We start from the raw sequence: 69,368 nt of genomic DNA on the forward strand, positions 1-69,368 counted from the left end.
AAATTAAATAAAGAATATTTTTAGGTCACCAAGGCATTGCAGTGGTTGGCACTGTCACCTCACAATAGGGAGGCTTTGAGTTTGAATCCTTTTTGACCATGGGTTCTTTCAGTGTGGAGTTTTGTTGTCCCTGTATCTGTGTTGGTTTTCTCAAGGTATACCAGCTTCCTCCCACAGTCCAAGACTCTAAATTTGGCTGGTCCTGCTCTGGCTGATTGCCAGGTGCGAATGTGAGTGACTGTCACCCCCCAAGGGTACGTGGTAGATTTTGGATGGATATTGCACTTTTTTTGTTGTATGGAGTATTTTTATATGTATCAAGGCTACTGTTACTTAAGTAAATGATCTGAATTCTTCCTCTACATGATCCAGTTAGACAGATAATCGTTTTATTAGACAGTTAATGTATGCACATTTTACAATGACACAATGCAGTATATTGTAGCATGATTTATTGTGCACAAAAATATATTCAATATGCATAGCTGCTGCAGTCTAAGAGATGAAATTGTCTGGAAATCTAAATAGTTTCTAGTCATCCTAAATAAAAAACAGATGAATGATGGGTTAATGGATAAATGATTGAATGTGTTTTCACATGTTTGTTTATTAGTAAAACACTCCCTCTCTTTATCCTAACGGATCTGTTTCTCTGTCTCTGTTGCTAAACCATCTAAACAAAGGAGACAGTCATTCCGATCGTTGGATGAACTGTAACAACAAACATTTAAATCAGTCTTTTCAGTAATTTTTACTTCCCCCAAGTGGATCTCTCCCATAAAAACTAGGATGCTCAGATAGACAATTTCCTTATGATTGAAAAACGTTTTCCTTATTACACGGTGCAGGGCAATCTATCTTTACACAGACAGATCTTCACACAATGAAAAATATGAAGAAAAAAGTATTAATGTAGATTAACATTACAGAAAAATACTAGCTGTTGTACTTACATTTTAAGGGTTATATTGATGAGCTTGGTATCATTGGAAAGGAAACACTTTCTAGTTTCTTGTGACTTTAAACTTCAAATTTGGCCTACGATTTTTGGTAATACTTCTGGAAACAGTTTTCTACAGTGGGAAAGCATTAAAACAAACCATTGTTTTTACAGATCTGAGGACCAGGTGCAGTTGGCAAAAGGGCTGACATTACTTAACCTTAAAATGAATCATCATTGCACCACAAATCATCTATAGCTTTCTAAGACAAGTAAGTGTACCACACCCTCAAACTGTGCTTCAGCAGGGGAGATTAGATGTTTGACTGAAAGCACCTTTTCTTGGTTACACTATAGTGAAAATTTCTTTAAGCATTATCATTATCAAGGCTCTGCATCTGTTCTGATATATGGAAGCATTAATGATATATGTCAAAAGATAAGACAGGTGTTCTGCAAAGGTAAATTTCTATTTTAACCATGTTCGTTGTTGGTTTTTTGGCATGTCGTGCACTTCTTGACAGAAGCAAAGGCATACAGGAGTGGGTTCAGGCAGCTATTCACAAATATCAGTGCTGCAGCAATGTTCGAGCTGTCCCTGCAAATCTTCAGCATGTGATTGTTCTTGAGAAGAATAGCTGAAACACAAATCACATTTATAGTGTGATATGGGATCCAGAGAACAAAAAAGGTCACAATGAGACTGGTGACCAGTTTGGTTGTCAGTGGGTTGTTGAAGAAAGCTACCTGGTTCACCTTTCTGTAGAGGGAGATGTATGCAAAAGCAACGACAAAACAAGAAACACATCCAATTAGGAACTCTGTCAGCAGCACAGCCACCTGCTGGGTGTCCGAAGAGTACTTCTTATGGCACTGTGTCCTGTTCTGTTCTGTGGTCAGCTGTTCATGCACTAATGCAGGAATGGACAGGCTCATTGCAATCAACCAGAGCAGGACCAGCACCCTCCACTTCCCTATATGATCCAAATACCTCTGCAGGTACACCACCAGCAGATACCGTTGGATGCTCAGCATCGTCACAGTCAGCAGGCTGCTGTAAAGACTGAAGTACACAAGATACGCTAGGAGCTTACAGGTCAGCACGCCAAAGATCCAGTTGTATAGGAAAGAGTAAATCCACAAGGGCAAGGTGATCAGGCAGAGCAGGTCTGACACAGTCAGATTCAGCATCAGACTCTGGCTCAGACTGGACAAGTGCTGCCAGTGTGATCTGAGGATGATCACGGCAATGTTTCCAGGTACTCCCAGGAGGACGCAGAAGCACAGCACCACTGCAGTAACCAGACTGCTGGGCTCCCAGGAGACAGGAGATGGCTGTTCAGCAGACCTGGAAATGTTAGAGGTGACCGCAGTGGAGTTGAGTTGGTCCATGGTGCTGGCAAGTAATGCTGTTTTTCACTGTGGTGGGGATGGTAAATATATTAGTGAGAGGAAGTTGTTCCTCTTTGATAACATCAAAGAGGAACACATAACAAAGACACTTCATCATGGTTTCACATTTCTTTGGTATTTTATATCCCACGTTATACTTCCTGCACAGACAGTCAGCTTGTCACCACAACACCTTTAGGCAAATAGGAATTTAAATGTGTGAACACAGAGCACCAATGTTCATGTAAAGAGATGAAGTGTGTATGGTTCATTACATTATTCATTCATTACATTTTGCCTTAAATAAGATTTTTTTCATGTTTGAGCTTGGAAAGAGCAACTGAGGACTTTTTATGATTTTATTGAACATCTACATTTCCCCTACATCTGGAGCCACCTCAGTTTGCTGATGAAGTTCATGTGATCAGACCTGAAAGTTCCAGACAACTGAGGCTACGCAGAATGGTCTTCAGGTCTCAACTTGCATGTTTTATTATGAATAGAGGCTTTGAGGCAGTTTATTCTATATCTATATCCTGCAACATTTTTTCGCATACGCACTAACGTCATCTGTCAGTCTGACAACAGCAATAACCGGGCCTTTTATTCATGTGTGTGTGTGTGTGTGTGTGTGTGTATGTTGGTGTTAGAGCATCTAATCAAGGAGTAGGGAGGAGTTCTCACATTGAATGAACACTTGTTGCGCCGAGCAGGGACACTTGTCAAAATAAACCAACATACAGGTTTCTTAGATCAGAGGGCTGCTGAGGTGTGCGTGTGTTGCTGCGTGTTTGTAGACGCACTTCAAACGTCACCTGACATAAATCTTAAACCTACGTTTTTTTTAACCGCAAACGCACCGGATAAACACGCACTCAAAGGCAACATTTTGCCAGCAAATCTCTCTGTAAATATTTTATCCAAATTCATTTCTTTCAACATGAAAGCGTCACTGTACTGCGCGTATTCCGTGCGTAATAAAAATATTAGCGGATTCCAGAGAAAAATACCCCAGATTGGTCCCTACATGGCTCTACTTTTGACCTAAAATGCACCATCATCACATGATCAAAAAGTTAATTCATGCTCGCACCCTCCTGGCTGGCTCCCCCATTTTTTTTTTTGTCTGGGTCGTCACTTTTTTTCTGCATTGGTGTGGGATGTAGATTTCTTGCACGCAGCCTCTACTTGCGCTCTTCTTTTTCTTTTTTTTTTCTTTCCTTTTTTTATTTTTGGAAATGATGGAACCCAGTCTGCAGGAAGCCGTTTGGACCGAGAGGATTTTTATTAATAAGAAAGAGAACCGTGACTGAATGCTGTTTTGAATGTTTGCAGGTAGGAACCTTTTGGACTTTATATTTCTTGCATCTTTTTTCCAGGTGACACTTTAGCAATGCATATGTAGAAAGTGGCAGTCTTTTCAAAGTAAAATCAAAGCTTTACTCTTAATATTTACAAACTTGTTTAACAAACTGTTTTTTTCTGTATCTTTTTCGTCAGTTGTTTAACACTTTATAATAGTGGGTTTTCGACTAGCTAAATAATTTTCAGTCTTTAAATAGGGTAATAAAATGCCAGTGTATCAATATCAAAATTTCAACAGTAGTAATGTAAAAAATATTATTTCCGCCGATAAATGAATTCAAGTCAGCTGTAGGTTTTAATAATGATAACGTTAACTGCATTTTGAAGCCTATAGACTATATTTCAATTGCTGTCTTGTCAATTTAAAGTATCACTGAACCACACTTTGCTGGTCAGTGTTTTATTGAGTCGAAATGGAGTTTGTGCGCTATCTGCTGGCCAATAATAGAAAATAACTGAATTAAAAACCTTGGAGTAGCTATGCACAGGGTTTCTCCTGTAGCCTGATAGAAAGACTCTGGATGCGGATTGTAATTTAAACGTCTGGAACTAGGCTGTTATCTTAATTTTTGTTGTTGTTGTTTTTTTTTTTTTCTCTTTTTAAGTGGGATGGACCCTAAACACCTCCTGTGTGTGCTGCTCTGTGCAGCTGCCCTGGGAAACTATGGAGTTTTTGGTGAAGAGGCGAACAGGTGGCTCAGGCAGAGCATCCCGCTGCTGCTGGACGGACACACACAGATTTTAAACACACCTTTATTCAGAGGGCGGCAGGAGGATGAGGAGAGAGGAAGGGCGAAAACACTCTGTGGGATAGAGTGTCAAAGCAGCCTACTGCCTCTGGACCAAACTGAGCAACAAAGGATTCTGGGATATGAGACAATGTATGAGAATGGCACACGCGTGCATACAGACATCAGCTTGAAGGAGTTCAACAAGACATCAACACGTACGTCTGCAGCCACACTAACAAGAGCACGCAGGAAACGGCAAGTTTATGGAGCAGATGGACGCTTTGTGATCTCTGATTCTCATTTCATCACCAACTACCCGTTCTCTACCGCAGTTCGCCTCTCCACGGGCTGCTCCGGAGTCCTTATATCCTCAAAACATGTGCTGACAGCAGCCCACTGCATTCATGATGGGAGCGACTACCTGAAGAGTACCAGAAGTCTTAAAGTTGGAGTGTTGAAGCTTAAAACCAAAAGAAGAAGAGGGGGCAGGTGGGAGGGAAAACGGCGGAGGGGTGGGAGGAGAGGAGAGGGGGAGACAGGTGAGAGGAAAGGGGAGGAGCAGAATGCTATTGATGAGGATGTAGTGGGAGGGAGAAATGGAAGCAAAGGTAGGAGACGCAGAGGGAGACGCGAGAAAGGTCATAAGGTAGCTGACCATAGAAATGTAGATGAGTTTGAGAGGAGAGGAAAGGGGAAACGAAACCGTGTTCGACGCAGCACTGAACCCAGAAAGCAGCCTGTCTTCCGTTGGACACGAGTTACAAAAACCCAAATCCCTCAAGGATGGATCCACACTAACAGCTCAACCAACTCCATTTCCTCAGACTACGATTACGCCGTTCTGGAGCTGAAACGACCCGTCAAGAAAAAGTACATGAAGCTCGGAGTGGCTCCTTATACCGCCACCCTGCCACGAATCCACTTCTCAGGTTATGACGCTGATAAAAGCCTGCTGGAAGGGCGTGGGCAGAAGGTGGTTTATCGTTTTTGCTCAGTGGCCGAAGAGTCTGACGAAATTATGTACCAGCACTGTGATGCAAAGCCCGGTGCGACAGGCGCAGGTGTTTACATCCGTCTCAGACAGGAAGAGGGAGATGCAGGATGGAAAGGGAAGTGGCAGAGGAGGGTGATTGGGGTGTTCTCAGGCCATCAGTGGGTGGAGGTGGCGGGAGGTGAGCAGAGGGACTTTAATGTTGCGGTGAAGATAACTCCTCCTAAATATGCTCAGATATGCCACTGGATCCATGGAGATCCAAATCTCTGTAAAGAGGTTTGAACCTACAGAGCAACGAAGCCACAAGAGAAACAAGATCTGTGAGACTCAAAAATCAGGGGCTGAAATGGTCTAAAGAATGGTCCTGAACTTTGACTAATGAGAGAGAATGTGTTTGGTTAAAAAAAGAAAAAAAAATAGGATTTAGGTGCTTTGTATAAAAGAAACTTAAAGAAAAAAGTAATAAGGTGCTGACTGCAGTGACTCCTAATTGTAAAATGAAAAGCCAGCAAATAGCAGTTCTCTGAAGGTGATGTGTGACTGCATCACAGCTTCATGCACACCTTTATACTGAAAACTACTCACTATTCTTTGTAAGCAGCATTAGAAATTACACAGTATGAGAACAAGGCTTTTCAAAGGATGTGATATTAGTTGAAGAATCAGACTAACATGCACTGTTGATTTTATTTATATTGACTTCATCTTTTATGAACTTTTACATTTATAAAGATGTATTTAATACTACTAATTTACTCCAAACTGTTTTATTCATATTGAGCCACACTTTATGAAGCCATATCAACAAACCTGCAATACTTAATTGCAACAAGTGTCCCCCTGTTCTGGATCTGTGGCCTATTCAGCCTTCAATCAGCCAGTGCATTTGGAGACTGTAGGAAATCACATGCAGTCAGTCCTTTGCTAAAAACATGACAAAAATCAAAGTTTGACATTATATAGTTGTCTTTAAAACACATAATTTATATAACTGTTATTCACTGAAGCTATCCTTATTTAAACATTTATTTCTATTCTATTCTATTTCTGCATTGTAATCCCCCACCTTTCTTTGCTTTTGTAAAGGAACATACATGTTTATTTGTTGATAACCTGTTGGTTCTCTTTCACTTCATGTTAAATACTGGGTCTAGACAACATTTGTGTATGTATTATGATGTTTAAAAAGTAAGCAATGTAGTATTATATCTTATTTTTTCTCTGTTACTGACCGTTAGTCGTAGCCATGCCACAGACACACATCTTGTAACAAAAATAATCCATGCAAAAAACAAATTAAAATGCTGATTTTTTTTTTTTTTTTTTACAAAACTACTGAAAGAAGCAGAGTAGAAAATAGTGATGAGCCGTGAGGATCGTTTGGATAGGTGTATTTGTCTTTTATTGCATCTCATTTGGACTCACATGCAGGTTGGGGTGAGGGAGGGAGGATAGTGCCATCCATAATAACCCAGAGAAAAGGAAAATCAAAAACACAGCTTTCACATGAATACTTAGCAAACATTATCTATCCGCATTGTTTTTATGCGCCATGGTCATCTTTATTTTTCTTTCAGCACTTCGTTAATGCCACAATGGGTTAAGATACAGTCACTTTTGGAAATAAACAACACACAGAACATCCAGCGTATACTTGAGTGCTTTACAGTGAGTCCCCTAAGCTTCCATTGACAGTACATGACCAAATTTACTGCTGCAGCGCCACAAATGACCCAAAGAGGACTAAGGCCACAGTCCAATCACATACACAAATGCGTCCTTGGCTCTTTGATTTCCACCTTAACATCAAGTCATGCTGTGTGGAGACTGAGACAAGGAGAGAGTATTAAGAGTGCAACCCTGACACACGCTATGACACAGTTTCACTCCACACCAGCACCCATTCAATACTGCCTCTGATTACAGACTGAAAGGTATGTACAAAGGAGGGATTTTTTTGAGTCTACTTGTTTTTCTTCAACCATATATTTTGATGTAACTAAAAATATATGATACATCGTTTTCCTCTCAAAATAAAGGCTAAAGAAAATATGTATAATCTCTCATTTAAAATAGTCAAAAATGCATATGTCAGTTTGAACACAGATCACAAATTTTTGCATGTCCATACAATTCCTAAAAAAAGATAAAGCAGAAATGAACTGAACACTGTTTGATGTGCATGATGATAAATCCAGATTTGCAGTGCAGGTTGTTCTCTCAGGTACATTTTGATTAAAAATCGCTCTCCATAATCTTGAAGTAGACAGGTGAGAGGATGGATGGCAAAGCAGATATAGGTACAACTAAATGTTTTATGACATAAACATAGCTCAGTATTAGTTTGAGGGATAGAGGAGTGGGAGTGGGGGTTGGCCAGTGAAGTTACACACACTGAACACAGTCCACATTTAATAATACAGTCCTCATGTGGGAGATGCGCAAAGAAACCAACATATATCCACCATTCCAAGTCAGCTGATACACAGAAATCCAGAATGAATCTAAATACACAATTATTTATTTTTTTATTCATTTTTTTGGTAGTATATTAAGTAAAGGTTAACACTAAATTACACCCACACTCACACACACATAAACAGAATTTTGTTTTCTGTATCTAGGGTTCACATTCACAGTTGTGCTACAACATTAGTTAAGGAGGGCAGGTTTTATTAGGGGTCGCGGCAGGTAGGAGGTTAGAGGGTAAAGATCATAGGTGTGATGGCTGGTTTGCGGAAGGGCTGGGGCATGACTTAGGGAAGGCAGTGGGGGAAGTGCAGACATCCACATCCACAGAGCTCCAGACACAATGACAAACCTACAAAGAGAGGAGCAGAGAGATACAGGATGGAAACAAAATGAGACTTTATTGAAACAAGTCCTCCCAATGGAAATACATGAGATCTAATCATATGTACTCTAATAAAGCAGATATAGGAGTTTAGAAATATGGAAATAGAGAGTATGTGTAGACAGATAGCCCATGTGGGATTTTTTATACACAAAGCTTATAATAAAATGGTGTATCCAAATCATCATTACCTCAGTTTTCTTAGTATTTTAAAGACGTAAAACATAAAAAGAATATATTTCAATTATTAAAACCAGCCATGACTACATTTCTACAACAGAAACATATACTGTAAGTGAAGTTAATCCACATGTACCTTGGGTGTTTACGGGTGGTCAGTCTACATGAAGTCCTTAATGTTGAGGTCATCCAGAGCATTCCTAGGTGGTGGAGGCTTTCTGGGGCTCTGGGCCATTCCAGGAGACATCTGCAGACACATCTACTTTTAGTGCTAAAACTCCTTCTTTTAGAGCATGTGTACTGTTTAGTTATGAGTGCATCATGAGAGTATAAATATGTGTGTAAATAAATATATGTGTGTTACCGGTGCTCCAGGGGTTGCTCCAGTAGCAGGGAACCCTGGCCTCACCATGGGCATAATGGGAGCTCCAACACCTGGTGCCCCGGGCTTACAAAGACACAGATGGGAGGAAAAGGACACAATAAGACACAGTTGCCAATCTGAAGGGTGTGAAGGCAACCTAAAGGGGGCATTGTCCATCAAGGTCCAGTAATGTTCAAACTGGTTTCAGGACATTACTGGACAGGACAGGTGGTCTTACCATGCTGAAGCTGGGGTGAGTCCCCATAAAAGGAGAGAGACCCATGGGTATGGACTAAAGGTGTGGAAGGGAGGGGAGGGTAGGGAGAGGAGGAGTTGGGATGTTACTACACTACATATGACAGGCATAGAGACACTGCAAGACAACACACACAACACAACAAAAAAAAACAGTACATATAAATGTAAAAAGTATCACTGGACAGTAAACACAACAAAACAAACAAACCTAATACCATTTTTTTTACACAGGCACAAGAAGTGTGAGCACAAAGCAAAAGCTTGACTGAATATCTATCAAGTAGCCAATGTGTTGATGATGAAGTGAGTTCAGCTAGGAGGGAGAGAACCAGGCTTTCCTGGAATACAATGGGCTTAAAATAAAATATAAACTTAATAATTAAAACACTGTTTCCAAGCAACAGCTTAATTTGGCACTATCATTTGCCACTTCATCACTCTCCAGTAGATATTTCAGAAATATAAAGATGATCTTTAACTGAAACTACACTGCATGTTGAGCGTGTCTGAATTTCTGCCCTTGGTCATGACTGTTTTCCATACATTTATAATAAGTAAGCAGTGCAGGTTTAAATAACATGAATCTGTAGCTTGCTAAATGCTGAGTGATATGCCTTGTTTCCGTGCTTCACTGCGACACCGCTCAGTTTGCTAGCTCTGTGATTGGACCTGGAGAGCCAGATGAAGGCAATGTATATGATTTCAGCTACAGGTATGCCCTGTCTGTTGCTGCCATGCGGCTCCACTCCATGCTATAAGACACAGACAACATTTACCATGGGAGCACCCCAACTGGGGGGAGCTACCTGAGGGGCTGCTGAGGTTCCCATTGTGAGATCTGAGACAAAAAAAGAGAGAGAGATCCTGCAAAATCACTGTTTTCATTATGAACACACAGGATTTAATGCAATAAAGTTGCAGGTTACACATCAAGCTAAAATAAAGCAATTGGAAATTTGCTTTTTAACTTTCTTTCTGAAAGCTCGTGTAAAAGATCCATATCAATCTCATGTCTTAGTTAAATATGGACCTAGAGGGAAGAGATGATTGGCTTAGTTCAGTGGTTCTCAAACTTTTCCTGCCATTACCCACTTAAGGCCAAGCATAAAGTTTTAAGCCCCACTTCATCCCAAAAAATGACAATGAAACTTATTTCAAACTTAAAATGTTCAAATTTTTTCAAAATAACTTCTAAATAAATAATACAGAGTTCAAAATAAATAAAATTAAAGTGCAATTGTGTAATTACTTAGGCATATTGCATTCTGTGCAAAAAAGAATAAACATAATTGAAAAAATAACGAACAAGTCTAGAACATGGTCAAGGTGTCATTCTGTGGGTATTATCACTATTAGTGGCTGCAATGAGCCTGTTTTGCACTGCACATCATTTCGAAACGGGGTTGCAGATTTGATACTGCTACTCTCAAGTCATGCTCATGCCATTTGTGCTTTGCTGTTTACAGTCGAGTGGTTTATTGACGAGACTGGGGTGCGTTGTTTCTAAGTGTCTTTTTAATTTGTTGGGTCTCATGCTGTCTGCTGCCAGCGGTTTAAGACAAACAACACACATGGGTCTCTCCTCTGCACCCACCAGCACCACTGTGAATCCAAGACCCAGGTAGGCTTCATCGTATTTTCTTTTTGGCTGGCTTTTTGCTTGATTTACCTTACTGTCTGTCGTGTTTTTGTCTCGTCTGCTCTTTTAGGGGTCCGTATAACAAATTTATCCATTGTTATGCCCACTAATCATTGCGTCGCTGCGTGAAGGTTTGCTTATTGTTCCGCTACAATTAAGTGCCGACGTTAAACATTTATTTCCTCCACCATGGTTCCTCTTGTTTCCCTCTATTTGTGTTTTTTTAATTACACGTTTCTTTGTATGTGGTTGTTTTATTTTGCGTGTATGGTGTTTGTCAGTAAAGAAAATTATGAATTAGGATATACACAAAATTAGACTAATTTACTCTCGTTCGCTGCGCCCCACCTGTCACGGCGTCACGCCCCACAGTTTGAGAATCACTGGCTTAGTTTAATATAAAAACCATGAGCAGGGGAAAACAGTCCTACTCTCTCATCTTTAGATATTCACCTACCAGTAACTCTAAAACTTTAGCTAAAACAAAAGCTCTATTAAACATATTGTATCTCTCTCCTTAATTTAAACTCAAAAGTAATGTAAAAATGTCAAATTATATTATTTTTTACATGTAACTATTCCTGGGTGGTCTTTTTAAAAGAGATTTGCAATCCTGTTCATTGTTTCCTTAGATAAAGGCCTGATTTGGGGGTAGGTGCTATTAAGCCACACCCACAGAGACCTGAATATTTAATCAGTGACACACCTGAGTCAACTTGATACCTGTGCACCTGAAGACAAGCAAGTATGGTTTGAAATGCTGTATTTTTTTGGTATGCAGTTTTTAAACAGATTGCGGTACCTTTTTGGTCTCAGCACTTGAATTAGGACAATGTTTTTCTCCCATAAGCCTTTGCTTTACTTTGTGTACAGATATGAGTGTACAGTCACGCTTGCAGCTCTGTGAAGCTCTATTTTAAGCACTAGTGCTTTGAGCTAAATGCTAACATGAGCATGGGAACATGCTCACAGTGACAATGGTAGTGTTTACCATGTCCACCACCCATGTTTAATGTGTAAGCCTGCTAACATTAACTTTCTAACATAACTGACTTGAAATACAAAATACAGTTGGAGCTAAGGAGAATGTCATTTGTTCCGTAGGTATTTCTTTACAAACCAAAGTATGAGACAAATTTAAATTTTGATCTGATAATGGTATTAGATAAAAAACTAAAAAGATCACCAAGTTATTGATTCTGAATCTGTATACCAATATTTTATGGGAATCTATTGAATAATTGCTGAGATATTTCAGTCTGGACCAAGCATGCACTGCCAACCATAAGATCCATGTTATTTAGTGAGATTTAGAGGTATTCTGGAGAAACCCAGGCCAGCTGTGTCCCCTGCTGTCAGTATGCTAAGCTTAGCTATTGCCCCCCAGCTACATGTCCATATGTTATGCCTAGACATGAGATTAGTATTGACCTTGTCATATTATTGGAAAGAAAGAGACTTTCCCAAAATGCTGAACTATTCCTTTGAGTCACAATCTGTTATACTGCTGTAGTTAATCTAAAAGTCTACTTACTACTTGCCATGTTAGCCATGGAGGTGTCAACATCACCTGCCTGAGCGGGAACAGTGGGCTTCATTACATCCCCTAGCCCATCAAATACTACAGGAGGGAAGGAGAGGGGTAAAACAAGGAGGGAAGAGGATAGAAAAGGGAGGGAGAAATTAGCATCCCTCTTTGCAGACAACACACACTAACTCAGCAGCAGATGTCTCCATGGCAACAGAGAAGAGAGTAGCATGGGAATGTGAACTACAATGGAGACTAAGTTAATATCATAAAATAAGATGTTAAGTATCATCTACTGCAAAAAATAAAATAGAAGCAAATAATAAAATAGCCAATTAAGTTAATAACTTTAATGTGTATAAAACAACGATAGTTTAATATATTCTGCCACAAGAAGTCAGCTGTTTACAGCTATGATTTGCTATCTGGGCATAGGAAATAAAAAAGGGTCAAACTTTAAAAATATGCAGGGATATATATATATATAAAATAAAAAAATTATGACCATACATTTATACATTTGACAAATTGAACAGCACCTTACCATCTTAACAATGGCACCAAGAATACATTTCCAGTACTTAAAACTAAATTTGAATGAATTCAGGGTTTTTACTGTATGTGTGTGATTGCTGTAGAAACTGAGGAAAGCAAAGCACTGCAGCTAAAATGGAGCTGCGTTAACTGCTACAGAAGCATTAAATAATACTGCTACTTCACACACTACAACCCTCACGCGACTGGTGGTGTGGTGGAAGGGACAGTGCAGCTGAGCTTGCCTTCCACCGCTGCAACGCAGCAGTGCACTATGGGAAATTAGCGTGTTAAAGAGCAAGGAAACTCACCCAGTCAAATGGCAGGAAGCAAGCAATGAGCCAGCCCAAGAGCCAGATGAAGAGAAAGAGCGAGGAGGGGAGAAAGAGAGAGAGGGAAGTAAAAAGCCCAGATTCCATAGAGAGAGAAATGAAACCAGTAGAGGTTATTGCATGAATGATTGAAAGATAGGGAAAGAAAGAATTAAGCCTTAAAGCATTTGTACTGCAGACCATCAGTTACATAACATGAAGACCAATGGCACAGCACAGGAAATGACCAGGAACCAGGTGAGCAGGGCCCATGTTGCCATGGCAACTGCTACCGTGGTTACCAGTTGCATAGTCATGCAATGTGGGATGGACAAAAACAACAGTAGTACTATGCACATGATGTGATGCAGTGGCGATGTTAACATGACTGGACTTTGTGAGTTTTGTTAAGTCTTGACATTTAACCAACAATAATCTTATTAGAAATAGAATATTAAATCCATTGTGTCCATAGTACGTAAACGAATGAATGAATAAAAAACATAATATGTTAGCACCAAACAATTTCATTAACTATTACCAAAGTTAATAGAAACAAGGACAGTGACAGGCTCAGTAGCTACAAACAACCATTGTGACAAACACTTTTCTAAACAACTGAATGGAAGATGTGAAGTGAAGCGGATCTGAAGTACATAAACTTGAAAGGACAACAAGATATCATCAGGTTGCAGTCATGTCCAGATTCTGAGATAACAGGCCCTGGGCGTTGAAAAGGCTGCCCATCTCTCCTACACAAGAACAAGAGCAGTAACTCTTGGCCTGGGGTACCTGGACCCTTTGGTCTGTGCCCTGTAGGCCCATTATATAATCTATCCATGGCTACAGTACAATGTGTTTCACTCAAATGAAAATATTTCCATGACATTGGTATGCATGTTACACACATATGCATGCATGTTGGCACTTAACATTTTAGGGTTTATACCTGACATGAGCTCAGCACTGGGGGCAGCAGGAGCAGCAGCAGCTGGGGCATCTCCTCCTGTGGACTCTGGCCGGTCAACCAAAAGCATGCCAAACCATACCATGCCAGGTCAATGCAGGTTCGAGGCATTTCCATCGCAGCATAAGGGCAAAGAAGGGGTAATAATCAGCCTTCGGCTTCACACTGCTAATACCAAACAAAGTGTTAAGAGTTAGATACAGATATGCTGAAAGTTGAATGCATCATTATATTTCAATAGAATGTGAAACAACATTAAACAAAAACACTAAAATACACACATACACATCATCTTAGCATTTTGAAACACACACATTTACACCATATAAAATCTGTGCTAATTTTCCCTCTGGACAACTACCAGCAAGTCTAGTTGAGCTAATAATACCATAGTCACTCTCAATATAGACTCTGGGACCTTAAAAGCATACACACAGCTTATGAGTAATTTGGCTTTCAACCTGATCAAGAATTCTAATTGCTTGTAATGTTTCCGTGGACCCACATAGGATAATATTCCACTGATACGATATATGTGTGAGTTTATATTGACAACACAAAATTCACAGGAAAAGTACAATAAGTAATAATATAACAGGCTAGTAAACAATAACTGACTCTATTCATATCATCTGTTTCATTTTATGTCCTGCCCAGATTCAACTCCTGTTTTTTGATCTTGCTTTCATGAAAAGGAGGAACAGAGTGAGGGCAGGCGGTTGTGAGTTACCCACCACCAAACAGGTTCATCATGGCTCCCGTGTCAATTTTGGGAGGGGGTGCGGAGGAGAGGATGGGGGCAGGGGAGCTGAACACATCCGCTGGCGAGGGCAAGGTAGACATGGTGTTTAGACCCCAAACACACACAAACACATAAAAATCTATTGACTGTGATTCATTATAACTGCACTGCACGCATTACATGCTGGAATAGGAATGAGGTGGAAGTGATTTCATAAACATTTCAGACAGCTCAGTAGCTTTTAGCTGATCCTTAAGTGAGCAATCTCATTTCCTTGTTTTTCTTCCCCAATCAAAGCCAAAGACAAAGCTGAAAACACAGGCAAGGCAAGACAGGATATGAGAGCAGGAGCACACAAGACGGTAGACCGGGTGCAATGGGGTACCTGCTGTAAACAAGTCAATGCCGGGAGTGGGGTCTGCTTTGGTGAAGCCAGTGTCTGGCATGGAATCAAAGAGATCTACGAACACATGCGCACCCAGAGATAGGACTATTAAAATGCTCAAACTCTTTCAAATGGTGATGATGCTCATACACAGCAGCCAAGCAAAGGAGAACCTTCACTGTTTGCACATTAACCTAATGAGAGCGATGAAGAATAAAGAGGGTGAGCTGAGGAGATGAGAAGATAGGATGCCAAGCAGACTAGGAAGATGCAAATCATTATAACATTAAGATTATTACTGGACCACACTTATCTCTAATATTTACCACTGAAAAGGTCATTTGCAGGATTGGTGGCATTGGGGGATATTGGAGCTGAAATGGTTGCAGTGGTGGTGATGGTGCTGGATGCAGAGGTGAGGAGAGGCGAAAGAGAAGGGGAGGGACCTGGTTGGGGAGCTATAGAGGTAAAACAGGCATCCAGCGAACTACCCGGGTTATTACTCTCCACTGTCATCAAGCTGAAAAGGTCTAGACCTGAAGACGCTGTATTGGTGTTACCATCTGAGGGAACAAAGGGGTCTAGGATGAGGGAGGAGGACATGGACAGGAAGGTGGTCTGTTAGACATTGGTTTTAATACAAAACTGCAAAGACATATGTTTAATGTGAGGATGATGAGGTTTAAAATGCTGCTATGAACATGCAAGCAGGGGAGAAAGAAAAACTATCAGAGGAATGACAGGAGGTGAGAATCTGCAGAGCTCCAACACACTCCTGCTGTCTGTTGAAAAACTTGCTGAAATTAGCATCTGTGACAGAAAAAAAGACAAACAACCGAAGGGAGTTTTTAACAACTTCACAGAACATAATCTAAGGAACAAACCCCAGCTTAACTACACCCAAAACAACAAAACTGCTACAGGCGACCCTTCTCCGCAAAACAAAATGCACAAATGCCAAAAGATAAGAGACAAGTATCACAATGCATCACAATGCATCGCCATGGTAACAATAATAGCACTGTCCAGATATCCAGCAGTGATGAATAATGAATCTGTACGCCTACTTTCCCTGCACAAAACCGTGAGATGAAAATCTGATCAAGAAGTGAGACCAACAATAAATGCACAGATGCACAGGAGCCTTCCCACCTACACAAGCTGCTCTGTAAGTTACTGAGCATATTTTTGTTCACAGTCATGACACTCAAACAGGCGCTGGGAGAAATATTGTAAAACTGCTTCATTTTTCAGCGACACTTGAACGTAGTCTGCTACAGTTACCCACTGACATAGATTAACACCACCCTGGTGCCTTCAGTAGCTGATTAGCTTAGCGTAGCACACAGCTTACTGTGCGTTTGGATCCCAGTCTTGAAACAAAAGGAACAGCTGCTGTCCAAAGATAACAAAAACCACCTACGAGCACCAGCGTGACCAAGGATAACAAAACACAAAAATAACAGGCACAACAACGTGATGCAATACAGTTCAACAACACCACAACTTCATCTTTCAAACTGATCACAGTTTAATTAACACCTCTATAAACTAGTTTTAGCAAATCCTGAACACCTTCACGGAGGGAGGAGCACAGGAGTGTAGAGTACATGCGCATTCACTCACTCATGCACACACAAGACAGGCTTTCAGTCACCCACCAGCTCCAGCGTTGGCGGCTGGGGCGGACGTAGCGGCGGCCCCACCTTCAGCTGCTGTCGCTGCAGAGGCCTCAGTGGCAGGAGCAGGTGTTGCAAAGGCACCTGAGGTTTACATGAAAACCCCAGCAGAGGACAGGGGAGTCCAGAGAGACAGAAACAGATGAAGAAATAAAGATGAAAAAGCAAATCAGAAGTTGGGAGACATCAGGAGCCAGAGAAAACATCAGGAAACTGAAGATTAGAAGGATTTGAGGAGGAAAATCGTCAGCACTTTTTTTGCTGAACCTAAATATTCAACTGTAAAAAATAAAAAAAAAAACAGCAGCTTACAGCAGTGATATGTGACTTTATGACTGACAGGTGAACGGACAAATGGGAACACAGACAGGAGGCGCTACAGCAAGGATTCATGTAGTGCACAAAGTAGAATAAGCCTGAAATATACAAGTGCCATTTGTAACTGTGGCCACGTGACAGGGTTTGATAGAATTGCTTTTCACAGGTCAAAGAAAAGCAGGTCTGCCTATCAAACAAGTCACACATGGAGAATGAGTGTAGCAGTACGTTTATGTGCAAGCCGAAGGTGAGAGTGTGGCTGTACATATTGTAATTACCTTAGAAATGTCAGTAACTAGTACTTATAGATCAATATTGTATCTGTGTGTGTGTGTCTAGGAAAAAAACAAATGCAGTTGGAATGTCTCTATTATATACATTTCTCTGTATTATCATCCTGCTAGATCTAGCATTGAAGTGGTCACAATTCATTTGGTCATTAATGTATTTTACACAATTTACTCATACTATTATTTATTTTATAATTACATATCTATGTATTTCATTGTGAATATCTGTGTTCATAATTTTGAGGCAGTCAATAGCTGAAAATGATGGAGTTGTGCATCAATGCATCAGTAAGGCTGTGTCTGAAATCACTCCCTATTTACTATATAGTGCAATACATTTACTGTAATTGAATGCCTGATTGCTGAGTATGTAGATGTATCCACATGGACGGATTAGGAGACAACAGGCCCCTGAGCCCAGACATGTGAAAAGCCCCCACCCCTCCAACAATCAGAATAAGACTCACAGATGGAGCAACCACATGACCTGTCACTTTGTGTTTTCTTGTGGTTGTTTTATGTGTGTTATGTCAGCTTTTACTCATTTTACATCTCTTCATAGTCATTCCTCTACTCTAATTGTGTTTTATTTAGTCACTTATATTTCTGCTCTTGTTATTCTGTTTTTGGTGTTGTTTTCTGATTCTTTTAGTCAGTTTGCTTACTTTTGTATCTGTTTTTTATAATATTTTGTCTTTTTGTAGTGATAGTTAATTGTTTGATTTCCCAACAGAAAGGTTAAGGGTCCCTCCATGGTTCTCTCAGTCTAGGGTAACCCTGACTCCTTGGGCCCCTGGGCCTGTGCCCTATTAGGTCAGGTAATCCATCCATGCATATCCACTGTTTGGTGCCCTTAGAAAAACAACACTGCCCACAGCATGTAGACCTGCATGCCTGTTTGTTAACAATCCCACAATGCAATGGGCTGCATTTTACAGATGAGAAAACATCCACTGAGCGGCTCTAGAGCTGTTTGTGATGACATAAAGTGACGTATGATTAGTAAATAGTTAAAACCTAAATTTACTTCTCACTAATATGAACGAGGGAGTGATTCTGGACACAGGTGAAGACTCGACTGTTACTGATGATGCATCTTTGTTAGTAGGATACAGGCAATACTGAGAAAATCAGCAAAGTTCTGTCTACATACTGTATGTGTTTGTACATGCATACATTGTGTTATTATATTGTGTAATGGTTTTAGGGTTGAGCTTCCCAGAGTGATTCTTCCATAGAGAATTTTCTGGAAGCCCACTGACCTCCCAACAGATCCATACTGGCGGCGCCAGGGGAGGTGGCAGCTGCTGTGCTAGTGGGAGGAGCTAGAGAGACTCCAGGTTCTGCCGCTGCAGGATTGGGTGTTGCTGCTGCAGGGGAGGGAGCGGGCTCTGCTGTGAGGGTGGGTTCAGATAGCAAGGAATCGCCCATTTCTGCAGGTACCACCGGGTTGTTCGAAATCCCCAAAGAAAGGCAACAAAGTAAACCCCAAAAGTGCAACCAAAATAACCAGTTGAGCCACCGTTCAAAAATATAGTGAAGAAAAGGAAGCCAAAAACAAAGGTCCAAATCAAACCCAATTAAGATCATTTCAAAGTGACCAAAGCAAAATCCAGATTTTAACCAAATCAAAGTTGCAAAATTATCAATCACCATTGGGCCATAATGAACAAATTAAAAACAACCAACAAAAATAGCCCCCATAGAAAACCAAGAACAGACAATGGAGTATGTGGAGGGAGGGGAGAGGGAAGGCAGAGAGAAACAAAGACACTACTCAGACTAAAGAAAACTGCTTAAGGAGACAAACAGGGAGGACGATTAAGTCTATCTGAAACTTTGGAATAAAACATTATTGTTGTTTCCAGCTCACCTTGATTTTAGATTAGATTTTGTTAAGAAAGAAAGACAGTGACATTGAAGTAACTGAGACTCAAATCAAGACTCAAACCTACAGTAGTCTAAACTAAAGGCTGGATGTAAAGTGGAGGGGAGTAACACTCACCTGACCCAAGAAGGTCTATGAAAGCAGAAAATAAAGGAACAGAAAAGACACATGGTAGTTCAAGACTGCATTAGTTTACTTTCCTAAAATTAAAAGATGATTCATTCACTGTAAATTAAACTATTACAATGAAATCTAATCTATCAAAATGAATTACTTTATGGTGGTGATCCATTAGACGGCCAATGATAACCAGCTGCTGATTAAACACAAAATAGGGAGACTTACCACCCCAAGATGTGGGGGCAGCTGATGGTGCAGATGGACCCGAGGAGGACAGCGGATCCAGGTCCAGCAAAGAACTGTAGAATGAGACACAGATACAGAGCTTTGAAACAATCACCCCCTGCAGAGGGTGTTTGTTTAGACCTTGAAGACTTGGTCCCAGCACAGGAAAGTTATAGGAAATTGTCACGTACTCTTCAGCTGGCTCAGGAGCAGCGGCAGCGGCAGCACTATCCCCTGGGGGAGGCTGCAGTGTGGGAACAGCGTTTGAAGATTTGGCTGGAGTTGATGTTGGTGACACGTTGTTTGTCGGAGACCCCTGAAAGATAGAGACAGAGAATGTGCTTTTCGGTGTTACATTGAAAGTAAACTCATGGAAAAAAATGAAGTTTGCTAGAAATGTGTATCTTACCTTTGTTGGAGACCTGAAAGTGTGGAAGAGTAGGATGTATTGTTAGTGTTTTTGCTTGAAAGACTGTAGATTTTTTGATGGATCTATTTTCAAAGGTCTGAAAACTGAACTCAAGAAATCAAACAAATATGCGTATGACAGATTGCATTATATGTGATCATATGAAGAGTTAACTTTCATAAAGATAGAGTGTATGTATAATGTAGAGTACAAAAAGAAACAAAGAAATCAACCAATAGCCTAAACCACTTTAATTTAATCTATTAAAATGTTAATTTTGGACTCCTAATCAATGTATGTTTGGAGTGAAACTCTTCATATAGTGATTCACATTGCATGGCAGGATGTGGTGAGTTACAGTTTTTAAAAACATGGCCTTCTCTCTCACACATGTATTCACACCAACACACATATTTCCACATGTGAATCTAGTTAGTTACGGTGCATAATGCTTCTATTCACACGCCGATGACCTACATATATAATTCACATGTGAATAATGTGTACGTTTTTCCTAGGGTGGGGGGGGAATGACAGTAAATACATCTGCACATTATACACAATATATGCTCACCCTTCACTGGTGATTCCAAATGAACATAAAAGGGGATAAAAGAGAGGACGGGTTAACGGAAATAATTGAAATATAGCATCTGTATAGGCCTGTTTCTCTTGATTATATAAGTTTCTTTAGTGGCACAGTTTGCTGAAAACAGTGAATCAGTTTCTCAGATCTCAGGCTCATTAATTTTTGTTATTCTGGCTTCATCAAAAGAAAACTCAAACTAGAATAAAAAATGTTAGCAAAGACTTTCTTACCCCTTCTTTCCGCCCTTTGTGTCCTCCAGACCATTCATATGTGTTTCCAGAGACTCCAAGATACTACTGGGAGCCTGACAAAACAATCGAAACAGGATGTAATCACTAATTAACCCTTTAAACTCACCTCCTGAGTCACTTTGCTCGGTCCATGTTGACAATTCAATTACCGTAAGTGTTAAACTGTTCAGAGTCACAGAGCTTCGGAAAATCTCACTGCAAAAGCCACATGCACATAACAACACACACACACTTGTGTGTCTGACGTGTTTCATCAAATGAAATTAGGATCAACATGCCGACACTTCATCCTGCAAACAGGCACTCAGCCAGGACACCCTGTGCTTCTGTGGTTACCGGGTCCTCGAGAGGTTTAAAGGGACAGTCTTCGTCGTCTGAGTCTGCTAGATCCACCACTACCCCCGGGTGGAGACACTGGGTTGGGGAGATGATGGTGGGTGAGACATGAGTTCCTCTGTGTGTGCATGTGTGTGTGTGTGTGTATGTGTTTGATGGTATGACATTCTATGTGCCAATCCTTGCAGGGAACACTTAAAAAAGAAATATGAGAGCCATGATCCGTGCTAACTTACGTAGTTGATGTCAGGAATATCATTTTTGTCAACCCCAACTGTCTGTTGAATGAAAAACAGACCAAAATCAGCATCAGCATTACACACTGCTCTGTCATGAAAGATACATCGTTATGAATGTAATGTTGAGGACTGGCAGTTGTCCTTTACTGTACCTCAGCCAGCTTCATGAATTCTCCAATCTTTGTCACTCTGGTCAGGAACCTCTTGTAGATCTCCAGGGCCTCCTTACAATCACTCTTTTTCATCTTGAAGTATTTCTCTATACAAAGAAAGATTCAGAGATCTCATGGTGACATTGAAGTAAAATGTGCAATTTAAGTTGCTAATCGTTCTTGGACTACTCACCTAAGAGGTTGATGATTCCGTCATTGTAGGATGCAAACAGTTTGACCAAGTCCTTGAAGAGAAGCATGAATGCAGCATTGATGATCCCATTGTTCAGCTCTTTGGGATGGACCTGAGTGGAGAAAGGAAGCAGATGAGATATAAAACAAAAACCATTAGAAAAACTGGCGTCTTTGAACACTGCATGGTGAAATTAGTGTATAAATCAGGAAAATGCTGGACTCACGTCAAACTCGAGGAGTGTGTCAATCTGAGTCTGCAGAACAGGCATGCCTTTCAACAGCTTCTCAGTGGTCATGGTCCTCATCACACCCTCAGCCCTGAGGGGGCACAACAGAGAGAAGGTCAGACGCTTAACAACAGTCACACATAGAAGCAAGAGTGAAAACTGCCCTTGATCAGGGAGCTGAACTGATAAATTGCAAAGACTCACAGAAACTGATTAGACCTTTCAGAAGCCTGGGCAACTTACCCCTTCTTGACTCTGGTGAAGTCAAAAGCCATCTGGCGGTAGGCAAAGGCTTTCTCATTCAGGTATCGTCCATACCGTCTGATGAATGTAGACATGTCATAGCCTGAACAGAAAGAGATCCATGTCAGATTAGTCAGATGCTCAGCAGTTAATAGAAAGAATTCATTTTTGCTGTATAAAACCATCTGATGTGCACGTTTGTTCCCTTTACATTCATTAATGTGCTGCACATTCCAAGCTTTTTGCCCCACCACAACCCTGTTTACTACAAATCCTATTTAAATACATTTTGAGCGAATTGCCCAGGAGGACTTTGTTTACTCTAAACTGTAGTGAGCAGTGTCTTCTTACAGCCAGACAGACAGCATCTTCTGCAAATGTGGGACATAAGCGCTTGACAAAAACATATTAAAACTGATATTTGCATGTTTTCAGTAAAAATCGATAAACAGATAGAAAAGCAAGTATACTGATAGTAAACTCCATATATTTCCCAATACATGCAGCTGTTGTTTTAATTATAGTAACAAAATGTAAACAACATTTTTATCTCTTCCTATTCCTGTCTGCATTGGCAGATAATGAGAATGTTTATTGATGTGCCAGTATTCTCATGTGGAGCACTAATGATCTGCATTAACATTACACATGCTCAAGAAGATACACAGACAAAATGATCAGACTCTTATCAAGTTCCTACCGTGGGAGCCAGTTTTGTCAATAAAGTTGCTGAGGTTGAACAGGGAGGTCCTGGAAGCCAAGTATTGAATGAACCTCTGAGAAAGAGAACAAAAACACATTAAAGTCTTGCACCTATCAAGAGCAATGAGGGAACGATAATAAGGTTGAGCAGCTTTTATAGGTGCTTTTACATATCAGACTCTGCAGATCACTGCTCGCACTCTGGAGCCACAGGACTCGTTTTGAGAAACTGTGGTCAAAGCTGCTTTTTATCTGTAAATCATCAGGTTTCTATCGGCACCACACACAATGTTCACCGCACACAAACGATCAATAGCTCTCCAAACCTCATAATTTAATTACCAGCAGATTCATTATACATTTTGGTAGGATGATAACTGACTAGAGACCTAATTTAATGTAGCTTTGATGTTTGGCTAATGTTGCTGGGTAAAAGTGAAACAGGTCAGTCTGTGTGACATTCACTGACCTCATTGCCGTGGACACACATGTGATGAGTGGTGACAAGGGCCTTGAAGACAACCACCCAGCTGGCATTGGTGGATCTCTCAAAAAGTGTGTCCGCCATCTGAGGAATGTTCACGTTGGTGGTGTTGGTGGCTGACACCAGGTCTGCAACAAAGAGACAGAGAAACATCATTTACACAGTACTTTGATAATCCTGTCCCTTGGACCAGTCGAAAGGCGCTCAGGGTTAGAAACATATCATACTGTTTGTATGAAAGTCCTGCTTAGTTTATCCTCATACAAATGGCTCCAAAATGTGAACAGCTCTGATTAAACTTTGATTTAGAATACTAGATGCTCACTGCAGATGTCAACCAATGAGAATATTAAACTAAGAGGAAGATCTGTTGCACACATTAAATGATATTAGTGCAGCCCCCCCAAACACACACAATGACAATGCAGAAAGTAAGAATAATGCTTTGTCATCGCTCTATCCTGGGATGGCAGTTCAGTTCAGACTCTCTGACAGAGAGAGCTGTCTCGAACAGTAAAACTGTCCAGACCGTTGCATCAATTCAAAGTGGAAGTACGTGTACAGGTGCAGTGGGGCTGTTAGGCTGCATGGCATATCTCCTGTCTAGATGGCACCAATGCATATAAATGTGTAGGGTCACTCACTGACTTATGGTTTTGGCATTAGAAGAATTGCACAGAGATTTAAACTTTGAAAATGTTTGACACATGTAATTTCACATTTTATTTCATTATCAAATCAATCTAAGATTGATTAGACTCCATTAAAGCTGCTTAATGCACGAGGAATTTAAAATGTTTAATAAAATGTGCATAAATGCTATAGTGGTTTAGGTACAACCTTGGGCTGCCGTGCTGCCAAAGTAAATGCAAGTCAGTGCTGAAAAATGTCAAAATAGTTACTGATTAAATACCTGTTGATCCACTGTTATTGAACATTTTTAAAAAACTGGTTTTCAACAATCACTTGTGAAATAACGGAACTACAATTTGCAATCTGTGTAAGCAAAGCTCACAAATACCTGATGATGAAATGCACTGTAACAGCGATGCATCAACAATGTCTTTTTTAAAATAATGATCAAAAATGTAACATTTTATTTAGTCTTTGCCTGATGTGAGACTCTCCACGAGGTTATTTCTACACAGTCAGAGAGAGGGTGAGGCAGACAGATGGCCACAGGAACATAAATCCAAATATAAAGCAGGAACGGGGGATGTGGGGTAACACTTTAAGACACAATTCGAAATGAACTATAATGCAGAAGGTGATACTACAGAGGTACAGGGGTTTGTAAAGTATGGCCACAATAATGATATAAATATAGATATAGATATAACTATAGATATAGATATAGACAAAGACATAGACATAGACATAGACATAGACATAGACATAGACATAGATATAGATATAGATATAGCAGAGGGACTGAATCCATACAGAATAAGAGAGAGCAATGCAGAAAAATACTGGCAGGCACCTCCGATAATGGAAGACGAGGAAGGCTGTTTTATTGAACAGGCCTTGGCCTTGCCTCGAGAAGGTAGATACCAAACTGTTCACCAGACCAAAAATACAGCAAGATGATGAGCAAGCGACGTTAGGGAGGAAGGGAAAGAGCTGACACTCAAGAGAGTTGCAGGGAGTCTGGCACAAATCACTAATATTGACACTAATGTGTAAGATATAGAAATATGAGACAACAGTGTTCAAGCTGTTCAAAGTCACAGCAGGGTGGCAGGATGGGGGGGGGGGACTGTTGGGAGTTAGGTGGTTGGGGGATGTAAACAGATTATTACTAATCACTGGTTCTAGTATTTTTGTAGCCACTTCCCCTAAAACACACATAAACACCTGTTTTAACAGCACTTGTTTTACATCTTGTTCATCAGCTTACACGCCTGCTTTCTGTCACAAGTCCTATAGTTCAGGTTTCCTCAATTATCTTCCCAGCACAAAATGATATCAGCTTTAATTAGCAAAATGGAAACAGCGAATGAATTTGACATGGTGTGTTTTTTTCTGGTTTTAAGTTAATTGAGTAATGACAGCACTTCTTATCTTTGTGAATTACACTCCAGTCTCTCTCCACAATTTGACCAGATGGTAACATCCACAGTATAATAACTCTGATGTCTGATATTTTTATTTTTAATGATGGTTGCAGTGACATCAATCCTTTTTCCTCTATGGCTCCAGTCTATTTAAATGTTATGTTTCTTACAGCACCTCTTCCCCATATTAGTATTTTCATTCTAAAGGATGACACTCTCTCTCTTTCAGAGCTTTGATAATTTTTAATCCACTGTTTTTGATTTTATTGTCTCTCATAGTCTCTGTTGACACGATTACACTCCCTTTTTCAAATAACACACACACAGGAACATGGGCCACAATGTCTAAATTGGGATTATATAACATTATCATGTCACTGGTCCAGCTACCAGTAAATATTATGATACTAGCATCATGAACACAGGACCATCTAATGCAGTTTTCTCAGACCGTCTACCTACTAATAACCGTGTCTGTAGATCTGTTTTTAAACATGTTTACTCGTGTTTAATGTGTCGCCATATGGGCCCTATCATGGGCTATAATCCATGCTTTCTGTTGTAGTATCATTACCTGAAACAAACAACACATGTGCACATACATGTAATGTGTGTGTGTGTCTGATGAGGACTAGCTAAGCTAAGTAAAGACTCTTAGGGTAATCCACAGCCCACAGGAGATTTCTAAGAATGAACTGTGAGATCTCCTACTGTGTGAGTGTATGTTTGCGTGTGACTGTTATAGTTGTTATTTATACTTACACAACAAAACATTCTAGCAGTAGTCAGAATATTCCAGATGAAGTCTGACAGAAACCTTATGCCAAGAGTGACTTAGTGTGTCGATTCATGCAGATACTGTAGCTTAATTCCTGTCAGCTATCAGCTATTCACAGGGACCGAACTAATGGTGTCACTCCAATTTACACCATAGGTGTGTCTTAAATCACTCCCTTGTTTAGTTATTCACTACTTCCCTTTATAACAGATTCCCCACCCAGGATATTTTCAACATGACCTCAGATTCATTTCAACATTAGTTTAGTGTAGAATAACACACCTTGGAAATCTAGGTTTAATTTCCTGCAGACACCTTGGGTCTCATTTTGCAAGAAATGCAAGAATAAAGCTGAAAGGAAATGAAATATTGTTGTCCATATAGAGTAAGGGTGTTGCATATTCATGAGTCAAACAGCGCCTGTGATTTTAATACACACACACCAACAACTGCTTTTACTTTAGGCTGCATAAAATATATATTTCTCCTTCATTTGCAATGAGAAGATCCTAGAAATACATGGAAGTTTGAATGTATTTCTAGGATGTTTCTGGCAAATACATTCAAACTTCACTTAATGTGTATATTTGAATTTTAAAAACTGTACTCTTATTATGACTATCATTGCACTCTCTTTCCCTCTGTCATCACAGAGCCATCCCCTGACACTTTCAATCTGTAGTCATGGCAACAGCATGGCAACCACCCAACCACCACCTCCATCAACACCCACCCACGTCCACCCCAAGGGTCAGAGGCTATGTCATTATGACAGAGGAATGAAAAGGACCAGCAGATAATTATATATTATACTTCAGTGATTACATGAATGAATATAAGATGAATATTCCTAAACATTGACATAAACATAAGATACCACTAATATTTGAGTCTAGTTCTATAAAGGTCTTGTGGGCCTGAGTGAACTGGTTAGATACACATGGAGCAGCAGCACAGTGGCCTCCGTACAGGCAGCTTATCTCATACCCTAAAAAACCTGGAGGAAGACAACATGTGCACATGCAGGGCTTGTTGAAGCATCTTGCAAAATAGAACATGTACGAAGACATTGTCATTTGTGGCGAGGTCTCTCTGGAGAAAGAGGTCATGACCCGCCCCGGTGACGTTTTGAACACGATGCATGTAGGTAGAAAGTTAAACACACGGCAGAAATTTAAAAAAAAAACAAACAAACAAACAAAAAAAAAAACAAGCAGTGGTCTCTGGCTCATTCCTGCATTAGCACTGTCACCTCTGGCTGTGTAAATAATGCAGGGCAGTCATTGGCTGATTATTCAATTATTCAGGAGGGGAACGGATCACAAGATATAAGGTCCTAGCCCAAGACGGAAGACCAGATCTGCCCAGCGACCACAGACACAGACACACATAAAAAGAAGAAGAGATATATAGAGCCAACTACACCACCCATCGCCATTTGTATTCAGTGCCACAACACTGCTTTGGTCTGACTCAGTATTTGTGGTAGATGACAGTGATTAATGGTGATTTGTCATAAGGTGAGCCCTGCTGTCATGTCTAGATGTGTCAATAAAGCTGTGAGGGTTGATAATTTTATTCAGCTGTGGCTTTATAGTCCTGCCAGCCTAAACTCACTGATGGATAACAAGAAACCCATATGACTTTGTGAGAATTGTATATACTGTATGTTTTTATCCTTTCTATGGGTGTGTGGCACCAAATCTAGGCCTATGTTTTTTTTGTCTTTTCTTGTTTGCAGTTAAGGGAAGTGGGTTTGCAGGACAGAGCAGGGAAATGAAATAGTGCTGTTGAGAGTGCTACCATAAAATATGTCTCTCTCTCTCTCTCTCTCTCTGGGTTTCCATTCTCTTCACTGGAGGCTGGCACAAAGGGTCACAGAGGGGTCATCAATGTGGCTACATCAATTCATTATGGCACCACACCCATTAAAGAAAGGGAATTAACAAGTGGCTTGTCTTAACTACATTAAACTGTGAGGGCATGTGGTCTAGTGTGTGTGTGTGTGCGTGTGTGAGGCCTGATAACGCGCAGGCCCTGTAGAGTCATGCAGTAGGAAAGAGGAAGATGGACTACACTTACACTCCAGGTGCTTCTTCTTGGGCGCCATCACTTCATGAGTGGTGGCTTTGCAGACAGCCCGGGCCATATCTGATCCCGTTAGCTGGTATTGCGCAGCGGCGATGCGATCCGTGAGCGTCTGCCCCGACATTTTCTCTCCCTGTGAATCGACCACCCTAGGGGACGTATTTCACCACAGGACGATGCAAAGAAAAAATAAAATATGAACAAAACCCAGCGGTGTCCCAGTGGTTCAGTGGTCGGATCCCGTCCCTTTCTCTCCCCGGACTGACAGGCCTGTGACCTTCTGTGTGGGCGGAAAAAAATAAAGCGCACAGAATGAGCTCGAACCACAAGATAAATGTTATTTTCGCGTCAAATCTCGCGGTCACGTTGATAATACGCGCTGTGACATGAGTAGACTTACGCAAGGTTGTGAATTCCCAGAGGCTCGTCCCGGTGAAAGGCTCCGAGCGTTTAGTTCAGCACCTTGGACAGTTAAAGCCACTCGGTTATGTAACACTCAGCTGGCGATGGACGCGGCTTTTTCACCCCGCAGCAATGATTTCAAAAACAGGCCAATGAAAAACGCTGCGGCGTCTCTCTAGTCGGTCTTTTCTGGAAATTTACGGAATCAACACTCCATAGATCGGTCAATTATCCCGTTTGGAGGTGGCATCAGGTGGAGCCGTTTTCCTCCAGGCGCCAGTGCATTAAAAAACCTTTCAGAATAAGAGAAAAAACCGCAACGTCTCCTGCGGTGAACAGACTGCGGTGTTTTCAGCTCCGATCGGTCTGTTTCGGCTGAGAAACGCTGCTTCAGACGCTGTGGTCCTCTGCTCTCTCCGAAGGAAAATGCGCACCGCTCCCCGGTCGCCAACACTGCGCAGCGGAGGATGCTGGAGAAGAGGAAAAGACAGAAGGGAATTTCCTTTTCTCTTTCGTCCTCTCTCTCTCTCTCTATGTCTTTATTTTTTTTATCTGTGTGTCCGTGCAGACGCTCCTCCCCTCGGGTACTTGGACAGGGTTGGATGACACACGTCGCATCCCACGTCTCTTAAAGGGGAGTGGACTTGGAGTCACTACAGAAACTCTTTTCTCGAAATGGTTAATGTCAGAGCGTGACTGTGGCTTATGCTGTGCGCCATATAGGCTGTGCGTCACGCAGGTTTACACGCACAGCACGCACAGTGATCGATGATAAAGATGAATCACTGTGTCATTTTTAAGCTACACGCACACTCTCTAACTGCGCAAATATGTTTGGATGTTGGCGCATCAGCTGAGGTATAGCCTATTAGACATGGGTCTAACATGCGCAAACAGCGTGTGCATGTTTGCGTGTTTTTGGCCCAGATCATAGTTTTCATGCTTTTTTATTGACTCAACTTCGTCTACACGTTGACAAGCTTTTATTTTGAAATAAAAATGCATTTAACCAATAAAATGTAATCCTCTGGTGCTCGGGATGACCTGTTAGGGGAAATATCCGTGCACAGACGCGCACTGACGCGCACGCTGGGCGTACTCGCATCACGTGACGTACCCGGAACTGGAGCCACGTCGTCAACCAGAAGAGGCGGAACCGGAGAAGCAGGAAGTTTTTCATTGACCAGCGCTGCGTCCCCGACACCGACCGTCCATCTGCCCGCGAGTGAATGAAAAACTTTGAATAAGTTTGTTCACTGTGGTTTGAACGCGGCGTCCTTCACGTGGAGCACTGGAAACGCCAGATCGTGCCGTGTGTTGAACGATATCACCTGGTGAAAGTGAGTTTCAGTGGGTTGTTGTTCGGTCACTGAGCTGATTCGGTTTATTGGGTTTATCAGTAGGCGAGAGTCAAACTTTGGCCTCTTCTTGTTCTGGACCTTGTTTTCAGTAAAGGTGTCAGCCTAAAGAAAGACATGCGTGCTTCTATTGTTGCTTTAGCTCTTCGAGGACTGACTGGTCTGTTTGTTGTGTTTATTATGTGTTTCAGTCATGGCCCAGTTCCACGAAGTCTCAAAGCAGTCTAGTCTGCACCCTAAGCCTGCAGGGTTGGATCTGCAGTATGGCACAGCTGGCTTCAGGACAAACGCCAAACAGCTGGACCACATCATGTTCAGGATGGGACTTCTGGCCACCATCCGCTCCAAAAAGACTAAAGCCACCATTGGAGTCATGGTCACGGCGTCTCACAACCCTGAGGTCAGGCAGATATACTAACATCTCCCTGCTGTTTTCTGTAGACATGTGCCTTCCCATCCATGATTCACTTTTTCTTCTTCAAATTATTTTCTGTTCTATCCTCATAGTCTTTTACCTAATTTCATTTGATCCTTCAGGTTTCATCTATAAACACATCCTAACCGTTAAAAAACACCTCTTCAGCCACTTCCTGTATCTTTATTGTGCAGGAGGACAATGGGGTGAAGCTGGTTGACCCCATGGGAGAGATGGTGACACCGACATGGGAGGGTTATGCCACCCAGCTGGCCAACGCAGAGCAGGAGGGTTTGCTCACTGCTCTGAGGGACATTATTGAGAAGGAGGCCGTAAACATGAGCCAGGAGGCTGGTGTGTTTGTGGGCAAAGACACCAGGTAACTGAGCTTAAGGAATTGCTTGTTTGGATTATATAGTACACCTTATGTACGTTATGTCATCCAAGTATCAGTGCAGAAAAGTAAACTAAACAGGCACCTTAGTCACACACTTTATCTCTGTTAGTGCTGGTAATTTCCACTGTGGCAGCAAATTAATGTACTTTACGAAAAAGCATTAAGAACAGTCTAACACCTCTGTCCTCTAACTGTAGGAGCAGCAGTTCCAGTCTTTCACAGGCAGTAATAGATGGAGTGTCTGCTCTCGGTGGTCACTGCAAAGGTAGAGATAATTAAAGCAGTAATTTCCCATATGAATGATTTGATTATCTTTTTTTTTAATAATTTCTCTAATTTGTTCTCCTCTTACTCCTTCCCTCTCCTGATTCTGTGCATCTGTCCTGTCAGACTATGGTTTGGTGACCACCCCACAGCTTCACTACATGGTTTGCTGTCACAACACACAAGGTAAATATGGAGAGGCCACAGTGGAAGGATACTACAACAAACTGTGCCAGGCTTTCATTCAGCTCACCAAGAATGTAAGAATATAGGGTGTGTCGTTTGTGCTTGTGGCGTCATTCATCCACAGTTAATGATCTTGGGTGTGTTTTTGCAATTCATTCGTCCTTTTTTTTTTTTCTTTTATCCATTTCTTTCTGCCTGGCAGGCGTCCAACCGTACAGACGACCAGAAGCACCTGTCTGTGGATGGTGCTAATGGTATCGGGGCTCTAAAGGTGCGTGAGATGGAGAGGCACCTGAAGCAGGAGTTGAAGATTTCCCTCTTCAATGACGGCAGCAAAGGAAAGCTAAACCACCACTGTGGGGCTGACTTTGTCAAAGTGCAGCAGAAACCCCCAACAGGTGCACCACGGGTTTTCATGTTTGCATAACTTAAACAAGGAAGAATGTGGAAAAGCTTAAAAGCAAGTTATTAAGTGCCAATTATTGTGTTCTTATAATTGTAATTTATGATTCAAGTGTCAGGTTAATGTCTATAGAAGCAATAAAAAAAAAAAGTAAAAAAGATGCTGTTTCAGATCTGTCACTTCTCCCTCTGTGAAGGTATTAAGCTCAACCCAGGAGAGCGTTGCTGTTCCTTTGATGGAGACGCCGACCGAATAGTTTATTACTACACTGGCTCTGAGGGACACTTTCACTTGCTGGACGGAGACAAGATCGCTACTCTCATCAGCACTTTCCTTAAAGAGCTGCTCACACAGGTACACTCTCTTTTACAAACATGTAAACAACAAACAGCTGTGTACAAACACATGCTAAACACTTTTCCTCTCTAAATGCACAGGCTGGTTTACACTTAAAGATAGCAGTGGTGCAAACCGCTTATGCTAACGGCAGCTCCACACACTATCTGGAGGACATAATGAAGGTGAGACAACACAAACTACATTTCTTTCATTTCCATATCCACTGACACAAAAGTGCTGACACATTTTGATGTCACTTAGGTAATAGTGAGGTGTACTAAGACTGGAGTGAAGCACCTTCACCATGCAGCCCAGCAGTTTGACATCGGTGTTTACTTCGAGGCCAATGGTCATGGAACGGTGAGTAAACACATGCATGTACAAACTCACCAACTGACACTAATCTGGCACCATAATAAAATGGCGTCCTGTGTCATAATGGGTGTTTAGGTGTTATTCAGTAAAGCAGCTGAAGAGAAGATCCAGCACCTCGCTGAAGATCCCAACACTGACGACAGCAGGAAGAGAGCAGCTCTTTTGCTGCAGAACACAATCAATGTCATCAATCAGGTAGACACACACACACACACACACGTAATGCAATATCATACCAACACCAGAACTATTTTTATGCAGAATACAAGTTGATTATTATTATTGATGTTGACCTTATTTGTGTGTTTATTTTCTAAAGACTGTAGGTGATGCCCTTTCTGATATGCTGCTGATTGAAGCTATATTAGCCATCAAAGATTTGACCATACAGCAGTGGGATGCGATCTACACTGATCTGCCAAACAGGCAGCTCAAAGTCAAGGTACCATAAATATATAATTAGGATGTATAATACACTATATACTGCTGTACATTCCTGATGAGATATACAGTTTTGCTTGGCTTGATGAGATTATGAGCAAGAGATCACATATTTCTGTCTGATTTTGGCCAACCACACATCTAAACCAAACTATGAGGCCTTAACAAGATCCCTATATTCCATAAAATCATTAAGTGTGAGACGCCTGGGAGTGCAGTAACCCAAGACACTGGTGTTTTATACGGGATTTTCTCTGCAGGTGGCAGACCGCAGGGTGATAGACACGACAGATGCAGAGAGACGAGCTGTGAGCCCAGCAGGACTGCAGGAGGCCATCGACAGTTTGGTGAAGAAGTACAGACAGGCCCGCTCCTTTGTGAGGCCGTCTGGCACCGAGGACGTGGTGAGAGTTTACGCAGAGGCAGAAACACAGGTGAGAAATCTTTTCCCCTTACAGACATTTCCCTGTCTGAGTGCTTCAGTGTGACAATGCTTCTGAATGAGACAATTACCAGTAGCGATTTTGTCCTCAATATTATATTTATGTTTTAGGAGAGTGCTGACACCCTCGCACATGAAGTCAGTCTTGCAGTCTATCGCCTCGCAGGTGGAGTGGGAGATGAACCCAAACCGTTGCACTAGAAACACAGTTTTGATAAAACACAATACTGACCCGTGCCTCAACCGGTGCATTTTGAATCCATCCTCAGTTTTCTGAAGGTGTAGTTTATCAGGCTTACTATTGCATGTTTTCGGTGAGGTGCTAAAACTATTTTGTACTTTTGATTGGAAAATACTTTTCTGTTTCTTTGTATCTGCCACTAAGAGGGAGACTGAAGGGGTTTCATGCTATTTCCAATAATGCTGGTTTTGGATTATTGTATGTCTGTCATATACCTGTAAATAATGGGTTTCTATGTAGATTAAATCACCAACTGTTCTGCATACATATTATCAAAACACTGTGTTCACATACAACTTAAAATTTAAAGATTAACTTTTTCCTTATAATTCCTACTTAACTGGAATGTTTTTCTAATCTCTCTACTTTTTGAAACACTGTAATCAATGTTCACGTAAGGGAATTGTATGAATTGTACTTCCTTGTATGTTTATTGCAAAATTGGTGCAGCTCTAGTTTAATTAAATAATGAAAAACAGAAAGAGAAAAGCGTTTGACTGTTAGGGTGAACACTGATGACTTATACAGCTTTTGATTCAAATGAAAACCATGAGTGTGTTTGCTTGCTGTTTATTTTGTCACTTTTAAAGACAAGTCCCTAACACACAGGATTAAATGAGTAGAGATTCAAGGAGAAGCAGACAGAGAGTTAGGAGCAGGAAGAGCAGACACGTGACACAGTGTAAAGTCTCCATCTGAATACATAATAAATACAATCACTGAAATTGGCACATGCTGTTGGGGTACAAGTTGGACCTTCTCTTACTTGTTACTTATTTTGAATTCAATGATTTTTCACAGTGGTTAATAAAACATGACAAGACACTGCACAGCATGTAGTCAGCAAAGGTTCTGGAGTAAGATTTAGGTAAATGGTTTATTCTTCATCTGTGTCATCCGCTGCTCCAGAAATGGTGATCATGCGCTCCTGTGTGTTGCTCTCATAAGTGTCCTCGTCTGTCTTAACTGTTCTGGGAAAAATGGACAGCAGGTGGAAAAATAAAATGAAGAAAGACATGTATTGTTTGGCCACTCAGAGATTTGATTGAAAGCTATTACAGATGCTAGCTAATAAGCATTCTGTGCCGAATCCCACCCTACCTGACGAGGACAGTCTTCCTCTCAGACACCTCAGTCGCCTGCGCCTCTGAGACACTGTCTGCGTGGGTGTCCGATGACACCACCCTACTGCTCATGCCACTGGGGGATTCATTCAGCTTTAAAGTTGCTGCAGGGGCAGGACCAGCAGAGGCTGAGGCAGCACGTATACTAACATTAGACATGAGCTGCAAGCCTCCAGTCAGGGACAGATTGTGGACCATGGTGCTCAGTCGGCTGTCTACTCCTTCAATCAGCTTCCTGCCAAATAAACAGAAGTCAGGTTAAAGTGAATGCTGCATATTACACAGAAATGTTGAAAAATAGGGATTTTAAATTTTTTAATTTTCTACTAGATGCAAGACAGCGAGCTCAATGAGATCTGTATACAGTGGAAATGGCATGGTGATATGTTTTGTTCACCTGTAGGTGGTAATTTCAATCTCCAGAGCCATCTTGACATTCAGTAGGTCCTGATATTCCCGTAATAGCAGAGCAATCTTTTCTTTAGTCACCTTCACATCCAGCTTAAGGGCCTCTATACGTTCCTGTTGATACACAGTGCAACCAAATAGCTTTATTTTCAGGAATTTTAGTCCATAATGTGATTAGAAAATATCTATTCATTAAAAGTACATGATTGTGCTCTGACTGGAAAAGTGAAAAGCCTGAATTAGTATAAATAATTCCAGTTGCACATCATACCTGCAAGTTCTCCTCCTCCTTCTTGTATTTCTCCGCTGCATCACGGATCTGAGCCTCCAAATACTCATTCCTCGTCTTCAGTGCCTCCAATTCACGCTGCTTGTTAAGAACCTAAACACATGCATATACTCACAGCTTTTTCAGTCTGATTGTTGCACCAGCCATAAACAAGAATACAAAATTAAACTCACATCCTTCTTATAGCCTGTGATTTCCTCTCTTATGCTTCGAACGCTCTGTACATGTTTGGTGGAGGCATTGCTCAGGTCCTGAAACTTCGATTTGTACCAAGTGTCCATTTCCTGCAGGAAACATGAACAGAGCTGTGCAAAGGTGTGTAACTCTTTTGTTTTTTGTTTTGTAGCCTTACAAACATATTTCTTACATGCTATTTGTGGAAAACTAATGGTCACAGGTGTCTTGTTAAGTGAGAAGTATGTTTATAGTTCCTCGAGGTGGTTTCAGCACAGTACCTGTAGGTTTTTGGCAGCAATGCTGTCATATTGAGACTGGATCTCTTTGAGAGCAGAGGAGAGGTCTGGGAGGCCAAAGCTCAACTCCACTTTAGAGGTTGCTGAATAGATGTGCTGCATCAGCTCCTCAATTTCCTTACAGCAGATCATGAACGAGCAAAGTCAGAGAACAGACAAGCATGCAGCATTTTTGTTTTGAAAAGAAAACACAATGGGATCTGTATGTTAAATCAAATGCAGGACTGTAGATCTCTTCCTTAATAACATTAAAAATATGAAAACATGATTTTACAAGGACAAAAAAAAAGTATTTCATCTAACTGGCTATATGGAAATTTTATATCATTACTCACTACTCTGCATCATAAGTAACAGCCAACCCTATAAGCTTCTTATGAGCCCTTCACACTGTACTGATGATTATCATGTTTACAGTCTTACTCACCCTGTCTATCAACAAAGTCAGTTTAATTATAACTTGTCATAAGAATAATTACCAGCCTATTACACCATTAATGATAAAATAAAAAAGACATGCCAGTCACCTGCCAGACACTGACTCATATACACAGTATCCTGTGGACAGACACACGTAGGTTACCTCCTTGTGAACTCTCTGCAGGAAGGCCAGTTCAGCCTCCAGGTTTTCCAGCTGCTTCTCCAAAGCAATCCGAGCTGAGGTTGCTTTATCCACATCCTGGGACGGATGACACATGGAGTTTAAATGGTTCAGTGAAATAAAATCTATTTCCGTCACCAAGTGGTCTATTAAATTACAGCTTTGAATTGTTACTACAGTTAAAATTTGGGAAAGGCTAGACTTTCCACCATGTCTTACCGGACGAAGAGTCTCGATGTCATGCTCTGCCTTTTTCCTGGCCTCCACAATCTCATCATATTTGGCCTTCAGCATGTTCAACTGGCCCAACATGGCCTCCTTGGCTGCCAAAGACATATCCTGTACAGACCAGACAAAAAGACCTGCCCTCAATACTAATCACAACAAACCAGGATCATACTGTATGTTTTGCTTGTGAGATAAAGCTTCTTCTCACTCTCTGGACTCTCATCTGTTCAGCGTCCCTGTTGAGTTCCCTCAGCTGAGACTCATACAGCTGCCTGAGGCCCGATGGTCTGACATAGCGGCTCTTTAGGGCCTCAATCTCAGCCTCCAGCAGCTTGTTTTTGGACTCCAGTGTTCGCACCTGCAATAAGGAACACAGTCGATACACACCTGACTTGATGATCACAAGTCAAAAGTGCAAAATATTGTCTCTAATTAAACTGCTCTGCTTTGTTTATCATCAGTGCAGACTCTTGCCTTTTCAATATAAGCTGCCAGGCGGTCATTGAGGGCTACCATCTCCTGCTTCTCACTGGTTCTGGTGATCATAAAAGCCTGGTTCTCTGCTGCAGCCGCTTCCAGGTCCAGTTTTGGTGCGAGTCCCATGGACATGCCAAAGCACAGTGCTCCCATACTCACACTGCTGTAGCAGAGACCAGAAAAGAGCATCAAGGGATTAACTGATGTGTATTTTTTCTGTGTTTTCATAGTCACTTATTCATTATATAGCAATATATATATTCAATTATATATATTATTCATTCATCAGAGGTGTCCTGTGCTACATGCGGGCAGACTGCACTTGTTTTTGCCACTAGCTCTCTGTAAAAGGCCAATTGATCACCACCTAAGTAAAATAGTTAAGTTTTCCAACTATAATAGTCATGACTTTTGAAGTTGTACCTATTGAAAACTCAAAGACACCATTTCACCTGAGTATTAATAGTTTAGTTGTTTATAAAACAAAGGGGTTCAGAGGTTCAGTGGTACTGATGGTGACTCACCTGGTCATGCGGGCCTTACTGGAAAGGGCCCTGCGCCCCACTGTGCGGCTGAAGCTGGCCGACCGGTGGCGGCTCTCCCTGCGGGTGGGAGATGGACTGGACACCCGGAGCTGATAGGCAGGAGCGGCGGCCACAGCGCCCTCGAAATGACGGCGGTATGAAGACATCCTCTCTGGACTGTGGCTCATGTTGACTTGTCCTGTAACTTTGAGCTGGAAGACTGAAAACCGGTCGCTCACACCTTCGCCCTGGTGCTGGGGTCTTTATATGCTCCACGGCCCAACCCTCAGAGGAATGTTGAACCTTCCCACCCAAGGGTGAAGTCTCCTTACAAACATCTATCACGGCTGTGCCAAAAAATCAAACTACTATGAACTTACTGAAATAAATAAAAATGTTATAAATGTGAAACTAAACGGTAGATTTTTCTGCACAATGTACAAAGATGCACATTCATCATTTAGTCACTTGAAAAGATGAAAACAAGTACTTCAAATTTAATTTTAAATCAATAATTTTAAAGTCACAACATTTCTTTAGACGTTTCAACGCACGGAACCATCGCCGAGCTCGCTATATCTCTCCGGAAGATTTGTAATGTTACCCCAGTGTCTGCTTAGCACAACTACTTTGCCTGTGCTATTGACTTCTCTGTCGGACAGAAATATTCATTTTTAGAGTACTTCTCTACCTCAGCTGCTTCGACATGGCAGGAAACTTCTGGCAAAGTTCTCATTAGTAAGTTTTTACTACAAACTCGAGATGTTACGTCTTTATTTTGTAAACCGCCGTCTTTTTTGCGAGGCCTAGCGGAGTCGTACGCCAGCAGTCTCTCTTGTACTGATGTTGTTTTAAAAATAGATATATTAACACACTAAGAAAAAGACACGCATTTGTAGATAACTGTGTTTTTTAAAATGATTCATTAGATTAGCTTTCTTTTCTAATTTGGCGGCACTTTTTAGCTTAGCCCTTTGGTGTAAATAGTAGTATTGTTGTGCTACTCGCTAGCTAGGTTCAGGCAGCCAGCATGTATGTGAAAATATGTGAATAATGTTTTTTTTGTTGTTGTTGTGTGTCTTTTAAAGTCTGCAGTGGGTCCTGGATAAGCAGGACTTGATGAAGGAGCGACAGAAGGACCTGAAGTTTCTGACAGAAGAGGAGTACTGGAAGCTGCAGATCTTCTTCGCCAATGGTGTTCATTTTTGTTTATCAGTGTTGTATGGCCTGAGAACTGTGTGCAGTGAAATATTTGGTTTGATAGCTAATAACACAGCACCTTACAAACTGATACGGTGTTAGGAATGATGTGTGTTCTCTTCTGTGCAACCCAACAAAAACAGAACAACTCAGTTTGTCCTTGTCTCTCAGTGATCCAGGCTTTGGGGGAACACCTGAAGCTGCGTCAGCAGGTCATTGCTACTGCAACTGTCTACTTCAAACGCTTCTATGCCAGGTGAAGAAGAAGTAGATCTTGGATACAGCAAATTAAATGATCAGGGGCTAAGTCTTAAATACACTGGGCTTGACATGTTTTCTTTGATGGGAGGGTTTTACTTGCATCAGTATCTAATAATCTCATAAAAACTGTAATTACGCACGCAGTCCAGTTAGTCTGGTTGTTTATGTAAGTGTAAGGTAACTTACTGTTCTTTGCCTGAGCAATAAGCTTCCCTCTTTAGTTATGCAACTTTGGGCGATCAACTTCGATTCCTACACAGTTTAATGTGCTAGTTTTCACATTTACCTTCATTTTTCTTCTTGAAATTTCCAAGGAGGTCAGACTGGATGTTACCACTGGAAGGTTTCATGTTTTTATCACTGCTAGTCAGTGAATCTGCACCTTCCTCTTGCTCCCTCCTCCATTTGCATCGCTAAATTACTGCCCCTTAATTAGTACCACTTCGCTCCAGTCCATGGCCTTAGAGTTAACCTAGTTAACTTAGTGTTAGTGTTAACCTTTGATGGGACCGAATATGTTCAGGGCTGAGCTCAAAATATTCAGGGCTGAAGACCCGAATGATCATCTCTACTGAGAGCACTGAGCAAATTTGTATTTAATTCTTAACTCATAAAAATGGGTGGTACAGTTTAATGTTGTCTCCTAATTGTTGTGCTGCAGGCTACATTGTTATCAGGTAACACCCTTAACTAATCAATACATCCACATAGGGTTATTCACATCACACCTTTGACAGCTGTTTAAGCGTATTAAGAACTTTGTCACTTCTCAGTTTTTGTCTGGGATCTGGCATTTAAGTCTATAAATCTTCATCTTTTTGTTTGCAGGTATTCTTTGAAAAGCATAGACCCAGTGCTCATGGCACCTACCTGTGTTTTTCTGGCTTCCAAAGTTGAGGTATGGAAGTCCATTGGGTTTTTTTTTTTTTAGTCTTTTCCCAGTTTTGCTGTAATTAGCTTAAATATTTATTTCTCTTTCAGGAATTTGGAGTTGTATCTAATACCAGGCTGATTTCTGCTGCGACATCTGTGTGTAAGTGACAACATTCAGTAATTAATTTCCTAAGCCTGTGAGAAAAGTTACATTTCTGTCAAATTGCATTTTCTCGTATGTTTGAGATTAAATAATTTTTTCTCCTTCAAACAGTGAAAACAAGATTTTCTTATGCCTTTCCAAAGGAGTTCCCTTACAGAATGAATCATGTAAGTAAAAAATCTTGAACAATTTATGTTTTAGTTCAAACTGATGTATACTGTGCTTATGTTAATCCTAAAAATAATTCATCAGTTAAACCACTTAAATACCCATATGTCAGTAGATCAGCTATGTGAGGCATTAAACAGCTAATTGATTTCCTGCTTCTTTCTCATAGCTATTTAGGCACTCCCGTTCTACATTAGAGCATGCCAAGAACTCCTGTGTATCACCGTGCTGCCACGTTACAGTCTATTAATATGTTAGATTCCTCAACTAATGTTCGCACTCATTTGATAGAAACTTTGCGTCTGTGGGAGATTGTTTCGGCCATGGTTCCCCACCTGCATTGATACACACATTCCATCTGCGCAGCATCTCTCGTCATGGTGTCAAGTGCGGTTCGCTGCAAGTGTTTTATTTATCCAGTGTCTCCAGAAAGTTCCCCGGACGTCACCAGGGCTGTTCTGACACATAGACTGTCAAGAAAGCTGTGTAAACTATTATTTATAGTGGTTATACTCAAGCAATAGAGAATGAGTTAGTGGGGTGCTGTGACTCCTGAACAGCATTTTTCATGTCCACTCAGCAGATGTAGTAAAAGCCAGTAATGGTAACAAAGACACAGCTGTGGTGCAACTAGAACAACCATATATTTTACAAGGTCAGTTTTCTACTACCTACAGCCCTGTGTTATTCCAGCTTTTCTACCCTGTGTTGTCAAGTACAGTCCATAAACTTGGCCTGCCTGCCATCTAGCAAAGGTTATAAGAATCATTTGTTAAACCTCCTGTCAGCTAAAAGGCCAAATTATGGTTTTTGGTTTGTGCGACATTAGCTTTAGGTAAGTTTCCACTGGTTTGCCAAATTTGGCTGGTTAGTCAGCCAACGTTAGCTTTAGACTGGACACTGCCTTCTGTAGCCCAACATATGATGCAGTGTGATTCAGGATGAGAGCATGTATGTGTATCATGAAATGCCATGACACAGCAGGTGCACTGCATATTAGAAAATTAACATCTAATTTTGTATGTCATATTTTATGTTCAGTAGAAACTTAATTTGTCTTTACAGATATTAGAATGTGAGTTCTACCTTCTGGAGTTGATGGTGAGTACAGAGAACGTTGTATCATTGCTGTGATCAACTTGATTGAATTAACATTAATGTGACATATTTCAGGACTGCTGCCTGATCGTGTACCACCCCTACAGACCACTGCTACAGTATGTGCAGGATATGGGACAGGAGGATATGTTGCTGCCTCTGGCCTGGTAAGATACTGTAAACATTTGTCTATTTTGTGGCACATAGTTATCCAGTGATGTGAAAAAGAATTAAATGTAAATCATAGCTGGTTTTGGTAGCCCCACTCACTGTGTTGTCATGTGTCTCGACCAGGCGAATAGTGAATGACACATACAGGACAGATCTGTGTCTGCTCTACCCTCCTTTCATGATTGCGCTGGGTATGTTCCATCCTCATTCATTTCTAATTGCAGCTGTTTAATGTAGTTACTGATTTAAAAGGAGCTTTATTAGCTGTAAAGTGATCAGGTCATTCTTATCCCACAGCCTGTCTGCATGTCGCCTGTGTGGTACAGCAGAAAGATGCCAGGCAGTGGTTTGCAGAGCTCTCTGTTGACATGGACAAAGTAAGAAGGACCTCTGTTACAATCTGAAAAATTACCCTTTTATTTTTTTATGAAGAATTATCTCATGATATATTATGAAAACAGGGACTGTGCTGTAAAAGCAGATGATGATAATCTTTTGATATCGAGCAGTTGTGGCCAGCTGACTTTTTGTGTGTTTTCCCTTAAGATCCTGGAGATTCTCCGTGTCATTCTGAAGCTCTACGATCAATGGAAAAATTTTGATGACAGGAAAGAGATAGCTGCAGTGTTGAACAAGATGCCTAAGCCCAAACCTCCTCCTAACAAGTATGTTCTGTTTGGTTGTTTGCCATCCTGGTTCTTATATAGACTATGTAGACAACCTGTTGTTTTTCATAAATGCAAACACTGATGAGTTCACTTGAATGGATTTATTTGAATATGATGGATGTGGGGCCATTTTAAAAACACAAAACAGTCTCTTAGATTTTTTTTTTTTTTTTTTTTTCCCCAACTGTGAATGTCTTAGTGATCAGTTTAAGGACATGCTACCTTGTGAATTAGCTCAATGAGTAATATTGCAATTTCAATAGAGTGGTTTTGTCTCTGTCCTGCCTGCAGTGAGAGTGACCAGAGCTCCAACGGGAACCAAAGCAACTCCTACAGCCAGTCTTAGCATGGCGTTTGTACCAGAATCACTAATGTTGATGGAGAGGGGGTGGATCTTTCTGACATGTCACATGACCCACGACCTTGGTGATGCTGGTTGGTTTAAAAAAAAAAAAACAACAAAAAAAAACATTTCACCTGACCAAGATGTCCTTTCATCTTCGGCTCTGAGCGCCATGTCTTCACTTTTCCCTTCTCTGACCATTATTGGTTTATGGACTGAGTGAGCAGCCATTGAAATACCTGCAGTGAACAGCCCGTCAGTGACAACGAGGAGTTGTTGTCTCCATGAGGCCGTTTTACTCTTTTTCAGACTTGAAATGAACTAAAACTGAGGAACTTTTTGGGGATGAGGGGAGCTGGGAATGCGGGGTAAACTGATGGGAGAACTGTGTTGGTAGAAACTTGTCATTGTGATGATCCTGACATCCTTGAACAGCCCAGAGGAGCGAGTCGTTTAATGCAGAGCTCCATGGGATTCATGAAAACTTGATCACAAGTACTGTGTGCGCATGGTTGTGTATGTGTGTGTGTACAGCATGTGAATGGCCAGTGTGGGTGGCTTTTCATTCCTCAGGGACTATAGTACAGTAATCTTCTTGGTTAAATAACTTGATCCTGTGCTGTTTAAAGAGTGGATCTGATTGGATGTCATCCTGTGCTACTCTGATGTGATTGGATACCCGTGCCGCCTGAGGGTCAGTGCTGACTGATCATTGAAACGTGGCGGGAAAATCCCGAGAGAGACTCCTCTTTAAGACAGAAATTAGCTCTTATTAATTCAAGAGTTTACTGTTTTGAATCATGACAACTCCACCTCCTCCCTCCCATTCTCGCTTCCCTTTTGTAAATAGACTTATAATTATATTCATTTATTTCATCTTTCATGTTTTTTGCTTAATTAAGAAAACTGATGGAAATCATGAGCTAATTTAGCTTTGTGCTCTTGCTTTGGCAGAAAGTGCCCCATGTTTTTCACTGTCATGATTATGTTTGCCTGCTGCAAAGCTCATTCTTCTTTTTTATTTTTCAGTATCTTTCATTTAAATGCAAATTACAATCATTCTAGATTTGTCTACAAACTTGAGGTTGTACATTCTTTTTTTTTTCTTTTCTGCCATCTATTTAATCCTTGAATTGTGGCTGTGTGTGTGTGGGTGTATACACCTGTAGATATGTCTATATTTTTGTGACGTTATACTGTGGGAGCTGTGTGTGTGTGTGGCTGTACTCCAAGGTGCTCAAAAGCCTTACAAAAAGCTGCTGGTTACAGAGAAAATCCTTCATAAAAGCACATTGTCCCATGCAGGTGGACTGTGAAATATATGTTTGGGGTTTTGTCAAATTCAGCGAATGCATTGTCAGTTTTATTTTTTCATCAGTGGATTCTTGTTCACTTGTCCCTGTGGTAGAACATCCAAGTATGTACATAAACATCTTATTAAAGGCCACCCTCATGTCACAGACTGAGGGCAGAGACGGAAATGAGACGGTGAATCCCTCGAGGTAAACCCAGGGCGGCCTTGTTCTGCTTTGCCTCCTGGCGTTTTCCTCCCTTTCAGCAGCCTTCATCTGTTGCATGTCTGGTCACATGACTGGGTGTGAAAATAAAAGGGCTTCACTACACTCAAATATTCTTCTAGTTGTGATTAAAAACATTTCTTAGAGTTGTTTTACTGGATAGTCTGTGTTTCTCATTTGGGAAGATACTGAAATGTGCTGAAATGTTTGGTGTGCAAAGTAAAGTGGCTCGCTGCTGTGTTGAAGCTGCGTGTGTGTGTGTGTTGGACTTCAGGGAAATTCTGCTTGTTACAGACCACAGATGGTGTCCAGGTGCCAAACTGCAATGCCAGCTTAGTGCTGGATGTGGTAGGACCCCTGCTGGTGAATATGAAGCATGTTACATATCAACTTGTACATGGATAGTTTATTTATTTATTTATTCTCCTTGGAGTGTTATTGGGGTGTTTTTTCCCATATTGTTCAAAAAGAAGTAGGTTATTGAATAGTTGCTATCTGAAGATGTATTTGCCAGTAGCTGCCTCTAAGACCTTGTACCATGGGGTACGTGCAGTCCCCGTGACGTCACTTCAGCCGCATGAAGCGTACGAAGAGGAGCGGAAAGTAATGCTATAAGACAATTATCTCTTTCAAAATAAAACGGAAAAATAATTTGGTAATAGTAATTATACTGGGTTGTTCAAGGCAATAAAAGCAAAATTATAAATTACTATATTCAGTTAGGAAAAATCAATATTTGCATATGTATGTATATAGTATATACAATACTACGTGGTAGAAATGACAGCCTAAATTCATAGCAAAAATTTTTTTGTCCATGGAGTAACATTAAAATGTGCTATTTCTCAAAATATCATTATTATTATTATTATTGGCCCTATGTCATTTGTCCAGTAATGCTGCAGAACATGGCCACCAAATCCAGTTGTGTTTTGAAAGACACAACCGGAAATGTGTTGTTTATTTCATCTGACTTGACAGTAATAGGAGGGAGGCTCCAACCAGCGGGCTGCGGAGGATGTCGACCCCGCTGCGGGGACAGGCTCCGGGCGGGATGCTTGTCGGGCCCTTCCTCGCCCAGTCGCCCCGCACCTGCGGCCTTCGGCACTCATGAAGCCCCCGCTGATGAAGCCCCGAGCTGCCGGAGTGAGGCGGAAAGTGGCCGGAGACAGAGAGCATGTACTGGCGCGTCGGGTTCGCCTGGACGCGGTCGTGTGTGGTTGATCTTGGCCAGAACCAGAGCTTCTCCTCCGGCCTGCAGGGCTTCGATGAGCAGCTCTCGTTTTATGGGTACATCATCGCCTACCCACTGCAGGACTACGGCGGGATCATGTCAGCTTTGGGCTCGGACTCGTGGTGGCGGAAAACGCTGTATTTGACCGGAGGGGCTCTGCTGGCTGCCGCTGCCTACTTGCTGCACGAATTGCTGGCCATCAGGTACCAACAACACAGAGCAGCACCCAGGAGCTGCAGAGCGCATCACTTCCCACACGCACCGCATCATCGCTCGGCTCCTGTTGTTACTGTATTTTCCCTGGGGATTGATGTTACTGCGTCTTACCAGGCTGGGCAGGGAGGCAGAGGAATCGGGGGAGAATGAGGAGTCGTGAGTGGGTGGATTTTGATGTAACTAACCCCCCTTGTCCCCTGACAACTCCATCCTCGTAAACAAACACACATTAGGACACGAGAAACCTGCACTGGCCTCGATCGTTTAAAAATATTTCCGATTATATTAATGAAGGCTTATTCCCCATGTTGTTTATTAGTTGTTTGTTAACAAACAGCCCTCAGTGAATTGACATAATAGACCATGGCAAATAAGGTCACTGTCTTTTGTCTGAACGTCAAGGGCGAGGAGAAATAATGTATAGTTTCATCTTGTGTTGGCTTCATTCTGACCCCCCTTTGGTTTCAGTCTATAGCCTCATGTTATGGAAAACAAAACCTTCTATAAACTCTAATTGAACTGTTAAAGCCCCAAACAAACTAGACTTTTCGGGCAGCTTTAAGTGAAATGTTAATGCTTTAGTTATAGTTACGTTCCTAATTATTGATTCAGGAATGAAGGTTAATGAAGGAGTGAGTCTGTTGTCCTTAGAAAATCTCGGGTTACCTGCAGTCCAGGCTCATTGTTGTTGACAAACCGCAGGCCCATGGCAGCACTAGCACCCTCACTTTCTGATATCTAGGCCCAGCAAGCCTTTAATATGATATATTTAAACCTGTAGCTTATGAGGGAGCGGCTTTTATACATTTGTGGCGAAGATAGAAGCTGTCAATATTCATTTGGATGAAAATCACCTGTTTTCTCTGTTTTGTTTTTTTTTCTCCAGTCTGTTGTTATTCCGTCGTGCCTTTGTGTCAGATGCATCTATGTCGAATTCATTGGTTATTACAACAAAAACAGACTCAGCGTTTCAGCACCACGGTGCGTTAGACAGCTCCTCCGCTCCGAGGCCGCTGCTGCTGCTGGTTTTTACGGTTCAGCACTTTTCGCAGTGGACAGCTCCCTGTAATTCTGTTTCCCTTTGGAGGCTGTTTGTTCCCGAGGAGGCCTGGATCTTATTATGTTGCTCTGTCCTTGCTACTATAAATGGTCTAGTGCCGACGATCAGCCAGGGCCACTTAAAGGACCTTGACTGCGAATGATCTGAGCCCACATGGATTAGTTTAGAAAAGACTGGAAAAGCCTGTCCGAGTCTGTCCAAAGGTAATCCTGGAGCTGCTTTGTCTTCAGAGTGAGATTGACAGCAGAAACTACATTAAACCATAATTTGCAATTTTTACACTTTAGGTTTTGTATAGAATAAATAAAATATAACATGAAAGCTGCAGAGGTTCAGAAATGTTGGTAGGGAAATTTTGTTAGATAGAATCAGGCTAGCTGTTTCCTGCTTTTTCCAGTCCTAATGCTAAGCTAAGGTAATGGTATACCCTAAAAATGGTGCACTATTCCTTTTAGTCCAGGACCATCAGTACTGCTGCAATAATATTCCAGTTATGTTAGTTTCTGGTGTTTTAATTGGTTGTATTTGTTTTATTGAGGAAGATGTCCAAGATTGATCGTGATCCATAACATCACTAATACAAGTGCACACACGTTTGAATTTTCAGCCTTTTTCTTCTTCTTGACATGTGTCCTTCATTGCTCCATACAGAAAGGAGGAAGAACTGGACTCTAAAGATGCCATCATACTCCACCAGTTCTCCAGGCCCAAAACTGGTGCCCCGTCCCTGTCCCCTTTCTGCCTTAAGATGGAGACCTACCTCCGCATGATTGACCTGCCCTATCAGGTAAAGCTGTGTTTGTTTGTCTGTGATATAACTTTGTGTTCATTGTTTGAAGGTGACAGTTCCATTGTTTACAACTGAGTTGAAGTTTTAATCCAAACTTTTTTGTGGAAGTCATTAAATTTATTGGTTCAATTGCTTTTTCTGTGATTAGTTATTGTTCTCTGCTGCTGCTGTCACTGTCTCCTAAGAGGGATAATTAAAGTTTCAATTAAATGGTTTGGTTTGATCCAATTCCACTTTAATTCATCTAATACCAATCACCATCCATTTTCTTTGTATTTTTAATATATTGGTTATAATTGTTTTGGTCTCCACCTGTTTTTACTTCTTCTGTTTCCTTTCTCTATGACAGAACTACTTCGATGGGAAGCTTTCACCGCAGGGAAAGATGCCATGGATCGAGTACAACCAGGAGCAGGTGTGTGGCACCGAATTCATCATCGACTTCCTGGAGGAGAGGCTGGGCGTGAGCCTCAACAAGAGCCTGACGCCGCAGGAGAAGGCCATGTCTCGCGCCATCACCAAAATGGTGGAGGAGCATTTTTATTGGTGAGAGACTGGAGTGCAGGTTACTCATGAGGAGTGGGAGGAGAAGTGTCTCGCATGTTGGTTTGTTTGTTTGTTTTTTTTTGTTCAACATTGGTGAAAAGTTTATTACTGCAGATCGACTGTTCAGGTTTTCTTGACCATCTCCAATATTAATATATCTTAAACAAAAAAAACTCTCCTCCTCCTAGTAAGATTTTTGTGTATTAGTCTGTGTGAATGTACCCTTTTGTGTTTGTGTGTGTGTGTGTGTGTGTGTGTGTGTTCCAGGACCATAGCTTACTGTCAGTGGGTGGACAACCTGGAAGAGACCCAGAAGATGCTGTCAGTGAGCGGGCCACTGAGTGACGTGCTCAAGTGGATCCTGAGTCACCTGACGGGCGGGATCATTAAGAGGGAGATGTATGGTCACGGCATTGGGCGTTTCTCCAAGGAGGAAGTGTACGCCCTCATGGAGAAGGACATGCGAACCCTGGCCACTCTACTAGGTGACAAATCTGACAAATTAAATTTAAAATTATTAATAATAAAGTTCATCTCATGAAAACTTAGAATCTCTTCTGATATATTTTTAGGCTCTGTGGAAATTAAAAAGAGTTTAAAGAACATTCATTTTTCAAGTGAGAAACTTTGTGCCGCCTGTGTTGTCCACATATTTTACCTTGGAAGCCGATTAACAGATTTATTGGAAAAGAAAACAATTGCAATACCTTCTCAATGTGCGCCCTGAGAACTATAACTAGTGACATCATGTTTGTACTAGTCAATGAACAGCAGCAGCTGCAACAACAATCGTTGTGTAGCTCTGCACTGACCTCCTCTGGTGATAACTTAGCATTGCAGCTTAGAATCACAAGATAATATCTGGCAGTTTATGGGAGAGATATATCAGCAAGGATGCACATGGTGCTGCAGTGGAATTAAAGACATTAATTGATGCCTTTCAGGTCATGACCCAATGCCACAAATTGAAATACAGTGAGTTTTACGTCACTAGAAAAAACCCATGACTGCAGAGTGTTTGTGTCTTTTGTGCTCATTTTTAACCTATATTGTTCTGTGTTCTGTCTCAGGTGATAAAAAGTACCTTATGGGGTCGAAGCTCTCAACAGTAGACGCTGCTGTTTTTAGTCAGCTGGCCCCTGCTATGTGGACACTACCGGGAACACGGCCGGAGCAGCTAATCAAAGGTGAGATGCTACAACACAATGCCAAGGTCACGCAGATTGTAAAAAATGAATAAAACTTATTGTTGGTGCAGACAGTCTGAGATCTCAACAACTCAAGATTCTGCTTCCAACCTGAATACAATATTACATTTGTTGTGCTCAAAAATATTTTTTTGTTTACATATGGTTGCTGGTTTTAGTTAGAATTAATGAATAATGAAATGAGATGGTCATCCAGAATCATGTTGTTTCTGTTAAGCCAAACCTGAGGAGGACATGTCACCCTGTAAAGAAACATCTGTAATCTTTGCTTGCCTCCCTGCAGGATGTCACAGGACAGATACATGTATAGACTAGAGCTCAACGAGCTAATTGGTCATAGGATTGAGGACCATCTGTGCCCACAGATGTGTGTCTCTCCTGCAGGTGAGCTGATCAACCTGGCCATGTACTGCGAGCGTATCCGCCGGCGATTCTGGCCCGATTGGTTTGTCGACCTGGAAGATTTCTGTTACAATGACACCACAGAGGGTAGCGACTCGCCGTCCAAGCTCCCCGATCTGGGCCTTTACTCTCGCACGGACACTTTCCAGGATGAAACACACACTTCACACACCCACACACCACAGGACCCACCGTCGCCCGGCAGCGACCCTACAGGCCACTCACTGTATGACTCTGACATGGACACAGAGTGCTCTGAAATAGACCAGCTCAAGTGTTGACAAAACATACAGTTAAAGTACACACTACACATATACACACCACGGGAGGGAGACACATCTCCCCTGTACACATGTCCCCTACCTCTTAGAAAAGGAAATATTTGGGGAGCGTTTTTGGTGTTGCCTATGTCACTGGAGAAGTTAAGGATGTAGAGGTTTAACTTCATATTGCAGTGGAGGATTGATTGCAGTAGGAGGTAAGAGAGTGAAGGTCTCAAAGTCACAAAAGGATCAGCAGGAAAGTGATAGAGGAGGGAACGAAGATGCAGAAACAGGTTGAAAAGGAAGAACCAGAAATAGTGAAACCAGGAGTAAATGACGCCGGTGCTGACAAACTCCTCCACGTGGTCGTCATCATCTGCAGTCACAGCCTCCTACATGCCATTGCATTGCCGTAACCATGGCAACTGCTCCTGTCCCCCGTAGCAAGCACCCAGCCTTGTGTGTGTTTTGAACTAACTCCACCCTTTTACGCCTCGACATTAGCGTGTAGGGATCTGTAGAGGATTTAATTGAACAAACACACGTGAGTGTAAATATGCAAATGGATCTGATTTGATTCAGAGATTTAATAGTTAGAACATTCAATTATAGATGACTATAAATAGTATAGATGCCTGCAAAAATGAAATCATTCCCTGTGTGATATACTGTAAATAAAGTGGCCGTTTCTCCTATCAAACCCCTTTTGTGATGGACACGTTGAGCAAATAGTCTTGTAATAGCCTCCAATAGCAACTTTACTGGTCTAGGATCAGTAAGAGGAGCCATATGACCTCTGGACCTGTCTACACAACTGAGATATCACAGTTATGTCTGCTGCCCATATTTTTAACTTTCATGAAAGTTAAAGGCAAACTGCAACTTGCCATAAGCATTTTGAAGCTATGTTTTGTTTTATTAAGACAATAATTCTGCAAAATGATTCCCACATTAGAAGCATATTATGGCAACATATATTGTCAGACCCCTGTGTTGTATGGATTGTCACTGAGGACAGTAGCTTTAGGTCAAATAGACCTTTTCCATGTGTTCAGGCATTGAGAGCGAGTCAAACAATCATGTAGAAATAGATTAAGTTGATATATAGTCTGAATGAAAGTGCATAGCCGGTATGTGCCAATGAAAATGTCACTTTACACATCATGTCGATGTTTTGTTCTACATTTCTTAGCCGGCTTATTTAAGTTTGAAGTGTGATCCAGTTCGACTGCTGGTGCCTCTGATCAAATGAACCACATGCAGATGTAGTCGAATGATTTTGGAAAAGACTTTTTTTCTTTCAGCAGTTTGGTTTTTGCAGAGGAAAGCCTTTTTTTTTTTTTTTTTTTCAAAAAGAGGGATTGCTCAGAAGAGTTATGTAAACCAATAACAGAACAGACACACGTGCACGCTGTTCATTTTTCATCTGATGCTAGCTGCTGTGGTATTTGGGTTGAGTGATTGTAAGGTGCAGGTTTTATGTTTGCCACTCAGCAAATGCACACACCATTGCTTTGTGTGCTCAGGCTACTTATACTTCATAGATGCAAGCAAGGGGCGTATACTGTATGTATACTCCCCTCTGTGCATCAGTGGAGAGGATTCACAGCTGAACCCTCCCTCTCTAACACGCATTACTGCTTCTTATTGCTGCTTCTTATTCATAGTCCAACTTAGCATAATGTTCATGCCCAGATGTGACTGTACTCACAAGGTTTGCTGGTGAGCTGCTGCTTGCTAGCAGGTTGGGAAATCACTAATCAGTCACAGTAGCTCCCGGAAACCCCCTCTATTTTCTCTCTGCTGTTCTGATTGTTTCCAAAATGGCCACAGATCTTTACCAAAGTAAACAATATAAAAAGTTTATATGTTTTTGAAAAAAATATATCACCAGTCAATCTGTGGATAACAGCTCTACTTGTGGAGATCATGCACAAAAATGAAATTTATATTGAATTAGAAATATGTAGCACTATATTGTGAAATAAGAAGTAATAATATCTTGCCTTAAATCCAGCACTTAGCAAACAGGTCATTTAAGGCACGATCGGGTAATCTGATGTTGTTGGTAATGATAGTTTTCCTAAAGAATTTAATGGTGATTTAATGATTAAAATATAAGCAAGGTGCAAGGCTAATATTACGCTCATGTTCTCTGCTCAAAACATTGCCAAAAACCTCCATTAGTTAGACCCAGTTAGAGGTAAGTCTGTATGTGTTTGCTGCAGATTGATTTCACTGGAGAAATATGGTCTGAATCAGAAAAAAAATGAACTGAAAAAATGTTGTTCTTTGTCTCAAAACCCTTTGCCTGCATGTTCTGGCCTTCTCTCATCAATAGTCAGATTTAGCCTTATGAAAACTGAAGCTAAAGTGTTTACTTTATATCAGTGCCAGTGTATGACTTATGGTTTTCTATACAATATTTATTTATTATTTATTTATTTTATGTTAGTTGTATTTCTTGAAACTGGTGGTGGATGTGTTTGATTTTACTAAAAGAAATTGTTTATTTTTGCACTTAATATGTTTACATATGTTTCGCTCTATGGCTGAGAATTGCTATCATACAAATTTATTTATTATCTATGTATTAGTGCAATATGGTAGAGTCTCTGAATTCTGCTGATATGTAACACTGGAGGAAATGAATATTTGCCAGTCATTGCCATAATTGCATATGTGCCCATGTTTTGAGATATCATTTGGTAAAAGTTAAAATTCATGTCATAATCTCATTGTGTTAAATATTAGTCATTAGTCCTCATCTGCTGCAAATTCTATCATTAAATCAGTTAAAACAACTTCATGGCACATCATGTTCAGTTTAAACCTTAAGAAAACAGGAAAAACTGAAGAAAACTACCCAGTGACCACTAGATCTCAGGCCTCAGCAGGGTGAGGTCAGTCATCCTGCTGATCGGCTGATGATCGGCGTCTCCATTCCCTCTTGTAAAGCTCATCCATTACAGGAAAGATGGCAAAAGTCCTTCCACATCAGTGTCTGTGGGCAACTTCATTTGTCTCAGTGTACTCAGCAGCTAAAGGTCAGGGGTCAGGGTACAACCCTGTTGTGTGTGTGTGTGTCACTTTCCCATTGAGATTTCTGCTTGTAGACTGTAGAAGCCATATTGCACCGTCTCTTGTGCTGTCATTTGTGGTGTCTCATCAAACTGTAAATAAGAATTATGGGGAAAAAAAAAAGAAAAAATTATTATGCGTACATGTTAAAAAAAAAGATTCTTATGAATGTATCATACCTAGAGATAAAAAAGTTGTATGACGATGAATTACTCGTAATGTTTCATTAAACATAGCTGTGGTATTTTCTTGTTTTGTTTTTGTTTTTTTTCCAGTTATTGCGTGCATCAAAGTCATTTCTACATGGGAGAAAAAAGTGAGTCTTTTTTGCAACAACAGCTCAGTATCGACACTGGAGGTGGGTACACTCTGGCATATATCTGTTTCATAATCCCTCTCCCTCTGTGCTTGCTACCATATGACAATACTAAACCCACCCAACAATGCTGAAGGATTAGCTCTCTGCCCTTTTCTTTGTGCTTGTGCTGGAGCTCTGGAGAAGCACAGAGAAAAAGCAGCAAAGAGGGAGAGAAGAGGCAAGTTGTGGGAGCACCACTGTAGAGACGGAGCTTGGGTTTGGGTGAGAGAAAGGGCATGAAAAAGGGAAAGAGACAAACAGTCATGGACAGATGAATGATATTTGATGGCTTTGGCTCACTGCATCTCTGCAGCCATTGTGCTAAATCCCTGGGAGATTCCAGCGGCATAAGACGGAGGAGACAATTCAGAACTGACAATGACACCAGAGTATAAACCATCTCTGGTGAGTCAGAGATGGCATACAGTGTCAGAGGAAGCAGGTGTGATTGTGTGTGTGTGGGGATGTGTATGGGGACTGGTGGTCTAACAGTCTAGCTGTATGCATGATGTGTGAGGTGAGACGTGTGCATAGGGGAGAGGAGTGAATGTGTGTAACTATGAATAATGCAGAGCATGTCTGTAGGAGCGTGAGGGCCGGGAGGAGGGCAGATGGTCGCCTGCTGATAGGACAAAATCCAGGCAACGGGGTCCTCCAGAGAACTGGGTTTGGACCCATCTTAACACACACACACACACACACACACACACACACGTATACTTTTTAATAATTCTCAAATCTCTCTCTTTTTTTTTTTTTTTACCAAAATAACAAACTGACTCAGATTTCAAAATAAAGGCCTTAATATAAACGTTTGAGATTAGACAATGAAGTGACATTTGTAAATAATCTACTATGAAAGAAAAACCAGTCATTATTTCCAGATTACTGTCCAGTTTAAAAACTGACAAAATAAATCAAAATCTTTCATTAATGCTTTTCTAAGTTAACATAAATTTAATTTGGTGTTTGATCTTCACAAGTAGAGCCTGACCGATGCTTCATCACATAAATGTGGGATATGTGTTTGTGTGAACAATACTGACTTGTATAATTTATATGAATCATAAATTATAAGCAGGGAGTTTGTGGCACTGAGATTATAACCCACCCCTGAGCTCCTTAAATAAAAAGTCTTTAAATTGTTTAAATTACTTGAATTCTCTATAAAAATCAGTGTAGCTCCAACATAACTAACCACTCAAATCTTAAATTCCACATCTTTGAGCTTTATCTCTATTGTTCCTTTAAATAGCACCAGATTACATCACTTTTTAAAAAAAGGAAATTATGTACCTGTAAAATAAAGTGTCTTCTCACTATGCTGTCAGGTATTAAATCCTGGAGGAGAAATACACAAGCTCAGTGGGAAAATACTGATTTTCAAATAATAGAATTGGCCTGAAATGCTCATTAAATTAAAAAAAAATCCCTAAGATCCCAGACAAAGTACAGAAGCCATGACCTTGGTGCCCTTAACGCTACAGCTATGATCCAAGTTATAACTTAGAAAAAAAAAAAAGAAAGTCTCATCAACAAAACCTCTGATTACATCTCCATTCATCCCAAGCCAGTTTTTACCCAACTAACATCCACTAGGTGGCGTCAGTCACTGCTCCTCATTCAGTTATTGATCAGACCAAGTATGTAACAAAAAATATTAGCCACGAGGTGACAACAACCATGAGTAGGTAGATCTGCTGAAGAAGAAGAAAACTCAGTTTCAACAGATGAAATTAGGCCAAAAAAAATCACTTTACAACATAATATATAGAAACAATAATGGGATTCAATTACTCTGAAACTTGTCATTGTTTTACTTTTCACACCCATTTTCAGTCTCATATGTGTATGAACGCATATTTATCATTTGTACAATGAATAAGATTAATATTTCATTAGACAGCAATGAGGAAAGATTAACTTGCATGTGTGCGTAATTCTAACCATAAAGCAAGAGGCCCGATTATACGTAATAAAACACTAAGTGTAGTTTAGATTGCATCACCCTCTGTCCTGCATTTGGCCACAGGCGTACAGGAGCTTGTTTACACACAGATCTGTCGTTTGTCTGTGCGCAGAGAGAAATATCTTGAAACGGTTCGATATCCATATTCCATCTCGTTAAAACTGCCCGTGAGTTTTTCTATTTATCCTCATGAAAAATTTTCAACAATTCTGACTCATTCATTCACAGTCAGAGCATCTTCACCGATATCTCCCCACACAACAATATCAGTGGCAGCAAACCCTCGAAACAGCTGAAGGACGAATTCAATAAGCAGCCCAGACCAATTGATAAAATCCATAATTATAATGCAAGGCCGCCCACAAGAAGCAAGAAATGAAAGTTTTTTTTTTTCTTGCCAGACCTTTGACTTTTCTTCTGAAGCTTAATAAACGTGCACAGACTGTAGTTTTATAGAAAACAAATACGATTTAATGACAAAAAGCATATAGAAATTGTGCAATCATTGATTTCCTTTTCCTCTTCACTTAATCACAGATTTCAGGTCAATGCTATTTTGTTTTGGTTTTGTTGATTTTTTTTTTTTTTTTTTTTTTTTTTTTTTTTTTTTCCTTCCCACCTCGGAAACTCAAATTCAGCTGAAGGATTAGATGTAGTGTAACAACAGGATTACAGAAATACTGGGCCTTATTTAGATAAAGGCCGATTGTTATGTAATATGCAGCTGATTGAGGAAAACGCGACAAATATTGCAAAGCTCAATTTGTAATTTTGGCAAATATTAAAAAAAGGAGTGGAGCGTGTTTGTTATGATGAACTGGGCCTAATATATTCAGAAAGTTTTTGAAATGCCAAGCGTCTGATGGAAATTGCCTAAAATTCCTGTAATGGGTCTATATTTCCTATCAAGTCAGCTACATCCTTCAGCTGGACTTGACTTTCTGAATTTCTATATTTTCTGTAGATTTTACTCAGAGAATATAAATCTCCAACTGCTCGTGGATTTCTCCACATAACCGCCCACTATCAGATCAGGTTATCAATCACAGGATTTAAGTGGCACAAGAACACGTTTCTGTGTTTGTGCTTTGGCACGGACTGAAAACGTAACAAACAAACAAACAAATAAACGATGCCATACAAAAACGAATGCAGATACATCCCACAAAGTGACTGAATGAGTCGTACAGTAGTAATACAGCCACTGCGGCCATGAGCTGGTACCAGGATATATTCAGTTTTTTTGTTGTTTTTTTTTTTTTGTTTGTTTTGTTTTTTTTTTTCTTCTTAGGAAAGGAAGGCAAAATGTGCTGGATTGTTTTGAGTGTTCCAGCCGGACAGTCTCGGTCTTTCTTGTCACAGCATTTTGGAAAAGTACAGATATAACAAACAGCAAAAACACACTGTAAACAGGCGCACAGAGATGTCTGCACAAAAGAAAAGCATTAAAGTCGACCGATGTCCAGTCTCTATGGTAGCCTGTTATTATTATTATCATTATTATCATTATTATTATTTTTATTACTGTTGCTGTTGAGGGACATGAAATTATTGGTGCTATGTTGTTACGACATTTAAAAAATTGGTAATTTTAAATTTAAATAAACTGTGAATCAGCCTGGGCTGACACTGGACAATCAATATAGCAGAATAGCTATAATAATGGTAATAATAATAATAATAATAATAATGATGACAACAATAATAATATTGATAATAATAATAATAATAATAGTGGATGCAGGTAGCTGGCATTGGCTTTGATTTTCAACAATCTATAGCAGGTGTCTGCCATTTCAGCCTGCTCTTGCCACAAGCTGACGAACCCCTGTTGCTTTTGTTATGATGGAAAGATGGCGTTTATTTACCCACACTGACTGCGACTTATCACTATGCCCGAAGCCTGTTTTTATGTTTTCCCCCTGCGGACCCCTCCTGTCCACATCACACTCTGCCTGTGTTTAATGACACATTACATAATGACATACTGGCGCCTTGTTGAAGGTGTAGAAAACGGGTTTCGTATCGATGGTTTGTTTTATTGTTTTGTCTTTTTCTTTCTTTTTCTTTTCTTTTGTTTTTTTTTTTTTTTTTTTTTTTTTGGTTAGCACACACCAGCCGTATCCCAACATGCTTGGCAGTTCCGCGGCATGAAGCCTCTTCATCCAGCTCTCTGCTATGCGTAATTTTAGTGCTTGAATGCCACTGTAAATCCCCACTGTGTGTGTCCGTGGGTCCAACATTTAAACTGGCTTGGGGTCCAGTTCCCGAGCGGTCCAGCACAGAGAATCAAACAGATAAGGAGGCACTATACCTCCTTAAGGGGTCCGTATTTAGCGCTGAATAACGGACTGAGGTCACTGCACAGGGGTTTGTCCTCCGTGGTGAGGAGGGGTGTCCCCGTACATGTCCTCGCCTCCTGGTATCTGTCCCCCAGCGGGTGTCATCCGCTTCTCCTTCTGCCGCCGGTTACAAAACCAAACCCTCACCACCTCCTTCTCCAGCTGCAGGCTGTCCGCTAGGGAATTGATCTCTGCTGCTCCGGGTTTTGGACATTTGAGAAAATGGCTCTCCAGAGCCCCTTTGACGCCCACCTCGATGGAGGTCCTCTTTTTTCTTTTCCTTCCCTGTGCCGCGATTTTATCCAGGCTAGTGGGGCTCCCAGAGGTGGAGTCCGCCTCCTCCAGCCACTTGTTCAACAAGGGCTTGAGTTTACACATGTTTTTGAAGCTGAGTTGAAGCGCCTCGAACCTGCAAATGGTGGTCTGTGAAAAGACGTTTCCGTACAGCGTCCCAAGAGCCAGTCCCACATCCGCCTGAGTGAAGCCCAGCTTGATACGCCGCTGTTTGAACTGCTTGGCAAACTGCTCCAACTCGTCGGAGGTCGGTGTGTCCTCGTCCGACTGGTCCTGATGACCCCCGTGCTGGTGATGATGTGCGAGAGACTGCTGGTGGGCCCCCGGGCCGCCTCCATGTTCACTGAGGTGCGGGCTGTGGCTGTGGTGGTCCTCATCCCGCAGGGGGTGGTGATGCATCCCCCCTTGCTCTCCCCCCGGCATCAGACCGAAACCGGACTGGGAATACACCAGACTCTGGCCCTCAGAATTCGCCATACCGGGGATGTGCGTGCTGGCTGTGCTGGTTCGCCATGCTCTGGCGTCGTGATGCGCCTGCTGGTGCGCTAGGTGAGGGTGTCGCTGTTGCTGCTGCTGTTGCTGCAGACTGCTAGAGTTCTGCAGCTCCTCTCGGTCACTGTCGTGCAGAACGGGCTTCACGTCCTGTTCTCCAAGGGGACTAGACGGCCAGGGTGCCCCGCTGTCTCCGTGAGACAGCGCCGTTATCCACTGGTGCGCGTGGTTGAGCGGATGTCCACCGACCGGTAACGTGCTGTAGTCGTTCTGGAGCAGGGTGTGCGCGTCCCTGTACGCTGCCGCCTGCTGCATGCTCCCGGACTCCGAGTGCGGCGGCGGCGCGCTGCTGGGGGTGGTGAGGACGCTGTAGTGGTTGGACGTTGCGGTCGCCATAACTATCGGAGCCAGAGTGATAGCGTGAGTTAAAAGGAGGCTGTCTTTGACAGTAACTCTTTTGCGCCACGGGGCAGCTAGGCGTCTCTCTCCAGCATCTCCCGGGCGCTGTGCCAAGGGGACGCAGAGGCGCGCACCTGTGGTCCGCCTCGCTCCGCTCTTTATTGGCCAAGAACGGTTGACAGATGTGGTTACCCCTGACAGCACCCCGCTCATTGGTCACGGGAGATTGTACAGAAACCCCAGTCACTCTGCCCAACAATACTAGTAGTCCTGCAGCATACTAGAGTACAAAGTGGAGGGAGAAGTCTGGGTGTTGAACACAGAAACGAGCTCAGCCATAAGAAGGAAAAAAGCATTTTTCGTTAGGTTTGAAAGTAGTTTATTGACCTTCATCTGGGTCAGTGGGTCACATTTATTCATTTGCTGCGTCCAAACGCTGCGTAAAAGTTGCACAAGAGACACAGGAGTCATTATAATCGCTGTGGTGACGTTTTATGCGCCCAAGAATAAAACGTGTTTAATCGATTGTTTTTGCAAATGGCGGAATATTTGGGAAATTTTGCACCATGAATCAGTAAGCAGGGATCATGAGGAGAAACTTCCAGCTGCCTCAGGACGCTGTCCAGAGAAGAGGGGCTGCATGTTTCCAGGCCTCTGCCCCGTTGCCATGGCGAACGCGGTGAATGGAACAACAACGCCCACGTCACAGCTGCGGTTCGCGCCTTCTTTTCGTTCCGTTCCAAAGGGCTCGCTGGGGCCGCGCGCTCGGCCGTCGAGACAAATAATGGGGGGCGAGCGTAGAGGGCAGCTCGGGGCCACAGAGAGGAGGCTGCAAGAATGGACCGTTCAGCCGGCTCCGCGCCTGCCGTGCCCCCTTCCACCTGCTTGTTGGGTAAACTTTGAGATGGATGCACCCACACTGGCACGCGAGGCTTAGTTTCCCAAACCCCCAGTAAAAGAAAAAAAAAAAAAAAAAAATGCTTGATGCTAATAAGGGGCTTGATTTTTTTTCAAAGACTCCAAAAGTATCAGTCTCACTACTACACAGCAGTGGGAAGTTACACTAGATGCTTGGACTTCACTATTTTTGGTACTTTATTTTCCTTTCTGACATTTAAGAGAGTTTGCCTTTACCCCCCTACTTTTATATGACAGCTGTATAGTTTATTTGCACATTACACCGCCTGATTACACAACAGGCAATAAACCCAGAAGATGTGATGCATTGTTTTTTCTTTAAACTTATAGGTGCAGTTAACTTCACCCTGACCAGCTACAACATTACTTGTTAATGTGTCTGAGATAATTACTCAGCTATATATGATAATGTAACACTCAAACAGCTCATTTGGCAAAATTATTACTTTTATTCTCAATATTTTTAGTACGTTTTGTTGATAACGATTTTTATTTTTATTTGATTTTGAATGGATGATTGATCCACGTAATAGAGAATTTTTAGGGGCTCTCACAGGTCTACTGTCTCTTGGTACAGTTGATAGGAAATAACCGAGTTGATTAGTAAAAATGCATGAAAGCCCTAATTTTGTGCTGCATCCGCTGGTCCTGTCTTTACATGAATGCAATGATATCGAAATTAAACTAATCCTCATTCAGCTGAGTCCCCCTGAAACCCATTAAGACCCCTGGGGGGTCCCTGGACCTACTTTGGCAACTGCTGGTATTTAGGAGATGTGATTTTATTGGCTCAAAGTGGGACACTGACTGTAAAACATAACAGCTATTAAGTGGTTAAAGGAACCTCAAAGGACAAAAAAATATGCAAGTTTCACCTTCAAACAGAGGGGTATGCAACATCATGGGCACCATTGGAAATAAATGGAAACATTTAGCAAATTAAAAGACATAGTCTCTCTCACTAAATAGAAATGTAATAAAAATGGCCTTACACTATTTAATAAAAATGATACTATAATAAAACCCCACATAAGAAGTGATAGGTTAATCAATAAATCTAATCAAGCTGAGGATTCGTAGACATGCGTAAACTGACGCAGACTGAGTTGTAGAGATCGAAAGAACACTGGCTTATGATTAGGGTGTAATTCTGAGAATTACCAAATGTGTCGCCAGGGGCTCTGACAAGCCGTGTGTTGAGAGCGGCAAAACATATTATCCTAATAGACTAATATGCAAACTACTGACTGCCCAATTACAGAACTTAATAATGCATAAACGATGCGAGTCCTGTTCTTACAAGACGAAGAGGTCACTGTTAATTCAGTCATAGGGCTGGATATGCTGTCAACACAGGCAGCGGCTCCACACACATACTGTGTCTGTTTGCCTGTCCCTCGTTCTGTATTCAAGAGTGAGAGTTAATGATGGAGAATCTGAGCGTTAAATTAACAGTAATTATATGGCCCCAGTGCTGTAAAGATTCAATTTCTTCACAAGTCTAATGGGTCTAAGTGTCCCTATGCGCAGGCAGAAAACTGTATGAGATATTTATGATTGAAATGCACACAGAGAGAACAAAAACAGCCACACACACATGCATGGAAACATATTAAGGATATCTGTGGCTTTTTACGTGTAGATTTTAAAAGATTTTTCCGATATAGACATGCAGCACTAAAACTGTATTCAAAGCCAGCACTTTTCAGATCCAGATGTGAAAAGCCACCTTTTTGCTCTTGTGTAAATAGTGCCACCCGCTCTCCCACATTAGTTTCAAAAAGAGCGGTTCAAGTGCGAGGTGAAGCCATTTACAAGAATGAATGTTTGCAAGCGAACCAGTATTCTGGTTGCTTTCACTTTCTACAGGCCAGTGTCTGACCGACCCACGTCCCTCCCCCTGTGGGAACCCTAACACGGGGTAACTGGGGAAGGGGGAGGCTTCTTTATGCTGCCGGACACAGGGAGATAATGGCCATTCCTCCACAGCTGGCCTACACAATCAAAGAAAGAGGGGGCTCGGAGGATTCCAGCTTTAACCAGGCCATTGTCTGGGCTAATTACATCTGAATGCAAGACCCCGAGAACCCACCTCCCCCCTGAGCAAAACCTGCACAGAATACCCCAAACAACCCTTCAGGGATGAGGGAGAGTGCACAGACACAGGGCACACACACACACACACACAGAAAAATATAAACCCTGAACTCCTTCATTACCTCTAAATTTACACACACATACACATACACACACACACTGGACTCGCTCATTACACTCACATCCCCAGCAGGCGCTCATCAAAGTGTTGTGTCTCTCTCTCACACACTCACATGTGCCACTCGGCATTAGATCAGATCTCAGCTTGCTGCTCTCAGAAGAGATGAGGAGGTCTTAGAGGACTTATGTTGAATAGAAAACACACTGAAGAGCCTTTCCCCAATGCAACCCCATAATCCCAATCTATACACTCCCTCTGCCCCCTCACCGCCAGTACTCGGCTCCATCTGCAGCCTCAGCTCGGTACAGTGCAGTTTGTGTCTGCTAAAACTGCAGCGTGATATCAGGATATTCTTTTTAGGTGCTCTCATTTTGTTCTATTTCTCATAGTCAGTGATACTGTAACATTGAACATTGTAATGTTCTACAGGCGCACCACATAAGGCTTTAATTTAGTGTGCTGGGCTCATGAAATGGAAATTGCAGGTGGAAACAGTATAAATGGGTTAAAATTCCTTAAAAGGTGAATTGTTTTCATGTGCGATATTAAGTGCTGAGCGTTAAAGCTCACGCTTAATACATTTGAGATAACAGCTAAAAGTGCAAGTGCAAGTGCTGAAAGCATCTATTAAATTTTAATTTCATTTTAGCAATGAAAGCAGTTGAAATGTCATTTACAGAGTAAGAGATGAAAGCAGTTGAAATGTCAGTTTAAATTGACATGCCAGGGGTAGTTTAAAGAGCTGAAATGGTACGTAAGGAGTGGAGGCAGTTGAAATATTGGTTGACAACTGAAAGTTATTTGAAGTGTCAGCTGACGTGTAGAGGCTGAAAGCAATGAAATTTCTCTTATAGCTGAAGCAGTAGACACTTGTGGTACACTGTAAATAGTTGAAGTGTGGAGAAGTGTGTTCTGCCTGATGTTTATTTTTGGCAAACGTTGTACCAAAGCAACCGTAGAATGATTCCCATTCACTTTAACAGTAACAGATGCATAACATTAACTTGAGTGAGGCACAATCACAGTAATCATGACTAGGTCATTTCTGCTTGCATCTTGATTTGTCTATAGATGTATGGATTTGTACACATTTTCCCTGGAAACATTTCACATTTTGTGTATGTGTGTGTGTGTGTATGTGTATGTGTCTTTGGCATTGTCAGGGTTAGGGGGTCTCATTGGTGCTCAGTTTAGCATTGATTTATTTTCTTTCTCCAATTTATTTCCCCTTTGCCTGATCTGCCTCTGGGAGGACAAATGGAGGAGAAACGCCAAGCATGGTAACCATCTCTCTCTCTCTCTCTCTCTCTCTCTCTCTCTCTCTCTCTCTCTCTCGCACACACACACACACACACACACACACACAGTGATAAATGTTTCCAAAAGCACAAATCAGAAATCCACTCAAAGTCATATTTCTGTACACAGCTTGCGAGCAAAGACACTTACACGTCTCATGGTAGTGTATGCACATCCAAGCACATTTGCAGGTGTGTTTGTCAAGAGCAAAACAGTCTCAGAAATGAAGAAAACACCATACACTGAACAAATGCTGACCCCAGAACACACAGTTTATTAACCTCAAATGCATCATCAGATGATGTAACTAGTCTGTTACAGTAGATAGTGTTTTCTCACATCAGTGGGGGTGGATCTTCTAGTTATGTGACCATGCTCAGGTGGTGATTGTTTTGGGGATTATGCACGTGCTACTCTGGTCAGAGCGCCTGACGATGAATGTGGTGACACTGGTTCAACTCCTAGTCCAGGCGTCCTCCATGCCACGTCTTCCCTCACCTTCCCTCCCACATTTCCTGTCATCTCTCCACTGTCCTCTATAATAAAGGTGAAAATACCCCCCCCCCCCCCCCCCCCCCCCAAAAATATATATTTATGTCATATGTGGCCTATACTGATGTGACTGGCTCAGTCTGTCTTAAACTCATGCTGAACACTACATGATGAAGACAATGTCAAAACATTGTTTTTACATTCAGTAAATCATCTTATTTGGGAACATTCATTTAGTTTATGTTGTTCTCTGTTTTTGAGACACACACATAAAGACACACTCACATACACTCACATACTCATTCTCGCTCTTCACCATTACTATACCAAACCAATCAGCATGGTGGCCATTCTGTGGAACTATAAATTCACAACACTCCACAAGTCCCAAGACACCAGGGCTCCTATAAGACTTCCCATGTTGTCCCATATAACTGTCTTCAGAGAACCCATAAAGACATAAAGGGCCGCTCCTACCTCTGGGTGAGTGGTCATAATTCACCAGCAGGTATTTTTACCGTGACATTGCTGTCAAGGTGCACAAATTCATCTCGTCTCCTGTTTTATAATGTCCTACACAAACTACAGATAGGAGAAGCATGAGTGCAGTCATATTTTACAGGCAGCTTGCTGTCACATTCTTCTGTAATGGTTTGGTTTTGAAGGAGTGTGTTGGAAGAGGAGTGTGTGGGCTTGTGGATACAAGCTTAACACCTCGTGTCACTTCTGCTTTGTGGTGTAATAACAAACCTCTCTCTTTGCTTCCCAAGTAGAAAAAGAGTGCATCAGAAAGAGGGGAGCGAGGGACAGGAGGAGGGGCAGGTAGGTCGTTAAACCCACTTGAAAGCTCAGCGCCCTGATCGATAGTCCTGGGCCAAGCAGGGATTAAAATCGGGCTAAGTCTGTTCTAATCAATACTGATGGCTAACCCTGGGGTTAAAACAGGAGTAAATCTCCATACGTGTCCATACACAAGTCTGCACTATGGCCTACAGTACAGATAAATCTAGAGCTATCCATGTAAATGGACACACAATTGTTACTGTGCAAGCGCAGTCGATATGAATGAGCCCTATATAGGCCTTGGGCAGCGACATGTCTAGTTGTATCTATGCAAATATACGCTCTGTCCAGTTAGGAAATTAAGACAGTAAATTTGGACTTGTCAATGGGGTTGACCAGAGTAGGTAAAGCTCTCATAAATGTGTTTGGGAAGATGCAGAATGTTTTTTTGCGTGAAAGAGTGTAAGGGAGACAAACACATTTTGGTTTCTGCAACTGTGCCTATATGCACGGAAAGCAGTAATGGAGGACAGAATGAGTTATAGACAGAGAGCTGACATGCATGATTGACCATTTCACAGTATAATGGAGGACAGACATCACTGCTTAGATTGATCTTACAAGCACAGGTCTGTGTATCAGTTACTGATACTGATCGATGTAGCTATGGATGAATAACAACAAGAAAAACTGTTGCGCATCTATATTTTGATCAAGTAATTTTACCAGTGCAGAGATTTATGTCTCTTTCTTAAATGGTTATCTGTTTTCTCTAATCGCTAGGGACAGATTTCTGGCCACAAACAGTTTTCAGCACAGGACCGAAGTAAAATTGATCATGTTTAAAGACTAGTTTGACGTTTTTGGGAAATGACTGTATGCCTCGCACTTGAACCGCTCTTTTTGAAACTAATGTGGGAGAGCGGGTGGCACTATTTACACAAGAGCAAAAAGGTGGCTTTTCACATCTGGATCTGAAAAGTGCTGGCTTTGAATACAGTTTTAGTGCTGCATGTCTATATCACAAAACTCTTTTAAAATCTACATGTAAAAAGCCACAGATGCCTTTGTTTAATATGTTTCCATGCATGTGTGTGTGGCTGTTTCTGTTCTCTCTGTGTTTCAATCATAAATATCTCATACAGTGTAAATAAATGAATGATGCTACAGCCAGCAGTCAGTTAACCTTAGCTTGGCTAGCACATACATAGATTGGAAAGAAGGGGGAATAGTTAGTCTGGCTCTGGACAAAAGGAAAACAAAATCCACTAAGAAACATATTTTAGCTAATGGAGCAAATAGTCAATGATCATGACAAACCCAATAAAACCTAGGGGAAGTGTAAAACAACAACGGCAAAGCAGAACAAAGATAAATAAAGAAGACACTGAGATTTCTTTGTGTGTTTGTGTGAGAAATATTGATACATATGCTGTGTATGATAGCAGAAACACTGGAAATGGCCAGCCTGACATAAAAACACAGCTAGTTGTTTTTACAATTTTATTTTTCTAGGAAGATATAAAATATGAACTACTGAGCACTGGAGTTGTTAAGAGTGGACCTTATATAAACAATATGTAATAACATTAAGTGTTGGCTGTGTTTTTGTTAACTAGTGTTTTTATATATTTTGTGTCTGAATTGTTTAATTACATGCTAACACCTACATGTGACGTAACAATAGCAAACACATGGCACTCCTGTCCCTAACCCTTCAAACCAGTTTCTGCTTTCCTCTCAGATGGCAATTCTACATCACACTTTTTTTCAAATACACAATTCACCAGCATTTGGCACAATCTTTAAAGACTCTTGTGTTCATGTGGACAACATTGTCTTTCAAAACGCTGAAGCGGCCACACTGATGACTCGCAGGTGCAAACCCTAGCTACTGAATTGGTCAATTGCAAATTGGAGTGGTGGGGCTGGAGGGGTGGCAAGGTGAGCTCTCCAGTTTTGGAGATGAATAGATGGTAACAATGCAGAGAGAACTACGGAGAGAGGAGATAGTCGGGGTGAGAGGAGGAAAAGGGAATAATAAACAAGAGCATGAGGCAGATGCATCAACATCTTGGATGAGATCTGGGCCACTTTACTTGAAATTATGTCAGATTTTGTGAAGCTGGGTATTTTTCTGTCACTCTCATTGTTTGTACTTTTAAAGTAAAAATATGCAAGTGGAGTATTCTCTACACACTGTTTTAGTTTGCTGCCTATACAGGCCTACATGCAGCTTTCTATATTAACGTACCACAATGTTTTTTATCAAGCAGTCTGCATTACTGGGATGTAGGTTTTGATATTTTGATGTTTGGGGGAGAGAAACATAAAATAACCCTAACCCTAAACGTAAGGCGACACAGCAGAGTGGTGGTTAGCACCGTCAGCTCATAGCAAGAAGGTTCTGGGTTTGAATCCCGTTCGACCTATCAGTCTTCAACCTATAACGCAATCTCAAAGTCAAAATGTGAGATGCAGTGAGGCCTACCTAATAGCACTGGGGTGAGCCTTGACTCAAACCACAGCTACTTTTAAAGATCCTGAAACTGAGCCAAGATGCATGTCCAGTGATCGAACCATGATGGATAGAGGAGAGACCGTGGGGAGCAATAATGGTTGTTTTCAGTGTGGTAATCAAACTAATCTCTGTCTTGTTCTCTTACTTGTTTTCTGTCTTGAACATAAAGGCACAAATAGAGCAGCTCACTTTCTTATCGAGATTTTTTTTTTCTCCTGCATTACCTTTACTTAATATATCTTTACTTAGTGGTGACAGTTTTTCAAAATCAGAAGGCTGCCTACAGCGTCTCTCAGCATGTGGAATTTGTTTGACTCCTAATGCACAAAGTAATTTACCTTAACAATGCGGCCAACAGGAAATGCGTATGTGAATAATGAATAATAATGACCAGTTTCATATTAATTTTAGTTAGAAAACAAACTACATGCAAAAGAAAAATAAATAGAATTAAAATTTGACCCCTCTCTTTCTGCAAAATTTTCCTGTCCTTCATTGTCCAGCAGTTGCTGGTTGTAACAAACTCCAGTACAGTAGGTGGCGATATGCACATAAACACATTAGTTTTTGCTGTTAAGAGAGAACACGAATAAGAGTGTCTTCATTAAGGTGAGCTTTGCAACACCTGCTGTTTTTAGAGAAAGTTTGCAACTCTTTTTAAAAAAAAGTCTAATCCAAGGCAAGCACAAGTAAATCTGACTAACTTTGGAATTACGAAGAAGGAGAAAGAAGATTCATACAAGATGATTCTTGGTGTTATTGCCAGCACCAAGCAGCTAGTCATACACAGTTCCTGCTGTCAGTGGAAAACTAAACCCCAAACCAAAGAAAACTCATTGCACCTGTATACAGACACTCTTCTGGTCTCTTCTGTCTGCTTAAAGGTGAGGATTTTTTTTCATTTTGTGATTATCGTTGCTATTAAACATTAATATTTGCAGTTTCTTACATTAGATTTTGTGTATGAAACACCAGGTGAGCTGGTTTATGCTGCTGACTTATAGAGTGTAACTGCTGTGTTTTTTGGTAAGATGGCAGTGGGCTTCTTCGGTGTTGTTCTGTGCCTATATGTGTAATTATTGTCTGTATTTGGTGTCAGGAGGACTGTGTTAGTGTCTATTTGAGTTGGACACAGCTGTTGACAAAGAGCACATGTGGATATGTATTTCAATACAACTATTTCTAAGTTTGTGTGGCAGTGTGCTCCCTGTGTGTATTGTAAGCACCTTAAAAAATACAGATGATATACTTGTATGCATTGTATCCTCTGTTTGATTAAATTAACATTTAGTCCCACCCGTCAGAAAATCCCACAATATAATTTGAACCGATTTTTATTAGCCTATATGTTGAGACAATTACACATATTGACTACAGCGACATAACGTCTCTTCTCATTCTGTGAGTGACAGATGCACAATATTAGTAAATGGAAGGGAAAACAGACATTGCTTTTGTGAAGGAACAGTGTTTTGCATGCTTTTTTTCCATGCATACTAAATGTGTTTCTGCAATTGGAAAGCATAATTCAGGGTGGAAGAAAACAGAGGAGCTACTCTTGGAGGCAACCTAGCCAATTAATTTGCAGCTCAGATCTCAAAGCTTCACTGGAGAGGTGCTAGGCTACATACCACTAGGCTAATTTGTGTTGCAGGTCTGTATTAAATATATGCATGAGGCTAATTCAGTTAGTGTGGTAGGCCTGTAGCTGTGGTGAATGTGACGCTAGCTCCCATTAGCGATGTTTCTGCCTCCAGTGGAAATCAACAGAAGTCGAGGCCGATCCTGCTTTTTTGCATAAAGCAAACAAAATTAAATTTGCTTCACTAAATCAAAGTGCAGTGCCAAATGTGAGACACTCTCTCTCTCTCTCACCCGCTCTCTCTCTCTCTCTCTCTCTGTATGTCCGCCTGTCTGTCTCCTCTCTCTGAGGGATAAATTACTCCAAAATCATAAAAGAGGCAAAAATTACAGAGAGAGAGGAAAAGAGAGATTTTGGTCAAGTGGGATTCTCCCTCCCAAACAATCCCAGCATGTTCCTGCTTACTGAGGTTTTGGCTTATGTGTCTCCAGTGTGCTGTGAGTGTTTCTGATTTTGTCTTTCTGTGCATGTTTGTCTCTGTCTCTTTGGTTGTACAGTGCCTGTAAGTACAGCATATGTGTGTGTGTGTTTAGTCTGA

General features: G+C 41.3%; 8 protein-coding genes across 27 annotated transcripts; 4 read left to right on the forward strand and 4 right to left on the reverse strand.

The window, feature by feature from the left end:
* Positions 1-1,414: 1,414 nt before the first annotated feature.
* On the reverse strand, positions 1,415-2,332 carry LOC113137559 (C-X-C chemokine receptor type 4-like). The gene has a single exon (XM_026319289.1). The coding sequence runs from the start codon at positions 2,330-2,332 to the stop codon at positions 1,415-1,417; it is 918 nt and encodes a 305-aa protein (XP_026175074.1).
* A 1,172-nt stretch (positions 2,333-3,504) lies between these two features.
* On the forward strand, positions 3,505-6,735 carry LOC113137098 (inactive serine protease 35-like). The gene is made up of 2 exons (XM_026318507.1): positions 3,505-3,667; positions 4,303-6,735. Exon 2 carries the CDS (start codon positions 4,307-4,309, stop codon positions 5,702-5,704), a length of 1,398 nt encoding a protein of 465 aa, XP_026174292.1. The 5' UTR covers positions 3,505-3,667; positions 4,303-4,306; the 3' UTR covers positions 5,705-6,735.
* An 81-nt stretch (positions 6,736-6,816) lies between these two features.
* Positions 6,817-29,384, reverse strand: LOC113137097 (clathrin coat assembly protein AP180-like). 20 transcript variants are annotated; one of them, XM_026318494.2, is made up of 26 exons: positions 28,855-29,384; positions 28,449-28,734; positions 23,517-23,659; positions 23,046-23,121; positions 22,346-22,448; positions 22,100-22,193; positions 21,874-21,985; positions 21,681-21,787; positions 21,526-21,567; positions 20,933-21,006; positions 20,688-20,693; positions 20,114-20,126; positions 19,896-20,020; positions 19,705-19,778; positions 19,477-19,491; positions 18,734-18,904; positions 16,846-16,947; positions 15,511-15,765; positions 14,792-14,878; positions 14,040-14,105; positions 12,252-12,338; positions 9,885-9,916; positions 9,059-9,112; positions 8,821-8,904; positions 8,593-8,703; positions 6,817-8,243 (listed from the first exon to the last, which is right to left on the reverse strand). In XM_026318494.2, the coding sequence occupies exons 2-25, from the start codon at positions 28,576-28,578 to the stop codon at positions 8,617-8,619; spliced, it is 2,139 nt and encodes a 712-aa protein (XP_026174279.1). In that variant the 5' UTR covers positions 28,579-28,734; positions 28,855-29,384; the 3' UTR covers positions 6,817-8,243; positions 8,593-8,616. The 20 variants fall into 20 exon arrangements, with proteins under 20 accessions (XP_026174279.1, XP_026174276.1, XP_026174278.1 ...); XM_026318491.2 differs by having other exon boundaries at positions 9,855-9,916; XM_026318493.2 differs by lacking the exon at positions 20,688-20,693 and having other exon boundaries at positions 9,855-9,916.
* Positions 29,385-29,991: 607 nt separating this feature from the next.
* Positions 29,992-34,395, forward strand: pgm3 (phosphoglucomutase 3). Its single transcript, XM_026317969.1, has 13 exons — positions 29,992-30,196; positions 30,406-30,614; positions 30,824-31,008; positions 31,224-31,291; positions 31,417-31,550; positions 31,679-31,874; positions 32,076-32,233; positions 32,317-32,400; positions 32,480-32,578; positions 32,669-32,788; positions 32,913-33,035; positions 33,295-33,468; positions 33,588-34,395. The coding sequence occupies exons 2-13, from the start codon at positions 30,408-30,410 to the stop codon at positions 33,675-33,677; spliced, it is 1,638 nt and encodes a 545-aa protein (XP_026173754.1). The 5' UTR covers positions 29,992-30,196; positions 30,406-30,407; the 3' UTR covers positions 33,678-34,395.
* A 199-nt stretch (positions 34,396-34,594) lies between these two features.
* ngs (notochord granular surface) lies at positions 34,595-38,035 on the reverse strand. The gene is made up of 11 exons (XM_026319024.1): positions 37,842-38,035; positions 37,315-37,480; positions 37,049-37,198; positions 36,832-36,951; positions 36,595-36,690; positions 35,994-36,128; positions 35,712-35,822; positions 35,521-35,631; positions 35,239-35,363; positions 34,819-35,076; positions 34,595-34,688 (listed from the first exon to the last, which is right to left on the reverse strand). The coding sequence occupies exons 1-11, from the start codon at positions 38,027-38,029 to the stop codon at positions 34,595-34,597; spliced, it is 1,554 nt and encodes a 517-aa protein (XP_026174809.1). The 5' UTR covers positions 38,030-38,035.
* A 402-nt stretch (positions 38,036-38,437) lies between these two features.
* On the forward strand, positions 38,438-44,408 carry ccnc (cyclin C). Its single transcript, XM_026319153.1, has 12 exons — positions 38,438-38,579; positions 38,930-39,036; positions 39,213-39,297; positions 40,131-40,200; positions 40,284-40,335; positions 40,450-40,505; positions 41,572-41,607; positions 41,680-41,771; positions 41,899-41,966; positions 42,073-42,152; positions 42,322-42,440; positions 42,735-44,408. Exons 1-12 carry the CDS (start codon positions 38,548-38,550, stop codon positions 42,787-42,789), a joined length of 852 nt encoding a protein of 283 aa, XP_026174938.1. The 5' UTR covers positions 38,438-38,547; the 3' UTR covers positions 42,790-44,408.
* A 1,006-nt stretch (positions 44,409-45,414) lies between these two features.
* faxca (failed axon connections homolog, metaxin like GST domain containing a) lies at positions 45,415-51,087 on the forward strand. Its single transcript, XM_026319151.1, has 6 exons — positions 45,415-45,740; positions 47,465-47,600; positions 47,953-48,149; positions 48,417-48,634; positions 49,220-49,336; positions 49,742-51,087. The coding sequence occupies exons 1-6, from the start codon at positions 45,481-45,483 to the stop codon at positions 50,038-50,040; spliced, it is 1,227 nt and encodes a 408-aa protein (XP_026174936.1). The 5' UTR covers positions 45,415-45,480; the 3' UTR covers positions 50,041-51,087.
* Positions 51,088-57,787: 6,700 nt separating this feature from the next.
* pou3f2a (POU class 3 homeobox 2a) lies at positions 57,788-59,170 on the reverse strand. The gene has a single exon (XM_026318844.1). The coding sequence runs from the start codon at positions 59,168-59,170 to the stop codon at positions 57,788-57,790; it is 1,383 nt and encodes a 460-aa protein (XP_026174629.1).
* Positions 59,171-69,368: the final 10,198 nt, after the last annotated feature.

The sequence above is a fragment of the Mastacembelus armatus genome, chromosome 24 (genome assembly GCF_900324485.2).
Source record: "Mastacembelus armatus chromosome 24, fMasArm1.2, whole genome shotgun sequence".
Taxonomy (NCBI): domain Eukaryota; kingdom Metazoa; phylum Chordata; class Actinopteri; order Synbranchiformes; family Mastacembelidae; genus Mastacembelus; species Mastacembelus armatus.

What these genes read in the sequence shown, in the direction of transcription:
- ngs (XM_026319024.1), bottom strand. Translation starts at nt 38,029, where the DNA reads ATGAGCCACAGTCCAGAGAGGATGTCTTCATACCGCCGTCATTTCGAG. An exon ending in TTGCTGCCAAAAACCTACAG is followed by an intron (nt 35,823 to 35,993) that starts GTACTGTGCTGA and finishes TGTTTCCTGCAG; the next exon opens with GAAATGGACACTTGGTACAA. An exon ending in TCACAGGCTATAAGAAGGAT is followed by an intron (nt 35,632 to 35,711) that starts GTGAGTTTAATT and finishes GCATGTGTTTAG; the next exon opens with GTTCTTAACAAGCAGCGTGA.
- pou3f2a (XM_026318844.1), bottom strand. Translation starts at nt 59,170, where the DNA reads ATGAGCGGGGTGCTGTCAGGGGTAACCACATCTGTCAACCGTTCTTGG.
- LOC113137097 (XM_026318491.2), bottom strand. Translation starts at nt 28,578, where the DNA reads ATGTCGGGGCAGACGCTCACGGATCGCATCGCCGCTGCGCAATACCAG. An exon ending in ACACACTCCTCGAGTTTGAC is followed by an intron (nt 21,986 to 22,099) that starts GTGAGTCCAGCA and finishes TTCTCCACTCAG; the next exon opens with GTCCATCCCAAAGAGCTGAA. An exon ending in GAGCAACCCCTGGAGCACCG is followed by an intron (nt 8,704 to 8,820) that starts GTAACACACATA and finishes ATGTGTCTGCAG; the next exon opens with ATGTCTCCTGGAATGGCCCA.
- faxca (XM_026319151.1), top strand. Translation starts at nt 45,481, where the DNA reads ATGTACTGGCGCGTCGGGTTCGCCTGGACGCGGTCGTGTGTGGTTGAT. An exon ending in CACGAATTGCTGGCCATCAG is followed by an intron (nt 45,741 to 47,464) that starts GTACCAACAACA and finishes TGCTCCATACAG; the next exon opens with AAAGGAGGAAGAACTGGACT. An exon ending in TGATTGACCTGCCCTATCAG is followed by an intron (nt 47,601 to 47,952) that starts GTAAAGCTGTGT and finishes TCTCTATGACAG; the next exon opens with AACTACTTCGATGGGAAGCT.
- LOC113137559 (XM_026319289.1), bottom strand. Translation starts at nt 2,332, where the DNA reads ATGGACCAACTCAACTCCACTGCGGTCACCTCTAACATTTCCAGGTCT.
- pgm3 (XM_026317969.1), top strand. Translation starts at nt 30,408, where the DNA reads ATGGCCCAGTTCCACGAAGTCTCAAAGCAGTCTAGTCTGCACCCTAAG. An exon ending in TCATTCAGCTCACCAAGAAT is followed by an intron (nt 31,551 to 31,678) that starts GTAAGAATATAG and finishes TCTGCCTGGCAG; the next exon opens with GCGTCCAACCGTACAGACGA. An exon ending in ACGCAGAGGCAGAAACACAG is followed by an intron (nt 33,469 to 33,587) that starts GTGAGAAATCTT and finishes TTTATGTTTTAG; the next exon opens with GAGAGTGCTGACACCCTCGC.
- LOC113137098 (XM_026318507.1), top strand. Translation starts at nt 4,307, where the DNA reads ATGGACCCTAAACACCTCCTGTGTGTGCTGCTCTGTGCAGCTGCCCTG.
- ccnc (XM_026319153.1), top strand. Translation starts at nt 38,548, where the DNA reads ATGGCAGGAAACTTCTGGCAAAGTTCTCATTA. An exon ending in TTCTGGCTTCCAAAGTTGAG is followed by an intron (nt 40,201 to 40,283) that starts GTATGGAAGTCC and finishes TTTCTCTTTCAG; the next exon opens with GAATTTGGAGTTGTATCTAA. An exon ending in CCCAAACCTCCTCCTAACAA is followed by an intron (nt 42,441 to 42,734) that starts GTATGTTCTGTT and finishes TCCTGCCTGCAG; the next exon opens with TGAGAGTGACCAGAGCTCCA.